The 70,103-nt window shown below is 55.9% G+C and overlaps 2 protein-coding genes across 8 annotated transcripts; both read right to left on the bottom strand.

The window, feature by feature from the left end:
- Positions 1 to 32,858: 32,858 nt before the first annotated feature.
- On the bottom strand, positions 32,859 to 38,629 carry LOC309682295 (uncharacterized protein). 7 transcript variants are annotated; one of them, XR_014270103.1, is made up of 6 exons: positions 38,524 to 38,629; positions 37,015 to 37,107; positions 36,782 to 36,840; positions 35,154 to 35,320; positions 34,602 to 34,774; positions 32,859 to 33,291 (listed from the first exon to the last, which is right to left on the bottom strand). XR_014270103.1 is itself a non-coding variant. In XM_082496363.1 (5 exons), exons 1-4 carry the CDS (start codon positions 37,191 to 37,193, stop codon positions 34,632 to 34,634), a joined length of 435 nt encoding a protein of 144 aa, XP_082352489.1. In that variant the 5' UTR covers positions 37,194 to 38,277; the 3' UTR covers positions 32,859 to 33,291; positions 34,602 to 34,631. The 7 variants fall into 7 exon arrangements, 1 of the variants encoding a protein (XP_082352489.1); XR_014270104.1 differs by lacking the exon at positions 38,524 to 38,629 and having other exon boundaries at positions 35,154 to 36,011; positions 37,015 to 38,277; XR_014270105.1 differs by lacking the exon at positions 38,524 to 38,629 and having other exon boundaries at positions 37,015 to 38,277.
- A 6,487-nt stretch (positions 38,630 to 45,116) lies between these two features.
- On the bottom strand, positions 45,117 to 53,072 carry GLI1 (GLI family zinc finger 1; the record flags this gene model as incomplete). The annotated part of the gene is made up of 11 exons (XM_082496329.1): positions 45,117 to 47,405; positions 47,771 to 48,050; positions 48,225 to 48,473; positions 48,924 to 49,088; positions 49,587 to 49,736; positions 50,361 to 50,501; positions 50,629 to 50,730; positions 50,834 to 50,999; positions 51,242 to 51,437; positions 52,711 to 52,806; positions 52,976 to 53,072. The coding sequence occupies 11 exons, from the start codon at positions 53,070 to 53,072 to the stop codon at positions 45,136 to 45,138; spliced, it is 3,912 nt and encodes a 1,303-aa protein (XP_082352455.1). The 3' UTR covers positions 45,117 to 45,135.
- Between the last annotated feature and the right edge of the window lie 17,031 nt (positions 53,073 to 70,103).

The following is a 70,103-nucleotide window of genomic DNA, read 5'->3' as shown; positions in this document are numbered from 1 at the left end:
GGACCTCTCTGCTTTCCTGTGGACTAGAACCTCAAAACCGCCATTTTTCACTCTCGGCACACTCCGGAGCAAAAAACGCAAACGTCCAGCCGCTGCTCCCACAGCAAAGGAGCCAGGGGGGAAAAGTCATGCTGGTCCTCACTGCCTCCGGGAACCCCTTCAAATGCCCCACACCTTTTGGACCTCTCTGCTTTCCTGTGGACTAGAACCTCAAAACCGCCATTTTTCACTCTCTGCACACTCCGGAGCAAAAAACACAAACGTCCAGCCGCTGCTCCCACAGCAAAGGAGCCAGGGGGGAAAAGTCATGCTGGTCCTCACTGCCTCCGGGAACCCCTTCAAATGCCCCACACCTTTTGGACCTCTCTGCTTTCCTGTGGACTATAACCTCAAAACCGCCATTTTTCACTCTCGGCACACTCCGGAGCAAAAAACGCAAACGTCCAGCCGCTGCTCCCACAGCAAAGGAGCCAGGGGGGAAAAGTCATGCTGGTCCTCACTGCCTCCGGGAACCCCTTCAAATGCCCCACACCTTTTGGACCTCTCTGCTTTCCTGTGGACTAGAACCTCAAAACCGCCATTTTTCACTTTCGTCAGGCTCTGGAGCAAAAAACGCAAACGTCCAGCCGCTGCTCCCACAGCAAAGGAGCCAGGGGGGAAAAGTCATGCTGGTCCTCACTGCCTCCGGGAACCCCTTCAAATGCCCCACACCTTTTGGACCTCTCTGCTTTCCTGTGGACTAGAACCTCAAAACCGCCATTTTTCACTCTCGGCACACTCCGGAGCAAAAAACACAAACGTCCAGCCGCTGCTCCCACAGCAAAGGAGCCAGGGGGGAAAAGTCATGCTGGTCCTCACTGCCTCCGGGAACCCCTTCAAATGCCCCACACCTTTTGGACCTCTCTGCTTTCCTGTGGACTAGAACCTCAAAACCGCCATTTTTCACTCTCGGCACACTCCGGAGCAAAAAACGCAAACGTCCAGCCGCTGCTCCCACAGCAAAGGAGCCAGGGAGGAAAAGTCATGCTGGTCCTCACTGCCTCCGGGAACCCCTTCAAATGCCCCACACCTTTTGGACCTCTCTGCTTTCCTGTGGACTAGAACCTCAAAACCGCCATTTTTCACTTTCGTCAGGCTCTGGAGCAAAAAACGCAAACGTTTAGCCGCTGCTCCCACAGCAAAGGAGCCAGGGGGGAAAAGTCATGCTGGTCCTCACTGCCTCCGGGAACCCCTTCAAATGCCCCACACCTTTTGGACCTCTCTGCTTTCCTGTGGACTATAACCTCAAAACCGCCATTTTTCACTCTCGGCACACTCCGGAGCAAAAAATGCAAACGTCCAGCCGCTGCTCCCACAGCAAAGGAGCCAGGGGGGAAAAGTCATGCTGGTCCTCACTGCCTCCGGGAACCCCTTCAAATGCCCCACACCTTTTGGACCTCTCTGCTTTCCTGTGGACTAGAACCTCAAAACCGCCATTTTTCACTCTCGGCACACTCCGGAGCAAAAAACGCAAACGTCCAGCCGCTGCTCCCACAGCAAAGGAGCCAGGGGGGAAAAGTCATGCTGGTCCTCACTGCCTCCGGGAACCCCTTCAAATGCCCCACACCTTTTGGACCTCTCTGCTTTCCTGTGGACTAGAACCTCAAAACCGCCATTTTTCACTCTCGGCACACTCCGGAGCAAAAAACGCAAACGTCCAGCCGCTGCTCCCACAGCAAAGGAGCCAGGGGGGAAAAGTCATGCTGGTCCTCACTGCCTCCGGGAACCCCTTCAAATGCCCCACACCTTTTGGACCTCTCTGCTTTCCTGTGGACTAGAACCTCAAAACCGTCATTTTTCACTCTCGTCAGCCTCCGGAGCAAAAAACGCAAACGTCCAGCCGCTGCTCCCACAGCAAAGGAGCCAGGGGGGAAAAGTCATGCTGGTCCTCACTGCCTCCGGGAACCCCTTCAAATGCCCCACACCTTTTGGACCTCTCTGCTTTCCTGTGGACTAGAACCTCAAAACCGCCATTTTTCACTCTCGGCACACTCCGGAGCAAAAAAAGCAAACGTCCAGCCACTGCTCCCACAGCAAAGGAGCCAGGGGGGAAAAGTCATGCTGGTTCTCACTGCCTCCGGGAACCCCTTCAAATGCCCCACACCTTTTGGACCTCTCTGCATTCCTGTGGACTATAACCTCAAAACCGTCATTTTTCACTCTCGTCAGCCTCCGGAGCAAAAAACGCAAACATCCAGCCGCTGCTCCCACAGCAAAGGAGCCAGGGGGGAAAAGTCATGCTGGTCCTCACTGCCTCCGGGAACCCCTTCAAATGCCCCACACCTTTTGGACCTCTCTGCTTTCCTGTGGACTAGAACCTCAAAACCGCCATTTTTCACTTTCGTCAGGCTCTGGAGCAAAAAACGCAAACGTCCAGCCGCTGCTCCCACAGCAAAGGAGCCAGGGGGGAAAAGTCATGCTGGTCCTCACTGCCTCTGGGAACCCCTTCAAATGCCCCACACCTTTTGGACCTCTCTGCTTTCCTGTGGACTATAACCTCAAAACCGCCATTTTTCACTCTCGGCACACTCCGGAGCAAAAAATGCAAACGTCCAGCCGCTGCTCCCACAGCAAAGGAGCCAGGGGGGAAAAGTCATGCTGGTCCTCACTGCCTCCGGGAACCCCTTCAAATGCCCCACACCTTTTGGACCTCTCTGCTTTCCTGTGGACTAGAACCTCAAAACCGCCATTTTTCAGTCTCGGCACACTCTGGAGCAAAAAATGCAAACGTCCAGCCGCTGCTCCCACAGCAAAGGAGCCAGGGGGGAAAAGTCATGCTGGTCCTCACTGCCTCCGGGAACCCCTTCAAATGCCCCACACCTTTTGGACCTCTCTGCTTTCCTGTGGACTATAACCTCAAAACCGCCATTTTTCACTCTCGGCACACTCCGGAGCAAAAAACGCAAACGTCCAGCCGCTGCTCCCACAGCAAAGGAGCCAGGGGGGAAAAGTCATGCTGGTCCTCACTGCCTCCGGGAACCCCTTCAAATGCCCCACACCTTTTGGACCTCTCTGCTTTCCTGTGGACTAGAACCTCAAAACCGCCATTTTTCACTCTCGGCACACTCCGGAGCAAAAAACGCAAACGTCCAGCCGCTGCTCCCACAGCAAAGGAGCCAGGGGGGAAAAGTCATGCTGGTCCTCACTGCCTCCGGGAACCCCTTCAAATGCCCCACACCTTTTGGACCTCTCTGCTTTCCTGTGGACTAGAACCTCAAAACCGCCATTTTTCACTCTCTGCACACTCCGGAGCAAAAAACACAAACGTCCAGCCGCTGCTCCCACAGCAAAGGAGCCAGGGAGGAAAAGTCATGCTGGTCCTCACTGCCTCCGGGAACCCCTTCAAATGCCCCACACCTTTTGGATCTCTCTGCTTTCCTGTGGACTAGAACCTCAAAACCGCCATTTTTCACTCTCGGCACACTCCGGAGCAAAAAACGCAAACGTCCAGCCGCTGCTCCCACAGCAAAGGAGCCGGGGGGGAAAAGTCATGCTGGTCCTCACTGCCTCCGGGAACCCCTTCAAATGCCCCACACCTTTTGGACCTCTCTGCTTTCCTGTGGACTAGAACCTCAAAACCGCCATTTTTCACTCTCGGCACACTCCGGAGCAAAAAACGCAAACGTCCAGCCGCTGCTCCCACAGCAAAGGAGCCAGGGGGGAAAAGTCATGCTGGTCCTCACTGCCTCCGGGAACCCCTTCAAATGCCCCACACCTTTTGGACCTCTCTGCTTTCCTGTGGACTAGAACCTCAAAACCGCCATTTTTCACTTTCGTCAGGCTCTGGAGCAAAAAACGCAAACGTCCAGCCGCTGCTCCCACAGCAAAGGAGCCAGGGGGGAAAAGTCATGCTGGTCCTCACTGCCTCCGGGAACCCCTTCAAATGCCCCACACCTTTTGGACCTCTCTGCTTTCCTGTGGACTAGAACCTCAAAACCGCCATTTTTCACTCTCGGCACACTCCGGAGCAAAAAACACAAACGTCCAGCCGCTGCTCCCACAGCAAAGGAGCCAGGGGGGAAAAGTCATGCTGGTCCTCACTGCCTCCGGGAACCCCTTCAAATGCCCCACACCTTTTGGACCTCTCTGCTTTCCTGTGGACTAGAACCTCAAAACCGCCATTTTTCACTTTCGTCAGGCTCTGGAGCAAAAAACGCAAACGTTTAGCCGCTGCTCCCACAGCAAAGGAGCCAGGGGGGAAAAGTCATGCTGGTCCTCACTGCCTCCGGGAACCCCTTCAAATGCCCCACACCTTTTGGACCTCTCTGCTTTCCTGTGGACTATAACCTCAAAACCGCCATTTTTCACTCTCGGCACACTCCGGAGCAAAAAACGCAAACGTCCAGCCGCTGCTCCCACAGCAAAGGAGCCAGGGGGGAAAAGTCATGCTGGTCCTCACTGCCTCCGGGAACCCCTTCAAATGCCCCACACCTTTTGGACCTCTCTGCTTTCCTGTGGACTAGAACCTCAAAACCGCCATTTTTCACTCTCGGCACACTCCGGAGCAAAAAACGCAAACGTCCAGCCGCTGCTCCCACAGCAAAGGAGCCAGGGGGGAAAAGTCATGCTGGTCCTCACTGCCTCCGGGAACCCCTTCAAATGCCCCACAGCCTTTGGACCTCTCTGCTTTCCTGTGGACTAGAACCTCAAAACCGCCATTTTTCACTCTCTGCACACTCCGGAGCAAAAAACACAAACGTCCAGCCGCTGCTCCCACAGCAAAGGAGCCAGGGGGAAAAAGTCATGCTGGTCCTCACTGCCTCCGGGAACCCCTTCAAATGCCCCACACCTTTTGGACCTCTCTGCTTTCCTGTGGACTAGAACCTCAAAACCGCCATTTTTCACTCTCGGCACACTCCGGAGCAAAAAACGCAAACGTCCAGCCACTGCTCCCACAGCAAAGGAGCCAGGGGGGAAAAGTCATGCTGGTTCTCACTGCCTCCGAGAACCCCTTCAAATGCCCCACACCTTTTGGACCTCTCTGCTTTCCTGTGGACTATAACCTCAAAACCGTCATTTTTCACTCTCGTCAGCCTCCGGAGCAAAAAACGCAAACGTCCAGCCGCTGCTCCCACAGCAAAGGAGCCAGGGGGGAAAAGTCATGCTGGTCCTCACTGCCTCTGGGAACCCCTTCAAATGCCCCACACCTTTTGGACCTCTCTGCTTTCCTGTGGACTAGAACCTCAAAACCGCAATTTTTCACTTTCGTCAGGCTCTGGAGCAAAAAACGCAAACGTCCAGCCGCTGCTCCCACAGCAAAGGAGCCAGGGGGGAAAAGTCATGCTGGTCCTCACTGCCTCCGGGAACCCCTTCAAATGCCCCACACCTTTTGGACCTCTCTGCTTTCCTGTGGACTATAACCTCAAAAGAACTATTTTTCACTCTCGGCACACTCCGGAGCAAAAAACGCAAACGTCCAGCCGCTGCTCCCACAGCAAAGGAGCCAGGGGGGAAAAGTCATGCTGGTCCTCACTGCCTCCGGGAACCCCTTCAAATGCCCCACACCTTTTGGACCTCTCTGCTTTCCTGTGGACTATAACCTCAAAACCGCCATTTTTCACTCTCGGCACACTCCGGAGCAAAAAACGCAAACGTCCAGCCGCTGCTCCCACAGCAAAGGAGCCAGGGGGGAAAAGTCATGCTGGTCCTCACTGCCTCCGGGAACCCCTTCAAATGCCCCACACCTTTTGGACCTCTCTGCTTTCCTGTGGACTAGAACCTCAAAACCGCCATTTTTCACTCTCGGCACACTCCGGAGCAAAAAACGCAAACGTCCAGCCGCTGCTCCCACAGCAAAGGAGCCAGGGGGGAAAAGTCATGCTGGTCCTCACTGCCTCCGGGAACCCCTTCAAATGCCCCACACCTTTTGGACCTCTCTGCTTTCCTGTGGACTAGAACCTCAAAACCGCCATTTTTCACTCTCTGCACACTCCGGAGCAAAAAACACAAACGTCCAGCCGCTGCTCCCACAGCAAAGGAGCCAGGGGGGAAAAGTCATGCTGGTCCTCACTGCCTCCGGGAACCCCTTCAAATGCCCCACACCTTTTGGACCTCTCTGCTTTCCTGTGGACTAGAACCTCAAAACCGCCATTTTTCACTCTCGGCACACTCCGGAGCAAAAAACGCAAACGTCCAGCCGCTGCTCCCACAGCAAAGGAGCCAGGGGGGAAAAGTCATGCTGGTCCTCACTGCCTCCGGGAATCCCTTCAAATGCCCCACACCTTTTGGACCTCTCTGCTTTCCTGTGGACTAGAACCTCAAAACCGCCATTTTTCACTCTCGGCACACTCCGGAGCAAAAAACGCAAACGTCCAGCCGCTGCTCCCACAGCAAAGGAGCCAGGGGGGAAAAGTCATGCTGGTCCTCACTGCCTCCGGGAACCCCTTCAAATGCCCCACACCTTTTGGACCTCTCTGCTTTCCTGTGGACTAGAACCTCAAAACCGCCATTTTTCACTTTCGTCAGGCTCTGGAGCAAAAAACGCAAACGTCCAGCCGCTGCTCCCACAGCAAAGGAGCCAGGGGGGAAAAGTCATGCTGGTCCTCACTGCCTCCGGGAACCCCTTCAAATGCCCCACACCTTTTGGACCTCTCTGCTTTCCTGTGGACTAGAACCTCAAAACCGCCATTTTTCACTCTCGGCACACTCCGGAGCAAAAAACACAAACATCCAGCCGCTGCTCCCACAGCAAAGGAGCCAGGGGGGAAAAGTCATGCTGGTCCTCACTGCCTCCGGGAACCCCTTCAAATGCCCCACACCTTTTGGACCTCTCTGCTTTCCTGTGGACTAGAACCTCAAAACCGCCATTTTTCACTCTCGGCACACTCCGGAGCAAAAAACGCAAACGTCCAGCCGCTGCTCCCACAGCAAAGGAGCCAGGGGGGAAAAGTCATGCTGGTCCTCACTGCCTCCGGGAACCCCTTCAAATGCCCCACACCTTTTGGACCTCTCTGCTTTCCTGTGGACTAGAACCTCAAAACCGCCATTTTTCACTTTCGTCAGGCTCTGGAGCAAAAAACGCAAACGTTTAGCCGCTGCTCCCACAGCAAAGGAGCCAGGGGGGAAAAGTCATGCTGGTCCTCACTGCCTCTGGGAACCCCTTCAAATGCCCCACACCTTTTGGACCTCTCTGCTTTCCTGTGGACTAGAACCTCAAAAGAACTATTTTTCACTCTCGGCACACTCCGGAGCAAAAAACGCAAACGTCCAGCCGCTGCTCCCACAGCAAAGGAGCCAGGGGGGAAAAGTCATGCTGGTCCTACCTGCCTCCGGGAACCCCTTCAAATGCCCCACACCCTTTGGACCTCTCTGCTTTCCTGTGGACTAGAACCTCAAAACCGCCATTTTTCACTCTCTGCACACTCTGGAGCAAAAAACACAAACGTCCAGCCGCTGCTCCCACAGCAAAGGAGCCAGGGGGGAAAAGTCATGCTGGTCCTCACTGCCTCTGGGAACCCCTTCAAATGCCCCACACCTTTTGGACCTCTCTGCTTTCCTGTGGACTAGAACCTCAAAACCGTCATTTTTCACTCTCGTCAGCCTCCGGAGCAAAAAACGCAAACGTCCAGCCGCTGCTCCCACAGCAAAGGAGCCAGGGGGGAAAAGTCATGCTGGTCCTCACTGCCTCCGGGAACCCCTTCAAATGCCCCACACCCTTTGGACCTCTCTGCTTTCCTGTGGACTAGAACCTCAAAACCGCCATTTTTCACTCTCGGCACACTCCGGAGCAAAAAACGCAAACGTCCAGCCGCTGCTCCCACAGCAAAGGAGCAAGGGGGAAAAGTCATGCTGGTCCTCACTGCCTCCGGGAACCCCTTCAAATGCCCCACACCTTTTGGACCTCTCTGCTTTCCTGTGGACTAGAACCTCATAAGCACCATTTTTCACTCTCTGCACACTCCGGAGCAAAAAACGCAAACGTCCAGCCGCTGCTCCCACAGCAAAGGAGCCAGGGGGGAAAATTCATGCTGGTCCTCACTGCCTCCGGGAACCCCTTCAAATGCCCCACACCTTTTGGACCTCTCTGCTTTCCTGTGGACTAGAACCTGAAAAGCACCATTTTTCACTCTCGGCACACTCCGGAGCAAAAAACGCAAACGTCCAGCCGCTGCTCCCACAGCAAAGGAGCCAGGGGGGAAAAGTCATGCTGGTCCTCACTGCCTCCGGGAACCCCTTCAAATGCCCCACACCTTTTGGACCTCTCTGCTTTCCTGTGGACTAGAACCTCAAAACCGCCATTTTTCACTCTCGGCACACTCCGGAGCAAAAAACGCAAACGTCCAGCCGCTGCTCCCACAGCAAAGGAGCCAGGGGGGAAAAGTCATGCTGGTCCTCACTGCCTCCGGGAACCCCTTCAAATGCCCCACACCTTTTGGACCTCTCTGCTTTCCTGTGGACTAGAACCTCAAAACCGCCATTTTTCACTCTCGGCACACTCCGGAGCAAAAAACACAAACATCCAGCCGCTGCTCCCACAGCAAAGGAGCCAGGGGGGAAAAGTCATGCTGGTCCTCACTGCCTCCGGGAACCCCTTCAAATGCCCCACACCTTTTGGACCTCTCTGCTTTCCTGTGGACTAGAACCTCAAAACCGCCATTTTTCACTCTCGGCACACTCCGGAGCAAAAAACGCAAACGTCCAGCCGCTGCTCCCACAGCAAAGGAGCCAGGGGGGAAAAGTCATGCTGGTCCTCACTGCCTCCGGGAACCCCTTCAAATGCCCCACACCTTTTGGACCTCTCTGCTTTCCTGTGGACTAGAACCTCAAAACCGCCATTTTTCACTCTCGGCACACTCCGGAGCAAAAAACGCAAACGTCCAGCCGCTGCTCCCACAGCAAAGGAGCCAGGGAGGAAAAGTCATGCTGGTCCTCACTGCCTCCGGGAACCCCTTCAAATGCCCCACACCTTTTGGACCTCTCTGCTTTCCTGTGGACTAGAATTTCAAAAGCACCATTTTTCACTCTCGGCACACTCAAGAGCAAAAATCGCAAACGTCCAGCCGCTGCTCCCACAGCAAAGGAGCCAGGGGGGAAAAGTCATGCTGGTCCTCACTGCCTCTGGGAACCCCTTCAAATGCCCCACACCTTTTGGACCTCTCTGCTTTCCTGTGGACTAGAATTTCAAAAGCACCATTTTTCACTCTCGGCACACTCAAGAGCAAAAATCGCAAACGTCCAGCCGCTGCTCCCACAGCAAAGGAGCCAGGGGGGAAAAGTCATGCTGGTCCTCACTGCCTCCGGGAACCCCTTCAAATGCCCCACACCTTTTGGACCTCTCTGCTTTCCTGTGGACTATAACCTCAAAAGCAATATCTTTCACTCTCTGCACACTCCGGAGCAAAAAACGCAAACGTCCAGCCGCTGCTCCCACAGCAAAGGAGCCAGGGGGGAAAAGTCATGCTGGTCCTCACTGCCTCCGGGAACCCCTTCAAATGCCCCACACCTTTTGGACCTCTCTGCTTTCCTGTGGACTATAACCTCAAAACCGCTATTTTTCACTCTCTACACACCGCGGAGCAAAAAACGCAAACGTCCAGTGGCTGCTCCCACAGCAAAGGAGCCAGGGGGGAAAAGTCATGCTGGTCCTCACTGCCTCCGGGAACCCCTTCAAATGCCCCACACCTTTTGGACCTCTCTGCTTTCCTGTGGACTAGAACCTCAAAACCGCCATTTTTCCCTCTCGTCAGCCTCCGGAGCAAAAAACGCAAACGTCCAACCGCTGCTCCCACAGCAAAGGAGCCAGGGGGGAAAAGTCATGCTGGTCCTCACTGCCTCCGGGAACCCTTTCAAATGCCCCACACCTTTTGGACCTCTCTGCTTTCCTGTGGACTAGAACCTCAAAACCGCCATTTTTCACTCTCTGCACACTCCGGAGCAAAAAACGCAAACGTCCAGCCGCTGCTCCCACAGCAAAGGAGCCAGGGGGGAAAAGTCATGCTGGTCCTCACTGCCTCCGGGAACCCCTTCAAATGCCCCACACCTTTTGGACCTCTCTGCTTTCCTGTGGACTATAACCTCAAAATCGCCATTTTTCACTCTCGGCACACTCCGGAGCAAAAAACGCAAACGTCCAGCCGCTGCTCCCACAGCAAAGGAGCCAGGGGGGAAAAGTCATGCTGGTCCTCACTGCCTCCGGGAACCCCTTCAAATGCCCCACACCTTTTGGACCTCTCTGCTTTCCTGTGGACTAGAACCTCAAAACCGCCATTTTTCACTCTCGTCAGCCTCCCGAGCAAAAAACGCAAACGTCCAGCCGCTGCTCCCACAGCAAAGGAGCCAGGGGGGAAAAGTCATGCTGGTCCTCACTGCCTCCGGGAACCCCTTCAAATGCCCCACACCTTTTGGACCTCTCTGCTTTCCTGTGGACTAGAACCTCAAAACCGCTATTTTTCACTCTCTGCACACTCCGGAGCAAAAAATGCAAACGTCCAGCCGCTGCTCCCACAGCAAAGGAGCCAGGGGGGAAAAGTCATGCTGGTCCTCACTGCCTCCGGGAACCCCTTCAAATGCCCCACACCTTTTGGACCTCTCTGCTTTCCTGTGGACTATAACCTCAAAACCGCTATTTTTCACTCTCGGCACACTCCGGAGCAAAAAACGCAAACGTCCAACCGCTGCTCCCACAGCAAAGGAGCCAGGGGGGAAAAGTCATGCTGGTCCTCACTGCCTCCGGGAACCCCTTCAAATGCCCCACACCTTTTGGACCTCTCTGCTTTCCTGTGGACTATAACCTCAAAACCGCCATTTTTCCCTCTCGTCAGCCGCCGGAGCAAAAAACGCAAACGTCCAGCCGCTGCTCCCACAGCAAAGGAGCCAGGGGGGAAAAGTCATGCTGGTCCTCACTGCCTCCGGGAACCCCTTCAAATGCCCCACACCTTTTGGACCTCTCTGCTTTCCTGTGGACTAGAACCTCAAAACCGCCATTTTTCACTCTCGGCACACTCCGGAGCAAAAAACGCAAACGTCCAGCCGCTGCTCCCACAGCAAAGGAGCCAGGGAGGAAAAGTCATGCTGGTCCTCACTGCCTCCGGGAACCCCTTCAAATGCCCCACACCTTTTGGACCTCTCTGCTTTCCTGTGGACTAGAATTTCAAAAGCACCATTTTTCACTCTCGGCACACTCAAGAGCAAAAATCGCAAACGTCCAGCCGCTGCTCCCACAGCAAAGGAGCCAGGGGGGAAAAGTCATGCTGGTCCTCACTGCCTCTGGGAACCCCTTCAAATGCCCCACACCTTTTGGACCTCTCTGCTTTCCTGTGGACTAGAATTTCAAAAGCACCATTTTTCACTCTCGGCACACTCAAGAGCAAAAATCGCAAACGTCCAGCCGCTGCTCCCACAGCAAAGGAGCCAGGGGGGAAAAGTCATGCTGGTCCTCACTGCCTCCGGGAACCCCTTCAAATGCCCCACACCTTTTGGACCTCTCTGCTTTCCTGTGGACTATAACCTCAAAAGCAATATCTTTCACTCTCTGCACACTCCGGAGCAAAAAACGCAAACGTCCAGCCGCTGCTCCCACAGCAAAGGAGCCAGGGGGGAAAAGTCATGCTGGTCCTCACTGCCTCCGGGAACCCCTTCAAATGCCCCACACCTTTTGGACCTCTCTGCTTTCCTGTGGACTATAACCTCAAAACCGCTATTTTTCACTCTCTACACACCGCGGAGCAAAAAATGCAAACGTCCAGCGGCTGCTCCCACAGCAAAGGAGCCAGGGGGGAAAAGTCATGCTGGTCCTCACTGCCTCCGGGAACCCCTTCAAATGCCCCACACCTTTTGGACCTCTCTGCTTTCCTGTGGACTAGAACCTCAAAACCGCCATTTTTCACTCTCGGCACACTCTGGAGCAAAAAACGCAAAAGTCCAGCCGCTGCTCCCACAGCAAAGGAGCCAGGGGGGAAAAGTCATGCTGGTCCTCACTGCCTCTGGGAACCCCTTCAAATGCCCCACACCTTTTGGACCTCTCTGCTTTCCTGTGGACTATAACCTCAAAACAGCCGTTTTTCACTCTCTGCACACTCCGGAGCAAAAAAAGCAAACGTCCAGCCGCTGCTCACACAGCAAAGGAGCCAGGGGGGAAAAGTCATGCTGGTCCTCACTGCCTCCGGGAACCCCTTCAAATGCCCCACACCTTTTGGACCTCTCTGCTTTCCTGTGGACTATAACCTCAAAACCGCCATTTTTCACTCTCGGCACACTCCGGAGCAAAAAACGCAAACGTCCAGCCGCTGCTCCCACAGCAAAGGAGCCAGGGGGGAAAAGTCATGCTGGTCCTCACTGCCTCCGGGAACCCCTTCAAATGCTCCACACCTTTTGGACCTCTCTGCTTTCCTGTGGACTATAACCTCAAAACCGCCATTTTTCACTCTCGGCACACTCCGGAGCAAAAAACGCAAACGTCCGGCCGCTGCTCCCACAGCAAAGGAGCCAGGGGGGAAAAGTCATGCTGGTCCTCACTGCCTCCGGGAACCCCTTCAAATGCCCCACACCTTTTGGACCTCTCTGCTTTCCTGTGGACTATAACCTCAAAACCGCCATTTTTCACTCTCGGCACACTCCGGAGCAAAAAACGCAAACGTCCAGCCGCTGCTCCCACAGCAAAGGAGCCAGGGGGGAAAAGTCATGCTGGTCCTCACTGCCTCCGGGAACCCCTTCAAATGCCCCACACCTTTTGGACCTCTCTGCTTTCCTGTGGACTAGAACCTCAAAACCGCCATTTTTCACTCTCGGCACACTCCGGAGCAAAAAACGCAAACGTCCAGCCGCTGCTCCCACAGCAAAGGAGCCAGGGGGGAAAAGTCATGCTGGTCCTCACTGCCTCCGGGAACCCCTTCAAATGCCCCACACCTTTTGGACCTCTCTGCTTTCCTGTGGACTAGAACCTCAAAACCGCCATTTTTCACTCTCAGCACACTCCGGAGCAAAAAATGCAAACGTCCAGCCGCTGCTCCCACAGCAAAGGAGCCAGGGGGGAAAAGTCATGCTGGTCCTCACTGCCTCCGGGAACCCTTTCAAATGCCCCACACCTTTTGGACCTCTCTGCTTTCCTGTGGACTAGAACCTCAAAACCGCCATTTTTCACTCTCTGCACACTCCGGAGCAAAAAACGCAAACGTCCAGCCGCTGCTCCCACAGCAAAGGAGCCAGGGGGGAAAAGTCATGCTGGTCCTCACTGCCTCCGGGAACCCCTTCAAATGCCCCACACCTTTTGGACCTCTCTGCTTTCCTGTGGACTATAACCTCAAAATCGCCATTTTTCACTCTCGGCACACTCCGGAGCAAAAAACGCAAACGTCCAGCCGCTGCTCCCACAGCAAAGGAGCCAGGGGGGAAAAGTCATGCTGGTCCTCACTGCCTCCGGGAACCCCTTCAAATGCCCCACACCTTTTGGACCTCTCTGCTTTCCTGTGGACTAGAACCTCAAAAGCACTATCTTTCACTCTCTGCAAACTCCGGAGCAAAAAACGCAAACGTCCAGCCGCTGCTCCCACAGCAAAGGAGCCAGGGGGGAAAAGTCATGCTGGTCCTCACTGCCTCCGGGAACCCCTTCAAATGCCCCACACCTTTTGGACCTCTCTGCTTTCCTGTGGACTAGAACCTCAAAACCGCCATTTTTCACTCTCGTCAGCCTCCCGAGCAAAAAACGCAAACGTCCAGCCGCTGCTCCCACAGCAAAGGAGCCAGGGGGGAAAAGTCATGCTGGTCCTCACTGCCTCCGGGAACCCCTTCAAATGCCCCACACCTTTTGGACCTCTCTGCTTTCCTGTGGACTATAACCTCAAAACCGCTATTTTTCACTCTCTGCACAATCCGGAGCAAAAAATGCAAACGTCCAGCCGCTGCTCCCACAGCAAAGGAGCCAGGGGGGAAAAGTCATGCTGGTCCTCACTGCCTCTGGGAACCCCTTCAAATGCCCCACACCTTTTGGACCTCTCTGCTTTCCTGTGGACTAGAACCTCAAAACCGCCATTTTTCACTCTCGGCACACTCCGGAGCAAAAAACGCAAACGTCCAACCGCTGCTCCCACAGCAAAGGAGCCAGGGGGGAAAAGTCATGCTGGTCCTCACTGCCTCCGGGAACCCCTTCAAATGCCCCACACCTTTTGGACCTCTCTGCTTTCCTGTGGACTATAACCTCAAAACCGCCATTTTTCCCTCTCGTCAGCCTCCGGAGCAAAAAACGCAAACGTCCAGCCGCTGCTCCCACAGCAAAGGAGCCAGGGCGGAAAAGTCATGCTGGTCCTCACTGCCTCCGGGAACCCCTTCAAATGCCCCACACCTTTTGGACCTCTCTGCTTTCCTGTGGACTAGAACCTCAAAACCGCCATTTTTCACTCTCGGCACACTCCGGAGCAAAAAACGCAAACGTCCGGCCGCTGCTCCCACAGCAAAGGAGCCAGGGGGGAAAAGTCATGCTGGTCCTCACTGCCTCCGGGAACCCCTTCAAATGCCCCACACCTTTTGGACCTCTCTGCTTTCCTGTGGACTATAACCTCAAAACCGCCATTTTTCACTCTCGGCACACTCCGGAGCAAAAAACGCAAACGTCCAGCCGCTGCTCCCACAGCAAAGGAGCCAGGGGGGAAAAGTCATGCTGGTCCTCACTGCCTCTGGGAACCCCTTCAAATGCCCCACACCTTTTGGACCTCTCTGCTTTCCTGTGGACTAGAATTTCAAAAGCACCATTTTTCACTCTCGGCACACTCAAGAGCAAAAATCGCAAACGTCCAGCCGCTGCTCCCACAGCAAAGGAGCCAGGGGGGAAAAGTCATGCTGGTCCTCACTGCCTCCGGGAACCCCTTCAAATGCCCCACACCTTTTGGACCTCTCTGCTTTCCTGTGGACTATAACCTCAAAAGCAATATCTTTCACTCTCTGCACACTCCGGAGCAAAAAACGCAAACGTCCAGCCGCTGCTCCCACAGCAAAGGAGCCAGGGGGGAAAAGTCATGCTGGTCCTCACTGCCTCCGGGAACCCCTTCAAATGCCCCACACCTTTTGGACCTCTCTGCTTTCCTGTGGACTAGAACCTCAAAACCGCTATTTTTCACTCTCTACACACCGCGGAGCAAAAAACGCAAACGTCCAGCGGCTGCTCCCACAGCAAAGGAGCCAGGGGGGAAAAGTCATGCTGGTCCTCACTGCCTCCGGGAACCCCTTCAAATGCCCCACACCTTTTGGACCTCTCTGCTTTCCTGTGGACTAGAACCTCAAAACAGCCGTTTTTCACTCTCTGCACACTCCGGAGCAAAAAACGCAAACGTCCAACCGCTGCTCCCACAGCAAAGGAGCCAGGGGGGAAAAGTCATGCTGGTCCTCACTGCCTCCGGGAACCCTTTCAAATGCCCCACACCTTTTGGACCTCTCTGCTTTCCTGTGGACTAGAACCTCAAAACCGCCATTTTTCACTCTCTGCACACTCCGGAGCAAAAAACGCAAACGTCCAGCCGCTGCTCCCACAGCAAAGGAGCCAGGGGGGAAAAGTCATGCTGGTCCTCACTGCCTCCGGGAACCCCTTCAAATGCCCCACACCTTTTGGACCTCTCTGCTTTCCTGTGGACTAGAACCTCAAAAGCACTATCTTTCACTCTCTGCAAACTCCGGAGCAAAAAACGCAAACGTCCAGCCGCTGCTCCCACAGCAAAGGAGCCAGGGGGGAAAAGTCATGCTGGTCCTCACTGCCTCCGGGAACCCCTTCAAATGCCCCACACCTTTTGGACCTCTCTGCTTTCCTGTGGACTAGAACCTCAAAACCGCCATTTTTCACTCTCGTCAGCCTCCCGAGCAAAAAACGCAAACGTCCAGCCGCTGCTCCCACAGCAAAGGAGCCAGGGGGGAAAAGTCATGCTGGTCCTCACTGCCTCCGGGAACCCCTTCAAATGCCCCACACCTTTTGGACCTCTCTGCTTTCCTGTGGACTATAACCTCAAAACCGCTATTTTTCACTCTCTGCACAATCCGGAGCAAAAAATGCAAACGTCCAGCCGCTGCTCCCACAGCAAAGGAGCCAGGGGGGAAAAGTCATGCTGGTCCTCACTGCCTCTGGGAACCCCTTCAAATGCCCCACACCTTTTGGACCTCTCTGCTTTCCTGTGGACTAGAACCTCAAAACCGCCATTTTTCACTCTCGGCACACTCCGGAGCAAAAAACGCAAACGTCCAACCGCTGCTCCCACAGCAAAGGAGCCAGGGGGGAAAAGTCATGCTGGTCCTCACTGCCTCCGGGAACCCCTTCAAATGCCCCACACCTTTTGGACCTCTCTGCTTTCCTGTGGACTATAACCTCAAAACCGCCATTTTTCCCTCTCGTCAGCCTCCGGAGCAAAAAACGCAAACGTCCAGCCGCTGCTCCCACAGCAAAGGAGCCAGGGCGGAAAAGTCATGCTGGTCCTCACTGCCTCCGGGAACCCCTTCAAATGCCCCACACCTTTTGGACCTCTCTGCTTTCCTGTGGACTAGAACCTCAAAACCGCCATTTTTCACTCTCGGCACACTCCGGAGCAAAAAACGCAAACGTCCGGCCGCTGCTCCCACAGCAAAGGAGCCAGGGGGGAAAAGTCATGCTGGTCCTCACTGCCTCCGGGAACCCCTTCAAATGCCCCACACCTTTTGGACCTCTCTGCTTTCCTGTGGACTATAACCTCAAAACCGCCATTTTTCACTCTCGGCACACTCCGGAGCAAAAAACGCAAACGTCCAGCCGCTGCTCCCACAGCAAAGGAGCCAGGGGGGAAAAGTCATGCTGGTCCTCACTGCCTCTGGGAACCCCTTCAAATGCCCCACACCTTTTGGACCTCTCTGCTTTCCTGTGGACTAGAATTTCAAAAGCACCATTTTTCACTCTCGGCACACTCAAGAGCAAAAATCGCAAACGTCCAGCCGCTGCTCCCACAGCAAAGGAGCCAGGGGGGAAAAGTCATGCTGGTCCTCACTGCCTCCGGGAACCCCTTCAAATGCCCCACACCTTTTGGACCTCTCTGCTTTCCTGTGGACTATAACCTCAAAAGCAATATCTTTCACTCTCTGCACACTCCGGAGCAAAAAACGCAAACGTCCAGCCGCTGCTCCCACAGCAAAGGAGCCAGGGGGGAAAAGTCATGCTGGTCCTCACTGCCTCCGGGAACCCCTTCAAATGCCCCACACCTTTTGGACCTCTCTGCTTTCCTGTGGACTAGAACCTCAAAACCGCTATTTTTCACTCTCTACACACCGCGGAGCAAAAAACGCAAACGTCCAGCGGCTGCTCCCACAGCAAAGGAGCCAGGGGGGAAAAGTCATGCTGGTCCTCACTGCCTCCGGGAACCCCTTCAAATGCCCCACACCTTTTGGACCTCTCTGCTTTCCTGTGGACTAGAACCTCAAAACAGCCGTTTTTCACTCTCTGCACACTCCGGAGCAAAAAACGCAAACGTCCAACCGCTGCTCCCACAGCAAAGGAGCCAGGGGGGAAAAGTCATGCTGGTCCTCACTGCCTCCGGGAACCCTTTCAAATGCCCCACACCTTTTGGACCTCTCTGCTTTCCTGTGGACTAGAACCTCAAAACCGCCATTTTTCACTCTCTGCACACTCCGGAGCAAAAAACGCAAACGTCCAGCCGCTGCTCCCACAGCAAAGGAGCCAGGGGGGAAAAGTCATGCTGGTCCTCACTGCCTCCGGGAACCCCTTCAAATGCCCCACACCTTTTGGACCTCTCTGCTTTCCTGTGGACTATAACCTCAAAACCGCCATTTTTCACTCTCGGCACACTCCGGAGCAAAAAACGCAAACGTCCAGCCACTGCTCCCACAGCAAAGGAGCCAGGGGGGAAAAGTCATGCTGGTCCTCACTGCCTCCGGGAACCCCTTCAAATGCCCCACACCTTTTGGACCTCTCTGCTTTCCTGTGGACTAGAATTTCAAAAGCACCATTTTTCACTCTCGGCACACTCAAGAGCAAAAATCGCAAACGTCCAGCCGCTGCTCCCACAGCAAAGGAGCCAGGGGGGAAAAGTCATGCTGGTCCTCACTGCCTCCGGGAACCCCTTCAAATGCCCCACACCTTTTGGACCTCTCTGCTTTCCTGTGGACTAGAACCTCAAAAGCAATATCTTTCACTCTCTGCACACTCCGGAGCAAAAAACGCAAACGTCCAGCCGCTGCTCCCACAGCAAAGGAGCCAGGGGGGAAAAGTCATGCTGGTCCTCACTGCCTGCGGGAACCCCTTCAAATGCCCCACACCTTTTGGACCTCTCTGCTTTCCTGTGGACTATAACCTCAAAACCGCTATTTTTCACTCTCTACACACCGCGGAGCAAAAAACGCAAACGTCCAGCGGCTGCTCCCACAGCAAAGGAGCCAGGGGGGAAAAGTCATGCTGGTCCTCACTGCCTCCGGGAACCCCTTCAAATGCCCCACACCTTTTGGACCTCTCTGCTTTCCTGTGGACTAGAACCTCAAAACCGCCATTTTTCACTCTCGGCACACTCCGGAGCAAAAAACGCAAAAGTCCAGCCGCTGCTCCCACAGCAAAGGAGCCAGGGGGGAAAAGTCATGCTGGTCCTCACTGCCTCTGGGAACCCCTTCAAATGCCCCACACCTTTTGGACCTCTCTGCTTTCCTGTGGACTATAACCTCAAAACAGCCGTTTTTCACTCTCTGCACACTCCGGAGCAAAAAACGCAAACGTCCAGCCGCTGCTCCCACAGCAAAGGAGCCAGGGGGGAAAAGTCATGCTGGTCCTCACTGCCTCCGGGAACCCCTTCAAATGCTCCACACCTTTTGGACCTCTCTGCTTTCCTGTGGACTATAACCTCAAAACCGCCATTTTTCACTCTCGGCACACTCCGGAGCAAAAAACGCAAACGTCCGGCCGCTGCTCCCACAGCAAAGGAGCCAGGGGGGAAAAGTCATGCTGGTCCTCACTGCCTCCGGGAACCCCTTCAAATGCCCCACACCTTTTGGACCTCTCTGCTTTCCTGTGGACTAGAATTTCAAAAGCACCATTTTTCACTCTCGGCACACTCAAGAGCAAAAATCGCAAACGTCCAGCCGCTGCTCCCACAGCAAAGGAGCCAGGGGGGAAAAGTCATGCTGGTCCTCACTGCCTCTGGGAACCCCTTCAAATGCCCCACACCTTTTGGACCTCTCTGCTTTCCTGTGGACTAGAATTTCAAAAGCACCATTTTTCACTCTCGGCACACTCAAGAGCAAAAATCGCAAACGTCCAGCCGCTGCTCCCACAGCAAAGGAGCCAGGGGGGAAAAGTCATGCTGGTCCTCACTGCCTCCGGGAACCCCTTCAAATGCCCCACACCTTTTGGACCTCTCTGCTTTCCTGTGGACTAGAACCTCAAAAGCAATATCTTTCACTCTCTGCACACTCCGGAGCAAAAAACGCAAACGTCCAGCCGCTGCTCCCACAGCAAAGGAGCCAGGGGGGAAAAGTCATGCTGGTCCTCACTGCCTCCGGGAACCCCTTCAAATGCCCCACACCTTTTGGACCTCTCTGCTTTCCTGTGGACTATAACCTCAAAACCGCTATTTTTCACTCTCTACACACCGCGGAGCAAAAAACGCAAACGTCCAGCGGCTGCTCCCACAGCAAAGGAGCCAGGGGGGAAAAGTCATGCTGGTCCTCACTGCCTCCGGGAACCCCTTCAAATGCCCCACACCTTTTGGACCTCTCTGCTTTCCTGTGGACTAGAACCTCAAAACCGCCATTTTTCCCTCTCGTCAGCCTCCGGAGCAAAAAACGCAAACGTCCAACCGCTGCTCCCACAGCAAAGGAGCCAGGGGGGAAAAGTCATGCTGGTCCTCACTGCCTCCGGGAACCCTTTCAAATGCCCCACACCTTTTGGACCTCTCTGCTTTCCTGTGGACTAGAACCTCAAAACCGCCATTTTTCACTCTCTGCACACTCCGGAGCAAAAAACGCAAACGTCCAGCCGCTGCTCCCACAGCAAAGGAGCCAGGGGGGAAAAGTCATGCTGGTCCTCACTGCCTCCGGGAACCCCTTCAAATGCCCCACACCTTTTGGACCTCTCTGCTTTCCTGTGGACTATAACCTCAAAATCGCCATTTTTCACTCTCGGCACACTCCGGAGCAAAAAACGCAAACGTCCAGCCACTGCTCCCACAGCAAAGGAGCCAGGGGGGAAAAGTCATGCTGGTCCTCACTGCCTCCGGGAACCCCTTCAAATGCCCCACACCTTTTGGACCTCTCTGCTTTCCTGTGGACTAGAACCTCAAAACCGCCATTTTTCACTCTCGTCAGCCTCCCGAGCAAAAAACGCAAACGTCCAGCCGCTGCTCCCACAGCAAAGGAGCCAGGGGGGAAAAGTCATGCTGGTCCTCACTGCCTCCGGGAACCCCTTCAAATGCCCCACACCTTTTGGACCTCTCTGCTTTCCTGTGGACTAGAATTTCAAAAGCACCATTTTTCACTCTCGGCACACTCAAGAGCAAAAATCGCAAACGTCCAGCCGCTGCTCCCACAGCAAAGGAGCCAGGGGGGAAAAGTCATGCTGGTCCTCACTGCCTCCGGGAACCCCTTCAAATGCCCCACACCTTTTGGACCTCTCTGCTTTCCTGTGGACTAGAACCTCAAAAGCAATATCTTTCACTCTCTGCACACTCCGGAGCAAAAAACGCAAACGTCCAGCCGCTGCTCCCACAGCAAAGGAGCCAGGGGGGAAAAGTCATGCTGGTCCTCACTGCCTGCGGGAACCCCTTCAAATGCCCCACACCTTTTGGACCTCTCTGCTTTCCTGTGGACTATAACCTCAAAACCGCTATTTTTCACTCTCTACACACCGCGGAGCAAAAAACGCAAACGTCCAGCGGCTGCTCCCACAGCAAAGGAGCCAGGGGGGAAAAGTCATGCTGGTCCTCACTGCCTCCGGGAACCCCTTCAAATGCCCCACACCTTTTGGACCTCTCTGCTTTCCTGTGGACTAGAACCTCAAAACCGCCATTTTTCACTCTCGGCACACTCCGGAGCAAAAACCGCAAAAGTCCAGCCGCTGCTCCCACAGCAAAGGAGCCAGGGGGGAAAAGTCATGCTGGTCCTCACTGCCTCTGGGAACCCCTTCAAATGCCCCACACCTTTTGGACCTCTCTGCTTTCCTGTGGACTATAACCTCAAAACAGCCGTTTTTCACTCTCTGCACACTCCGGAGCAAAAAACGCAAACGTCCAGCCGCTGCTCCCACAGCAAAGGAGCCAGGGGGGAAAAGTCATGCTGGTCCTCACTGCCTCCGGGAACCCCTTCAAATGCTCCACACCTTTTGGACCTCTCTGCTTTCCTGTGGACTATAACCTCAAAACCGCCATTTTTCACTCTCGGCACACTCCGGAGCAAAAAACGCAAACGTCCAGCCGCTGCTCCCACAGCAAAGGAGCCAGGGGGGAAAAGTCATGCTGGTCATCACTGCCTCCGGGAACCCCTTCAAATGCTCCACACCTTTTGGACCTCTCTGCTTTCCTGTGGACTATAACCTCAAAACCGCCATTTTTCACTCTCGGCACACTCCGGAGCAAAAAACGCAAACGTCCGGCCGCTGCTCCCACAGCAAAGGAGCCAGGGGGGAAAAGTCATGCTGGTCCTCACTGCCTCCGGGAACCCCTTCAAATGCCCCACACCTTTTGGACCTCTCTGCTTTCCTGTGGACTAGAATTTCAAAAGCACCATTTTTCACTCTCGGCACACTCAAGAGCAAAAATCGCAAACGTCCAGCCGCTGCTCCCACAGCAAAGGAGCCAGGGGGGAAAAGTCATGCTGGTCCTCACTGCCTCTGGGAACCCCTTCAAATGCCCCACACCTTTTGGACCTCTCTGCTTTCCTGTGGACTAGAATTTCAAAAGCACCATTTTTCACTCTCGGCACACTCAAGAGCAAAAATCGCAAACGTCCAGCCGCTGCTCCCACAGCAAAGGAGCCAGGGGGGAAAAGTCATGCTGGTCCTCACTGCCTCCGGGAACCCCTTCAAATGCCCCACACCTTTTGGACCTCTCTGCTTTCCTGTGGACTATAACCTCAAAAGCAATATCTTTCACTCTCTGCACACTCCGGAGCAAAAAACGCAAACGTCCAGCCGCTGCTCCCACAGCAAAGGAGCCAGGGGGGAAAAGTCATGCTGGTCCTCACTGCCTCCGGGAACCCCTTCAAATGCCCCACACCTTTTGGACCTCTCTGCTTTCCTGTGGACTATAACCTCAAAACCGCTATTTTTCACTCTCTACACACCGCGGAGCAAAAAACGCAAACGTCCAGCGGCTGCTCCCACAGCAAAGGAGCCAGGGGGGAAAAGTCATGCTGGTCCTCACTGCCTCCGGGAACCCCTTCAAATGCCCCACACCTTTTGGACCTCTCTGCTTTCCTGTGGACTAGAACCTCAAAACCGCCATTTTTCCCTCTCGTCAGCCTCCGGAGCAAAAAACGCAAACGTCCAACCGCTGCTCCCACAGCAAAGGAGCCAGGGGGGAAAAGTCATGCTGGTCCTCACTGCCTCCGGGAACCCTTTCAAATGCCCCACACCTTTTGGACCTCTCTGCTTTCCTGTGGACTAGAACCTCAAAACCGCCATTTTTCACTCTCTGCACACTCCGGAGCAAAAAACGCAAACGTCCAGCCGCTGCTCCCACAGCAAAGGAGCCAGGGGGGAAAAGTCATGCTGGTCCTCACTGCCTCCGGGAACCCCTTCAAATGCCCCACACCTTTTGGACCTCTCTGCTTTCCTGTGGACTATAACCTCAAAATCGCCATTTTTCACTCTCGGCACACTCCGGAGCAAAAAACGCAAACGTCCAGCCACTGCTCCCACAGCAAAGGAGCCAGGGGGGAAAAGTCATGCTGGTCCTCACTGCCTCCGGGAACCCCTTCAAATGCCCCACACCTTTTGGACCTCTCTGCTTTCCTGTGGACTAGAACCTCAAAACCGCCATTTTTCACTCTCGTCAGCCTCCCGAGCAAAAAACGCAAACGTCCAGCCGCTGCTCCCACAGCAAAGGAGCCAGGGGGGAAAAGTCATGCTGGTCCTCACTGCCTCCGGGAACCCTTTCAAATGCCCCACACCTTTTGGACCTCTCTGCTTTCCTGTGGACTAGAACCTCAAAACCGCCATTTTTCACTCTCTGCACACTCCGGAGCAAAAAACGCAAACGTCCAGCCGCTGCTCCCACAGCAAAGGAGCCAGGGGGGAAAAGTCATGCTGGTCCTCACTGCCTCCGGGAACCCCTTCAAATGCCCCACACCTTTTGGACCTCTCTGCTTTCCTGTGGACTAGAACCTCAAAACCGCCATTTTTCACTCTCGTCAGCCTCCCGAGCAAAAAACGCAAACGTCCAGCCGCTGCTCCCACAGCAAAGGAGCCAGGGGGGAAAAGTCATGCTGGTCCTCACTGCCTCCGGGAACCCCTTCAAATGCCCCACACCTTTTGGACCTCTCTGCTTTCCTGTGGACTATAACCTCAAAACCGCTATTTTTCACTCTCTGCACAATCCGGAGCAAAAAATGCAAACGTCCAGCCGCTGCTCCCACAGCAAAGGAGCCAGGGGGGAAAAGTCATGCTGGTCCTCACTGCCTCCGGGAACCCCTTCAAATGCCCCACACCTTTTGGACCTCTCTGCTTTCCTGTGGACTATAACCTCAAAACCGCCATTTTTCCCTCTCGTCAGCCTCCGGAGCAAAAAACGCAAACGTCCAGCCGCTGCTCCCACAGCAAAGGAGCCAGGGAGGAAAAGTCATGCTGGTCCTCACTGCCTCCGGGAACCCCTTCAAATGCCCCACACCTTTTGGACCTCTCTGCTTTCCTGTGGACTAGAACCTCAAAACCGCCATTTTTCACTCTCGGCACACTCCGGAGCAAAAAACGCAAACGTCCAGCCGCTGCTCCCACAGCAAAGGAGCCAGGGAGGAAAAGTCATGCTGGTCCTCACTGCCTCCGGGAACCCCTTCAAATGCCCCACACCTTTTGGACCTCTCTGCTTTCCTGTGGACTAGAATTTCAAAAGCACCATTTTTCACTCTCGGCACACTCAAGAGCAAAAATCGCAAACGTCCAGCCGCTGCTCCCACAGCAAAGGAGCCAGGGGGGAAAAGTCATGCTGGTCCTCACTGCCTCTGGGAACCCCTTCAAATGCCCCACACCTTTTGGACCTCTCTGCTTTCCTGTGGACTAGAATTTCAAAAGCACCATTTTTCACTCTCGGCACACTCAAGAGCAAAAATCGCAAACGTCCAGCCGCTGCTCCCACAGCAAAGGAGCCAGGGGGGAAAAGTCATGCTGGTCCTCACTGCCTCCGGGAACCCCTTCAAATGCCCCACACCTTTTGGACCTCTCTGCTTTCCTGTGGACTAGAACCTCAAAAGCAATATCTTTCACTCTCGGCACACTCCGGAGCAAAAAACGCAAACGTCCAGCCGCTGCTCCCACAGCAAAGGAGCCAGGGGGGAAAAGTCATGCTGGTCCTCACTGCCTCCGGGAACCCCTTCAAATGCCCCACACCTTTTGGACCTCTCTGCTTTCCTGTGGACTAGAACCTCAAAACCGCCATTTTTCACTCTCGGCACACTCCGGAGCAAAAAACGCAAAAGTCCAGCCGCTGCTCCCACAGCAAAGGAGCCAGGGGGGAAAAGTCATGCTGGTCCTCACTGCCTCTGGGAACCCCTTCAAATGCCCCACACCTTTTGGACCTCTCTGCTTTCCTGTGGACTATAACCTCAAAACAGCCGTTTTTCACTCTCTGCACACTCCGGAGCAAAAAAAGCAAACGTCCAGCCGCTGCTCACACAGCAAAGGAGCCAGGGGGGAAAAGTCATGCTGGTCCTCACTGCCTCCGGGAACCCCTTCAAATGCCCCACACCTTTTGGACCTCTCTGCTTTCCTGTGGACTAGAACCTCAAAACCGCCATTTTTCACTCTCGGCACACTCCGGAGCAAAAAACGCAAACGTCCAGCCGCTGCTCCCACAGCAAAGGAGCCAGGGGGGAAAAGTCATGCTGGTCCTCACTGCCTCCGGGAACCCCTTCAAATGCCCCACACCTTTTGGACCTCTCTGCTTTCCTGTGGACTATAACCTCAAAACCGCCATTTTTCACTCTCGGCACACTCCGGAGCAAAAAACGCAAACGTCCGGCCGCTGCTCCCACAGCAAAGGAGCCAGGGGGGAAAAGTCATGCTGGTCCTCACTGCCTCCGGGAACCCCTTCAAATGCCCCACACCTTTTGGACCTCTCTGCTTTCCTGTGGACTATAACCTCAAAATCGCCATTTTTCACTCTCGGCACACTCCGGAGCAAAAAACGCAAACGTCCAGCCGCTGCTCCCACAGCAAAGGAGCCAGGGGGGAAAAGTCATGCTGGTCCTCACTGCCTCCGGGAACCCCTTCAAATGCCCCACACCCTTTGGACCTCTCTGCTTTCCTGTGGACTAGAACCTCAAAACCGCCATTTTTCACTCTCGGCACACTCCGGAGCAAAAAACGCAAACGTCCAGCCGCTGCTCCCACAGCAAAGGAGCCAGGGGGGAAAAGTCATGCTGGTCCTCACTGCCTCCGGGAACCCCTTCAAATGCCCCACACCTTTTGGACCTCTCTGCTTTCCTGTGAACTATAACCTCAAAACCGCCATTTTTCACTCTCGGCACACTCCGGAGCAAAAAACGCAAACGTCCAGCCGCTGCTCCCACAGCAAAGGAGCCAGGGGGGAAAAGTCATGCTGGTCCTCACTGCCTCCGGGAACCCCTTCAAATGCCCCACACCTTTTGGACCTCTCTGCTTTCCTGTGGACTAGAACCTCAAAACCGCCATTTTTCACTCTCGGCACACTCCGGAGCAAAAAACGCAAACGTCCAGCCGCTGCTCCCACAGCAAAGGAGCCAGGGGGGAAAAGTCATGCTGGTCCTCACTGCCTCCGGGAACCCCTTCAAATGCCCCACACCTTTTGGACCTCTCTGCTTTCCTGTGGACTAGAACCTCAAAACCGCCATTTTTCACTCTCGGCACACTCCGGAGCAAAAAACGCAAACGTCCAGCCGCTGCTCCCACAGCAAAGGAGCCAGGGGGGAAAAGTCATGCTGGTCCTCACTGCCTCCGGGAACCCCTTCAAATGCCCCACACCTTTTGGACCTCTCTGCTTTCCTGTGGACTAGAACCTCAAAACCGCCATTTTTCACTCTCTGCACACTCCGGAGCAAAAAATGCAAACATCCAGCCGCTGCTCCCACAGCAAAGGAGCCAGGGGGGAAAAGTCATGCTGGTCCTCACTGCCTCCAGGAACCCCTTCAAATGCCCCACACCTTTTGGACCTCTCTGCTTTCCTGTGGACTAGAACCTCAAAACCGCTATTTTTCACTCTCGGCACACTCCGGAGCAAAAAACGCAAACGTCCAGCCGCTGCTCCCACAGCAAAGGAGCCAGGGGGGAAAAGTCATGCTGGTCCTCACTGCCTCCGGGAACCCCTTCAAATGCCCCACACCTTTTGGACCTCTCTGCTTTCCTGTGGACTATAACCTCAAAACCGCCATTTTTCACTCTCTGCACACTCCGGAGCAAAAAATGCAAACGTCCAGCCGCTGCTCCCACAGCAAAGGAGCCAGGGGGGAAAAGTCATGCTGGTCCTCACTGCCTCCGGGAACCCCTTCAAATGCCCCACACCTTTTGGACCACTCTGCTTTCCTGTGGAGTATAACCTCAAAACCGCCATTTTTCACTCTCTGCACACTCCAGAGCAAAAAACACAAACGTCCAGCCGCTGCTCCCACAGCAAAGGAGCCAGGGGGGAAAAGTCATGCTGGTCCTCACTGCCTCCGGGAACCCCTTCAAATGCCCCACACCTTTTGGACCTCTCTGCTTTCCTGTGGACTAGAACCTCAAAACCGCCATTTTTCACTCTCGGCACACTCCGGAGCAAAAAACGCAAACGTCCAACCGCTGCTCCCACAGCAAAGGAGCCAGGGGGGAAAAGTCATGCTGGTCCTCACTGCCTCCGGGAACCCCTTCAAATGCCCCACACCTTTTGGACCTCTCTGCTTTCCTGTGGACTAGAACCTCAAAAGCACTATCTTTCACTCTCTGCAAACTCCGGAGCAAAAAACGCAAACGTCCAGCCGCTGCTCCCACAGCAAAGGAGCCAGGGGGGAAAAGTCATGCTGGTCCTCACTGCCTCCGGGAACCCCTTCAAATGCCCCACACCTTTTGGACCTCTCTGCTTTCCTGTGGACTATAACCTCAAAACCGCCATTTTTCACTCTCTGCACACTCCGGAGCAAAAAACGCAAACGTCCAGCTGCTGCTCCCACAGCAAAGGAGCCAGGGGGGAAAAGTCATGCTGGTCCTCACTGCCTCCGGGAACCCCTTCAAATGCCCCAAACCTTTTGGACCTCTCTGCTTTCCTGTGGACTAGAACCTCAAAATCGCCATTTTTCACTCTCGGCACACTCCAGAGCAAAAAACGCAAACGTCCAGCCGCTGCTCCCACAGCAAAGGAGCCAGGGGGGAAAAGTCATGCTGGTCCTCACTGCCTCTGGGAACCCCTTCAAATGCCCCACACCTTTTGGACCTCTCTGCTTTCCTGTGGACTAGAACCTCAAAAGCACTATCTTTCACTCTCTGCACACTCCGGAGCAAAAAACGCAAACGTCCAGCCGCTGCTCCCACAGCAAAGGAGCCAGGGGGGAAAAGTCATGCTGGTCCTCACTGCCTCCGGGAACCCCTTCAAATGCCCCACACCTTTTGGACCTCTCTGCTTTCCTGTGGACTAGAACCTCAAAACCGCCATTTTTCACTCTCGGCACACTCCGGAGCAAAAAACGCAAACGTCCAGCCGCTGCTCCCACAGCAAAGGAGCCAGGGGGGAAAAGTCATGCTGGTCCTCACTGCCTCCGGGAACCCCTTCAAATGCCCCACACCTTTTTGACCTCTCTGCTTTCCTGTGGACTATAACCTCAAAACCGCCATTTTTCACTCTCGTCAGCCTCCCGAGCAAAAAACGCAAACGTCCAGCCGCTGCTCCCACAGCAAAGGAGCCAGGGGGGAAAAGTCATGCTGGTCCTCACTGCCTCCGGGAACCCCTTCAAATGCCCCACACCTTTTGGACCTCTCTGCTTTCCTGTGGACTATAACCTCAAAACCGCTATTTTTCACTCTCTGCACACTCCGGAGCAAAAAATGCAAACGTCCAGCCGCTGCTCCCACAGCAAAGGAGCCAGGGGGGAAAAGTCATGCTGGTCCTCACTGCCTCCGGGAACCCCTTCAAATGCCCCACACCTTTTGGACCTCTCTGCTTTCCTGTGGACTAGAACCTCAAAACCGCCATTTTTCACTCTCGGCACACTCCGGAGCAAAAAACGCAAACGTCCAACCGCTGCTCCCACAGCAAAGGAGCCAGGGGGGAAAAGTCATGCTGGTCCTCACTGCCTCCGGGAACCCTTTCAAATGCCCCACACCTTTTGGACCTCTCTGCTTTCCTGTGGACTAGAACCTCAAAACCGCCATTTTTCACTCTCGGCACACTCCGGAGCAAAAAACGCAAACGTCCAGCCGCTGCTCCCACAGCAAAGGAGCCAGGGGGGAAAAGTCATGCTGGTCCTCACTGCCTCCGGGAACCCCTTCAAATGCCCCACACCTTTTGGACCTCTCTGCTCTCCTGTGGACTATAACCTCAAAACCGCCATTTTTCACTCTCTGCACACTCCGGAGCAAAAAACGCAAACGTCCAGCTGCTGCTCCCACAGCAAAGTAGCCAGGGGGGAAAAGTCATGCTGGTCCTCACTGCCTCCGGGAACCCCTTCAAATGCCCCACACCTTTTGGACCTCTCTGCTTTCCTGTGAACTTCGGGTTTCTGATAGTGGCCATTGAGGGGCAGAGGCTGCCCACGGTAAAACTGCAATGGGAATCAGATGTACCGGTGTGGGTATCTCAGTGGCCGCTGACTGAAGACAAGTTAGAGCCTCTGCAGCAATTAGTCGAGGAACAGATGCCCTAATTGAAAAAAGAGGGGGAGATGTGGGAGCTAGTCCTTGGAAAATAGACCGTGTGTATAGCAAATTGTGAAGGACGCCTTAACCTTGAGACTAGATAACAGGAAAGTTGGCAGAAAGAGTAAAACAAGAACAGGTGTCAGTAAGAAAAATAACGCTTGAGCAAGATTAAACAATATGCTAATGTTAACCAATCATGGGTGAAATAACCCTGCGTGCTTGCCGCATGCACAAAGCGAGACAGCCAATCAAACAATGCATGATCGCGTGTACAAGATATGAATGACTATATATGTAACCCGAGTGTTAGCAATAAACGGAGCTTAGCGGAGATTAATGCTAACATACATCGTATCGGTGTGCTTGCTCCCCTCTACCTGGCCGCAACAGGAAGCTGAAGCGCTCAAAGAGCGCTGTGGAGTACGAGAAAGGACTCGGAACACGTGGCTATAAAGAGTAGAGGCATTATGAGGGGGCAGGGTAAGAAAAGAAGGCTCAGAGCCACAGCGGGTGCCTCGGAGTTCCGGGAGGGCGTCTGGGCAAATCACAGATGAATGAGCGAGAGAAGCATCTAATGGTGATACCCTCGATAGCAGAGAGAAAAACAAAGGAGCGGTGTGTGGCAAAGAAAAACCAGAGGCTCTGACGAACCAAAAGAAAGGGAGATTAAGTGGTATGAGGTGCTGGGGAGATCAAGGAGGGTCTCGGGAAGCATCTTGACGGTGAGGAGAGGAGTGTCTGTGGGGCTGAGGGACTAAAGAAGGCTTGGGGATGACAAGGAGGAACTCGGGTGATCGTGAGTGGAGTACGGATGGTCTCGGGTCGCAGGGGACTGAACGCGGCAATCCTAGGTAGTGTAGAAGAACAAATGAGTGCTCTATGGCTCAAAGATGGCCCCATCTAAAGAGCTACAAGATGGGTATGGAGCGCAGGGAAAGTCTCGGGAGTCAGAGAGACAGAAAACTGATTGGGAACGCGATGGTTGAATCCCAAGAGAGTAAACGTTTCATTGGAGGGCCGGGGAACTAATAGAGGCTGATCTCGAGGGAAGAGAGGATGGAAGGACTGGGCTGGGTCTTGAAGAACGGACTGGGAACACCTGCCCGCTGGAGTCGCGAGGTTCAGACCGGACCCCCTTCCTTTCTAAACTCCTCAGAAAGGAGTCTAGGTGGAACCGGTCTTAGCCTCTGACCATAAATAAAGAGTGCAGACCCCAGGTTCTGTCACAAAGTTGGTTTAGTAACAGCTCGAGCTGGGTGCCTCCAAAGAGGGACCCCGCGGGTTCTTTTCCTGTGCTTTTTAAAGCCTCACAGTCTATTGCATAAGCTATTCATGCACATGTTCACGTGACGAGCTGGCCCTTGACCAATCAAATTGTTCAATGGTTACGTGTCCTCTTTGATGACTGGAGTTTTAGTGCAGGCGATTTTACCTTCTTACACGGTTTCAGGATCTCTTTGTTTCATCCGTCGATGCATCTCATCCGTCTTCTGCTGATTCTGGGCAGAACGGTCCCTTTCTTCATTTTGAAGAATTATAGTTTCCCCTTGACCATAACAGTCGCTCTGCTTCCTAATGTTAGGTATACAGTCTTCATTATTATTACTTATACAATTTCATTAAGTTAGTTAGGTTACAATGTATCAAAGTCATGCAAAAATACTAGCTGTTCTTGCGCTAAGAAGTTCGGCCAAAGTTTGCTAAGTTGCTAAGTTACATCTTGTGGTCTAAGGCTTTGCCAGTCTAGCTATGTACACTAAGGAAAACTGTGGTTTCCCGCACTGGGTCACAGATATGGACTCGGGAACTCTTCCGAGGGAACGAGAGGGGTGTGAGCTCCGCAATAAAGCTAAAGGTGTGCTGAGGGTGTGATAAAGCTAAAGGTGTGCTAACCTTGAAATCATCCGTAGGCATTGTGACATGGTGAGAGGGATCCTGAATGGGCCAGAGAGACCAAAAAAAGACTCAGGGATGCAAGGAGGGAGTCCAGAGAGGCCGAGGACCAAATGGAAGCGTGCTAGATGGCAGAGTGGACAATACAAGAGCATAAAAGATGTAGAAAGAAAACCTAAAAAATGAGGGCACTAAGGAAAGACAAGAAATAATTAAAAATAAAGTCAGCAAAGGAGATGAATGTTGACAGAAAATCTTCAGAGCATCCGTGATTAAAGAATCAAGGAAAAAATAAGAAAATAGTAACGGCAAACTAAAATGGAGACATAGAAAGAAAATTTAAAAAGCAACAGCACTAAGGAAAGACAGTAATTTTTAAAAGATCGCAAAGAGACTAAAAGTAGGCGCAGCAAGAACATTTTAAAAGTGATAGACAGAGGGGAAGTAAAGACAGAGATTAATAGCAAACTAAAACAGATGTAGAATTTTAAAAGTGACAGCACTAAGACATGACAGCAGTGAGTTGGCTACAAGGCTCAGTGCCCAAATGCAGCAGGACAGAGGGAGGAAAGGCAAGAGAAAAGCAGGAGGAAGGACAGAGAGAAGAGGTGTGGGACAAGGAGCCAGAAAACAGGACATTGCAAACGGGAGTGGGGCTGGCAGCGGGTCAGCCGTGACTGACGGGAGCTTCCGGTATTCTGGAGGACCGTGGAGCCATAGAGTTCAACGTCGGAGGTCTGACAAGAACTTCCGGTGTGCTGGAGGACTGCGGGACCGTAGAGATGACTTCTGGAGGACTGAAGGGCACTTCCGGTAGCTGGAGGACCGTGGGGCCATAGAGAGCAACTTCCGGAGGACTGACGGGCAGTTCCGGAGTGCTGGAGGACCGCGGGATGATAGAGATGGACTTCCGGAGGACTGACGGGCAGTTCCGGAGTGCTGGAGGACCGCGGGACGATAGAGATGGACTTCCGGAGGACTGACGGGCAGTTCCGGAGTGCTGGAGGACCGCGAGACGATAGAGATGGACTTCCGGAGGACTGACGGGCAGTTCCGGAGTGCTGGAGGACCGCGAGACGATAGAGATGGACTTCCGGAGGACTGACGGGCAGTTCCGGAGTACTGGAGGACCGCGGGACAATAGAGATGGACTTCCGGAGGACTCAGGGGCACTTCCGCGCGGCTCCGGAGTGCCGTTAGAGTCCGTACCGGAGCGCTGATGGCCGCTCTCGAGGCCGGGCGGGACAGCCGTCGCTGCGGGCAGGTGGCACGGAGGCTGCTCCAGGCGGCGGGGAGCCCGCGGGAGCCCCGCCGCTGCCGCTTTGCCCTCGGTCGCCGCACTGTCGGTGCCGACCCGGCCTCTGGGAGGACGCGCATGCACCCGAGCTGCACAGCTGACTCTTCGTGGCCGGGCGGCAGCGCCTAGCGCCCCAGTACGCATGCGCTACTCCCAGGCCGGCGGCAGCGCCCCGTTCGTTATCTGGCCCTGATGAACGCTGACCGGTCTCAGCCCGGTTTGTTCCACGCAGACCGAGAATCTGGGGGGGTTGGGGTATTTTTGGGCGGTGGTGGTGGCTCCCACTCTGTGGGCACGGTCTCTTCAAAAGGAATGGAGGGAGGACGAGATTTTAAATCCTTTCTATAAAGAGGCATTCTTTGCATTTTAAAAATGTTATATAGCTTTGACATTTACAATTACGTATCCATTTACACATATACATTTAGGGAATCTATATTATCTGTTTACACTTATACAGAATATCTTCTTAGACATATTTAGGGAATACATATAATCTGTTTACTCTTATATAGAATACCTGTTTAGACATATCTATTCTAAATTATATACTAACACTTCTTACATAGAACATCTAATTAACTACCTGTTTAAGCATATTAGACACTTTAGAATAGAAAAAGATTTTTAAAAGATTTATTTATAAAAAAGATATTAAAATCCTTTATGTAATACAGAATCACAATGGTTTGAGATACAGGTTTTTATTTTGAACTCCTTTTAAATACATAAACATTATTTATCAATATATATAAAAATTAGAGATTTTTCTCTATTTCAATGCCTCCTGCATATAGTTACAGGTTTTCACGTTTTTTAATCCCCAAATGAATTGTCATATGTTTTGGGGCTGTGACCCACCCTCTTTTAGGGTGACACACACCCCCATCCCCCACTGCATCATCGCCCCCCCCCGGTGACCTTGGGCTGCCCCAAATGACATCATCACTCGCACAGACACACACACTCCTTTTTATTCACCCCCCCAAAAAAGGCACAAAGCCACCGGATCCAGGGCTGGCCCCTTCCCCTCAGGGCGCTCAACCGCCGGAAGGTAAACCTGGGCAGGGGGGGGTCCACTGAGTGGCACCAGACACGTACGGCGAGACACCTGAGAAAAAAAAAAGCCCAAATTGTATTTCAGCAGATTAACAAAGAGCACCGAAGAAAGCAGAGGAATTCCCTCACACCGAGGGATGGGGCAGCAGCGGAGCCACAGGAGGGCTCCAGGGAAACAGCTCAGCGCGAAATACAGCACGGTCTTTCAAAGCCAGAGCTACTGGAACTCTTCCAGTCAGTATTACAACTAATCAGTGCCACTCTGAACACATTCCAAGCACGACAGTAAACCCTCTGGCTGGCCCTGGGAAACGCCTCCTCCGTTCCTTATGGCGCTGACGCGAGGACATCACCCTGCCAGGCTGCCGCAACAGGGCTGGGCCGTAACCAGAATCGACGCTATGGACCCCCCCAACAGCTACAGCCCTCGCACTGCCGCTGCTGCACACGTTGCTGGAGCCGGAAGAGAAGGGTAAAACTCTGAAGAGTTCAATGAACAAGAAAGAACAAAGGTCGCTCGTTCACTTTACGCTGAAAAGGTACGTGTATGCTTACAGATAGATAGATCTATCTCCAATAAAAGCGCATAACATTATAAAGTTATTTGACTTGCCTTTGGCACTAATTGAACCTGCCCAGCTGTTAATCGATACCATTAAACTGTCCATCTCCAAAATACACAGCTACAATTTGATCCGGGGGTTTGTGTGTGCTGCACAGTTAGCAGGGACACCTGGCCAGCTGCCCTGCCCAGGGGAGATGGTACTGAACTACCACGGCAAATGCACCGCTGACAGCCAGACAGAAACCCCGCTAACATTTGGTTGCCTATTTTTAAAGGTTTACTTTTTATACATTTTTTAAGACATCCCTGTTTTTAAAGCTTTAGAACAAATACCTAACTGCCTAAGTACACCTAATAAATTGTATGCTACAGCCATTTGGCAATTGCAGTTAGAACAATGGAAATCAGTTTGTAAATTATATGATTTTAACCTTTTTTAAAGTTAAATTTAGGATTAAAAAATCAGCAAGATAAAAAATCCCCCACATGGTTTTACTGGGGAGGGAGGATCAAATCCCCAGTGCTGCAATCCGTAAGGGTACCAAAAACTACTGGCAGATGGGCTGATGCTTTTGGCTGTGCTGAATATGCAGAGGAACATGTTTTTGATATCTCGCCTGTTACAACTGAGAACCCAAAGACCGGCAATGCCATCAGATTTGGAAGACGGGTGGCTCTGCTTGGGCCTTGGGAAGCAAATGGACTTTTTTCCCTTTTTTTTTTTTTTAATAAAAAAAAAAAGAAGAGCACGCAAAATCTTGTTGCCGAACAAGGACGTTACGGAAGAAATAACTCACCAAAAACACATCAGGAATCGCTGTCACCAGTTACAAGGCTGTAATGCTTCTTGGCAAAGCCTGGAAAACACGCAGAAGCCATGCCGATTTGTCCCGCTTTGTCCACGTCTCTTCTCTGACCTCAGCTGCTTTTCATACAGAGGCTAGTATCTCCGTAAGGTTCTCCGGTACTACTAGAAGGTATTTTAAAATAACTTGTTGATTGAAAAAGCATAAAGCTTGTATCACAAAAACAAAGTCTGTTTCTTCGGAACATCTGAACCCTTACAAACAGTTTCTCCCCTCTTTTAGTACAACATTATTTTCACAGTGACAGTTAACAGTAAGCTCACGGAAAGAGAAGATTATGCTTTCAGAAAGAGAAAATAAGCGAAAGGAAGTAAGCTTTGCATGGGCGCAACGTGCTCCAGAACACACCTTATTTTTAATGGTCGTGTTTAAATATTTCATTGAAAAACTACAGGAGGAGAGTCGGCACATCCTTCACATTAACTTCAGAGTCCACACATCAAGGACCTTCGGGAAAAATGCAGATGCACATCGGAGACATACCTCGTACTGGCAGACCACTCTGGATCCTTTCCATCCGTCCTGTACCATCACGGCAGAAGAAAGGATGACCGTAGACAAACAGTGGCAGTTGACAATCTGCCCTTTAGCGTAAAGCTGGGTAGGAATCTCAAGCTGCCTTCTCTCCTGAAGGTTTTTCAAGACAACAGCTGAGCGGAGGAAAAAGTATTTGGCATCACCTTTGGGACGGTGGTTGGTGCAGGCACTAAGAGCTCTGGCACTTTTTAGACAACCCTGCCTTTTGTTGACTCACCAGCAGCTTTAGTTACATTAGAGCCACTTTCTTCGATACATACAGGTGACAGACACAGGCACCTACATACTATTCCTCAAGCCTACATACAGCCAAGGTTTCCTCACCCTAGACGTCACAAGGTGAAGATTTTTTTTAAGGGTACAGCAACTGACACGTCCTTGTAAACTGTCTCCTCACAGAAAAACAATGATTTTTTTCCAGGCACTTTCTCCAAACAGTCAAGAGCTTTTAATACTGCTGTTGTGCCACCAAACCTGCTCAGCATCCCTGCCAGCTTTTGACTGCCCTTGGCCTTGGCACACGCTCTCTGCCATGTCCTAACAGCAGAAGTACGGCACACGCCCAGACCCCAGCACAACCCTGCCGGTGCCCATGCACACCATGCACAAGGAGCCCCTGAGCGTCCCTGCGAGCACAGCCACACGTGCAGGATCAGCTTCACCCACTCCGATTTCAGGGGATGCCGTTTCTGAAGCTTTAAACTGAAAGCCACCTCTTGACACTCAGCCACAGCAGAAGTCATCCATAATGAGAACTCCAAAGAAACGCAAATTGCAAACCCACAGCAGCAGCTTCAGAGATATCTAGACGAGGAACAAGGGAGAAAAATAAAGCAGCTTCATCTCGCACCCAGGAAAGCAGCAGAGAGAGAAAAGGGTCAGCATTCAGAGCCCTTACAGAAAAGGAACAACAGCCCCACTGCCGGTCGTTTATGGAGCAGCACACAGACAGAGGGACAGGTTTTGCTACACACAACCCTGAATTTCCTGAAAATTGATGTTGACCAAGAATACCCATTTGGAACATATTGCCAAACAACAATTTGGCAAAAAAAAATTTCATAGAATCATAGAATTGTCTAGGTTGGAAGGGACCTTTAAGATCATCCAGTCCAACCATCAACCTAACACCACCAAAACCACCACTAAACCATACCCCTAGATGCGTTTGACGCACACAATTTTTTGGTAACTTGCTATTTGCTTCCTTCAAAAATTCTACTTGTAGCCAAGTCTTTCACTACTGATTCAAGCACTTACCTTCCTGGTAGTACCAGCACATTTACACAGGCGAGTAACCTATAGGTCTTCTAAAATTATTCAGATTACAATTACAGCCATGAAAGAGGAGTGAAAGAGCAGAAAAGGAGAGGTCAGGCAGCAAAAGACCTCTGCAGGCTGCCACCAGGCAACATTACACTCTTTTTTTAAAAAAAAAAAAAACCACACTGCAATTTTTCATTGGCTTTTCTGCACTGGCAACAAATTTGCCTTTTCTGTGTGTTTGACACAGAGTATCTGTAGCCTCCCTGAACTCGCAAATGTTTCTCCCCACTCCCCCAGCATGCTATTACCTGAGCAGCCAGCAGAATCAACCGTGCAGGATTTTCTCCATATGATGCAGAAGGTGACACTGGGAAAACAGGAGATGAGAAATGACCCTGTTTGTCACAGCCACCCAACAGGGACAAGCCGCGGGACCCCACACACACCTCTGCCCTCAGGAGTGGGGCCCAGACAGGCCCCTGGTGCGGATTTAACCCCCCAGGCAAGAGGCCGGGCTCCTGCCAGCAGAAGGACCGCTCACCTCCCCGCTGCTCGGAGCTCCTCACTCAGGACAGCCCAGCCTGTGCCCGGCCGCTCTTCAGCCGTGCGGGGAATGGAGTCCAGCCTGCGGGTACTCCAGCCAACAAACGATCCAGCTAATTGCAGCTCCTCCTCATAACTGCTGCCAGTAGTCTCGTCTCTGGCTAATGCACGGTCCATACAGAGGACACCCCATCTCCCTCCAGCCCGTTTGCCACAGCTCTGGCTAATTGAAGCCCCAACTCTGCACTGAAGCTCCAGCTGATTGCAGCTCCTTCTGCTTACCAGTTCCAGCTATTTGCCAGAGTCTGGGCTTCTGACAAGGTCATCAATCAATCACCAGCATAACTCGAGTATTGCGATTAAACACCAGAGATGTACATGGTATAAATATTAATTAGTTTGTATTATTAATTACTTAATAACTGTTCTAAGCAGTGCACAAAGAACAGCTGGACTCAAAGAGGGCGTGCCAGGCCTGAAATGCACCTTTCCCCCCAGAGACCACCTCAGACACTGATTTCAGCCTGCTGCACGCCAGCCTCCCAAATTTTGGGGTCTGATGGAACCAGACCCCCACCTCTGAGGGGGGTCCACATACCTTGCCTACCCCCTGCTTTTCCCCTGCAGCCCCCCCACACACACACACACACCGTCCTACTCCCCTGCAAAAACAGCCAAACTGGAATCTGCTCTTGGACCCCAAAACAACTCACTTACCACCCATTTCTGAGTCCAAAACCCCAGCTGCTGGGCCTGCTCTCAAGCCCCAGAAACGCAGGACTTGAGCCCTGCTCCTCACTCCAAAGCCATACAACTCCATCTGTTTCTCGGCCCCAAAACCAGCCCTGGCAGCCTGCTTCCAGCCCCAGGAAAGCTGGGGCCTTCCTCCTTCTGACCTGCCCTCCATTTCGAGCCCCAAACCGGCTCACCCTCTCTGCTTCCTCACCCCCTCGGCAGTCCCCGCGGGCCACGCTGAGGGCCGGGGGAGGCGCAGCCACTCCACAGCCCGCTATCCCCGGGGCCCACAGGCGCTTTTAGGAAGCGCTGGGCAACTGCGGAGGGCCCGGGCCCACCTCACTGCGGGGCAGCGCCAGCACGGCCCGGGCGCCGCTTCACTATCGCCCTTTCGAGCTTCATTTCTCCGGCACCACCAGCGCCGCACCCCAAACCGCCAAGGCCGAAGGGACGCCGCGGGGAGCCGGGCCCAGCCACCCCCGCTCCGAGCCCAGCGCGGCCCAGTTCCCCCCCTGCTCCCCCAAGAAGCCCCGGCCGTGGCGGCGGCAGCCGGGGCCCTTCCCCGCCCGTGCGGGCACCGGGACCTGCCCGCCGCCGCCCGAGCCGCGCCAAGAGCGGCAGAGGCTGCCCGGGAGCAGCTGAGAGCCGGGCGGGGCCGCCCCTGCTCTGCCCGGGCGGACGCGGGCTCGGCCGCAAGCACCCGCCACCGACCCCGGGGCAGCGCTCGGCCCGGGGCTGCTGCCGTCCCCGGGAGGGTAGAGCCCAGACTCACCTGCCGAGGCCCCGGCCGGGAGATGCCACAACCCGCCCGCCGCCCCTCACCCTCCCCGGTGCGGCTCCCACTGCCCCGCAGCCCAGAACGGAACCGAACGGAACGGAACTCAGCGACCGGACCCGCCGCCGCTCTTCTGGGCACGCGCGGGCGGGGGAGGCGGGGCCGAGGCGGCGATGGCTCTTCGTCCCCGTTCCCGCAGGTCCAAAGTCCCGATTTGGGGGAGTCGGAAAAGGGGGGAAAGTAGAAGGGGGAAGGGGCAGCTTTTGAAAGCGCTTTGATGTCTCCAATAGAGATTAGAGGGCGGGGTCGAGCTTTTAAATGCTTGCTATAAATAGGCTTTCGTTCTGTTTTAAAAACCTCACATAACATAGACATTTAAACTTTTGTATCTCTTTGGGAGCTGGAGTAAGGAGAGGCACTAGTAGCACGTGGCTGGAGCGTAACCTCATACAGACTGCACGCTAATACTGTTGCGCCCTCTCCAACAAGCTCTTTGCTTCATCCCAACTCAGCATTACTCCAGCACAACTCCCGTGCTCCAGCCTCCCGTGTGCACAGCTCTGATCACAGGCACCACCAGTTCACACCTCTGCACAATCACTGTGCTGGCACAGTCGCAGCAACAAGTAGCCCCTGCTTGGGGAAGCACACAACAGCTGTCGACAGACAGGGAGTATATTCTTCACTTTGATAAAACAAGAAAGTAAACTAAAATACTTGCTCAAGTGATTATGATTTATGTTAGAGACAGAAGTTGCTCCTCCCCACAGTACTGCCTCTGATAAACGTACCCCCGTCCCCATCACTTTGCCCTGCTCCTGCCACTCCTCTCCACCTCAGTCATCCAGGGCAGCTGGTTCTCGCCTGCATGGTCCTTCATGTGCTGCCCCTGGTCCCTCCTCTCTGGCCCGCACTGGCAGCCCAGGCACCCTTGCCCAGTGCTTATCTGGGAAGACCCGGTGCCATCTCGGGCAGAATGGAGGGCAAGGAGAAGGGTGTCCCTCCACACCGCGTGCCTGAGCACAGCAGCACCAATGACGCATCCCAGGATCCCTGTGACAGAGACAGCAGAAGGCTCTGAGGCACGATCAGACCTTTGGATGGCTTCTGAAGCAAAGGATGGAGGTAATGGGGGGGGGGCTTGAGGTCTGACAGAGGAGCCCAGAGAGAGAGGACAAAAGGAGCAGTTCAGGACACAAGGAAGACCTCCGGAGGGGATTTGAAGAGACGAGAGAGGCTCAGAGTGCACTACAGAGACAAGAAGGGACCAGACAGACCAAAGGCAGCTCAGGAATCAGGAGGGAATCTGAGCAGAGTACACGTGTCCTCAGGGGGCAGGGACAGAACAGAGGCAACCTTGATGGCTCTTCATGCTCTGCAGCACAAAGGAAGCCTGGGGATGGTCCCAAGGAGACTAAAGGGGTCTAAAGGAGGTGAGAGGGGGCAAAAGAAAGCTCTGGGACACAATGAGAGACAAAGGAGGTCTTGTGATGACACTAGAGGGGTCCTAAAAGGACTACACATGCAGGAAAAGGCTCACAGGGAGCAATGGGGCCTCAGGACAGCCTCTTTGTACAGCACAGAGGGCCTAGAGGGGCTCAAAGACCAAAAGAAGGGTGGTACAAGATGGAGGAGAAGGCCCAGAGTCTTTTAGGTGATTTTGGAGGTCCTTCAGCAGTCACAGTGCTGTCCACATTTTCCCTGAGAACACTCTCGCGTGCCACACCAACAGGACAGTTCTGCGCTGTCCCCTCCTGTTACCACCTGTTAAAGCAGACTCTGAAACATAAGTTTACTTTGAGCTTTTGCTGTTTATCAAGAACATAAAATCAGGAAGAAGCACTGAGGATAAATTCCACCTTATCTTTAAGTTTACATGCTTTTATACATTCAGACAAACCATAAATACTGCAGATAAGGGAAAACTTCTCACTTAGGGATTAGAATCTTGGTTGATCGCTAACTAAGGATACGGTTTAGGGATAGAGGGATAGAAAGAGATGAATGGGGAGCAGGACAGAGGAATACAGAGAGAGAGAGAAAGACAGGGAGCAGAACATACAGAGATAGAGAAAAAGAAGGACAGGGAACAAGCCAGAGGGAAATTAAGAAAGGGGAAAAAAAAAAAAAAGAAAAGGCATGCAGATCAGGACAAAGATAAGGAAAAAAAAAGAGATCAGCAGCGGGATGGAGGTGGAGGAAGAGTAAAAGGTCTAAGGAGCAGGACAGAGGATACAAGAGAGAGCCAGCTGGATGGGGGGATACAGCAAGAAACAATGAGACAGGCAGCAGGACAGAGAGATACAGACAGAAAAGGTGGGGACAAGAAGCAGGACAGAGGGACAGTGAGAGAAAAAAAGAGAGAGGGAGCTGGATAGAGATGGACAAAGAAGCATTAGGGACAGAGGGACTGTTGTAGTTTAACTCCAGAAGGCAGCTCAGCACCACGCAGCCACTTGCTCATTTCCCCCCAGTGGGATGGGGGAGAGAACAGGAAGGGCAAAAGTTAGAAAAATTGTGGGCTGAGATAAAAATAGTTTTAATAGGTAAAGCAGAAGCTGCACGCGCAAGCGAAACAAAATAAGGAATTCATTCACTACTTGCCATTGGCAGGCAGGTGTTTAGCTATTTGCAGGAAAACAGGGCCCCATCGGACATAATGGTGGCTTGTGCAGACAAATGCCATCACGTCAAACATCCCATCCTTCCCCCAGCTTTTACTGCTGAGCATGATGTCACAGGGGTCTGGGAGATCCCTTTGGTCAGTTGGGGTCAACTGTCCTGGCTGTGTCCCCTCCCAGCCTCTTGCCCACCGCCCAGCCTGCTCTCTGGCAGGGCAGGGTGAGAAACAGAGGCAGCCTTGGTGCTGTGAATGCACTGTTATGAATGCTTTTTTCATCACAAATCCAAACCATAGCCCCATGCAAACTACTATGAAGAAATTAACTCCATCCCAGACAAAACCAGTACAGGGACAGATAAAGAGAGTGATAGGATCAGGACACAGAGAAAGAAAAATCAGCAATGAGCAGCAGGACAGAGGGATAGAGAGGGAGAAAGAAGGACAGGAGGACACTCGTAGGGATACAGAAAACTGGTGAGAGACAGGGAGCCAGAAAGTGGGATTCAGAGAACAAAAGAGGGACAGGAAGCAGTACACTGGGACACAGACAGAACAAAAATGACAGGGAGAAAGACGGAGAGATGGAGCAATAAAAGACAGGGACAGAGAGCAGGATGAAGATGGAGCAGTAAGTAATAGAGAGACAAGGATGGGGGGGGGGGATAAGGACAGAAAGAAAAGTAGAGTAAGCAAGACATCAAAAAAGGGGAAGGGAACAGGACAAAGCCACCTCGGGGGGGGGGAAGACCCTGGGAGGTGGAGGCAGCCCTGGACACCTGGGTCCCTTGCCCGCCCCAGGGACACGTGCGTACATGGGCAAGGAGCAGGTAATATTTATGTTAACAGTAAGTTAAAACTACAAGAACCTGCAAATGGGCACGACACAAGGCAAAAAGTGGGATGCAGGGGGGTTGGGTCCCAGGAGTCCTGGAAGGAGAAGAGGGTCCCAAGAATCCCAGGGCTGGGAATGCCAGAGAAGAATTGGAAATAAATAGGAACTGAAACCATTGAAAAGCAAGAAATTATCCCAATGGAGAAGAGATAATAAATAATAATAGCAATAACAACAACAATAATAATAGATAATGATGACAAAAACGATGGGGCTGCTATGGGGAGCTCAGCCTGTTGGGGGAAGGAGCTGAGGGTTTCAGGGCTTTTCTGGCCAGGGCACTAGAACCAGTCAGCAAAAGCACCCACCCCAGCAAGCTGAGGAGGTTGGAGCAAAACTGCCATTTTGGGGTATTTGGAGAAGGGTGGGGGCAGGGGAGAGTGGACAAGACCCTCCTGGTTTGGGGGTGCTGCAAGCTCAGGGGCGGCAGGACCTCCTGGCAGCCTCGACCTGATTGAGGCCACGTTAGTGCCATCGTGTCCCCCCAAACCTGCTGTGACCTGGCTTGGGGATCAGCACCTCTGGCCCTGCCTCCAAACGACTGGGGAGGTACATAGATTCCCACACCCCTCAACTTCCCTCCGCAGGGGTGGTTATGGGGGACTTCAGAGGATTTTTTATTCTTTTTTTCCCTTCCTTCTTCTCTTACAAAAATAGATGGTTTTGTGTCTGTTGCTCTGGGTGAATCACCGTTCACTGCGTTGGCCTCTCTCCTCGCTACCGTTAGTGCTACCATTATTGTTATTATTCACTGTTCGTTCTTTCTCCCCAAAAAGCTCCCCTCACCAACTTTCCCACATGCTTTACCGCCGTCCCCAATAGCGCGCAGCCGAGCCCCAGCGACGCCGGCAGAGCGCTCGGGGAACCGCCCCGCCGGGCAGTCCGAAACGGCGGCGGAGCAGGCGCCTGCCCTTTTCCAACCGGCCGGCGCCCGGGATGCCGGAGAACGGGAACGGGGACCGGGGAAGGCGGCCCCGCAGCGCCAGGGAGCGAGGGCTGTCCCGCGAGCCGCGGCGGGGCGGGCGGCGGAGGGGAGGGACTGCCCCCTTTCCCCGCTTGCGGTCGCGTGCGGCCGCTGCGCGCGCAGCGCCCTCGGCTCGCTCCGGGCTGTGGCTGAGCCGACGCCCTGAAGACGCCGGTTCCCGGTACCGGCCCCGGCCCCGGCCCCGGAAGGGGCGCAGGGACCCTCGTAACCGCCCGGCAAACAGAGCGGCGGGCCACGAAGGAGGCGCCGGAGCGAGCCCCTGCGACCCTGAACGCTCCCCGCGCGTCTGAGGCGCAGCCCTGCGGGGCAGGAGGAGCCTCGGGGCCCTCGGGCAGCACCCGCGGTGGGGAAAGTCCCGCAGCCCTTGGGGCCACCCTGGCCAGAGAGACCCCGCAGCACCGGGAAAGCCCCAGAAACACACACACACACACACACACACCCCCAAGACTCTGGCAGGACACCTTCAGACCCTGAAGGAACCGCAGTTGGACCGAGAACAGGCCCAGGGACCAGGAAGGGTGCTCTTGAGCATGACTTGGAGGTTCTGGAAAAGCCCAGAGAATCTGCAGGAGCCTCGGACTAACTGGGAATGCCCCAGCACACTTGAAGCAGCTCAAGCAGCACAAGGACATCCACTCAGAAACCTGGAGAGCAGCCCCAGCAATATCCCAACAGCCTGGAAAGAGCCTTGGAGCACCCCCACAGACACCATGATGGCCTAAACTACCCAATTTATAGATTTGAAATGGCCTTGAACACACAGAGCGTGCCCTTAGCAGTCTTGACAAGTCCAGCCAGCTTGCAGAAGCAGCAAGGCAGCCCTCAGAAAGAACACTGGAGAACACGTAGCAGCTCAGAGACATCAAAAGGCCACCCACAGACCTCAGAAAAGCCCCAGTGCAGCCCCAAACACACCTAGACAGTCCCGGAAACCCTACAAAGAGTCCCCAGCACTTAAAGCAGACCTACAGGTGCCAAGGTGGCACCCTGATGCCTGAGGAAGAGCTGAGAGTAGCCCACAGAGATGCCAAGATGGTCTGAAAGAAAAGTCTCAGACCCAGGCATAACCCCAGAGGCACCGAGCCATACCTTGAGGCTATGTCTTCAAGTGTATATGGGTCTTGCTGTGCTTCTGCCAGTGCTTTTGTTCCATGCTGCCAGGTCTGCAACATGGGGGCAACACTGCCCTTTCTGCCCCCCACCCCTGCATCTGGAATCAGTGTGTGGTTGGCCCATGCAGCACATGCTGTGGCTGGATCCCCAGCCCAAAGAGAGGAGTGCTTCCCCAGGACTCGGCACAAGTGGGTCTTGGTCCCAGAAGAGGGAAAGAGGTAGCATAGGGTGCGTACACCACACAGGGGTCCAGTTTGGAGCTCATCTGTAGTGATAAAAAAGCACACAGCTCAGACTCCCCTGAGAACAGGTTTAATGGGGAGGGGAGGCACTGCTGTTTCTTTCAAATAAAAGAAAGACTGGGATAACACCCACAGGAGAGACATACACATATGCACACTATGTACAGAGCGACACAGGCAGTGCCAAGCACCCCAAGCCCCCCGCCACCATCCTTGTGGTGAATGGCCTCCCCTTTCTCCCTCCTTAAGGGCGGGGGGGGGGGCTTGCCAAGCAAGGACTAATTGCAGTCATGACAAAGAGTGGGATTTAAGGCGGGGGCGATGACGATGATGACACGATGACAGTGGGAGCATAGGGATGGGGCCTGCCCAAAGGGTTGGGGAGGGCGGAACTCTTTGGTTTTGACATTAAGACTGCACAAGGCCACCGTGTCCAGTGGGCCAGGGGAGGCAGGGAAAGGTTCCAGGCACTGGAATGAAAGGGCTCTGTAAAACCAGTTCCCCCCACAAAAGGTGACCTGAAGTGCCTGATCAGGGTTGCGGCTGTGTCTGGGACCCAGCAACATTCCTCCCCTGAAAGAACCTGACGCTCACAGACCGGAGAAGGGGAGATGCCAGGCATGTTTCTCCCTGTTCCCCCCACCCCCAGGCATAAATCTGCATGTGAGAAGGTATTTCATACCTCTGCCCAAAGGTGGTCTGCCCCCCACCCCCAGCTGCAGACATGCCCACCTGGATGGCTGGTACCTCCTAGTTAGCACAGGGAGTTGAGGAAATGGCTCTCCCCTGCCAGAGTGCTCAACACGGAGCTCATGTCACCCACAGCCATGTTGGCACCGCCAGAGGCAGGAAACAGGAGGCCACCAGCAGGGCTCGGGGACCCAGGCAGCACTGCAGGTGTCTCCGGGTCTTCTACGATCGCAGCAAAGTCAAGGTGCGTGTTCTCCAGGTCCAGGGAGTCCAGGCTGTTGGCCACCTGCTCTCCCGAATCCGGGTAGTAGTATGAGCTGCCTTTGAGTCCTTCCAAACTCCCACCATAATGCCCGGGACCCCCACAGCTTGCTGCCGTTTGGCCCAGCAGCTTGTGCCCACCTTTGCCCACCTGCAGATGTGTGCCCTGGCCCGGGTAATATAGCAGGGCTTTACCAGGCCCCTCAGGTGTGGGTCGGGCAGGGGGTAAGCGAAGTACACGCCGGGAGCTGGCTTCCACTCCCTCATAGGGATGACTGAGCTGAGGCAGGTTGCCTGCATAGCTCAGACTGTTTTGGTGGCTGGGCGGTTTAGAGCCACCAGGCGGGTGTGGCAGCATCTCTGGGTTGAAGCATGGGGAATTTAGGTGTGTGGTCTCTGTCAGACCCTGCAGGTGGTCTGGTTTGGCTTGGTAACCAGAGTACTTGGGGCTGAGGTATGGTGGCACTTGCATGGCTTGGCACTGCCCAGGTTCACTGCCCAGCCCCATATCAGCCTCCCCTCCTTTGGAGGCTAGTTGGTCTCCCCACATCAGAGCCTGCTGGGCCTGCACATAGCTACGGACCATCACTTCTTTGGTCTGCATGGTGGGTGTCTGGGCTCTTCTACCACCCGGGCTCAACATGCCCATATAACTGGCAGGTGCCTGTTCCTCAGACTGGTAACCACCAGGCCCTACATTCATGGCTTGGCCAAACGATGCAGGAGCCTGCATGGGCCCTGCAAGCTTGGTGTTCTGGCAGGGAGCAAGTGCTGGGGCAGGTGCTGGGTAACGCTGCTCAGATTTGATCTGCAGTCGGTCAAGCCGGTGCCCCCCAGAAAATCCACTGTCCTGCCACGAGCTCACGAGTTTGAGTTGCTGCCCACAAGACCTGGGTAGTGGGTACTCAGTACTTTGATGGTGACGGTGTGGCCCAGACATGGTGGCAGCAGAGGCACTGACACTCAGCTGACCGGAACTCATCTCCAGATTGCCTTGGGGGGGTTCATCCCAAGTAGCTGGCATGGTCCTGTTGCCAGCATGCATACTCGTGAAGTGCTGGTTCATCTGGCACTGAGGGAGGGAGAATTCAGACTGAAGGAACCCCTCCTCCATGTCCCCTTGCCCTCCTGGGTTCAGCTGCATACCCCTCGTGGTCCGGTGAGCGCCACCATAGAGGCCTTCACAGGGGAGCTCCACACCTGTCCCCTGGCATGGGAAGCTTTCCTCGGGGTAGTTCAAGTACTGTTCCATCTCTAGCAAGCCAGATTCCGGGCCCGGGCCAGGGCCCTCTATGCTCACACTCTCCAGGAATACATTTTCACTGATGCTGGGTGGGCGTGGGGAGAAGACATGGCGCTGAAGGTTGGCATCAGAACCACCCAAGGGCTGCAAAGCAGTTCTGTCCACTCCTGGCACGTTCACATTACCCATGCTCTTAAAACGATGCACCTTGGGCACAGCATGAGGGTTGGCCGCAGTCCGGGCAGGATCGCTGGCCCGCCGCACGCCATTCCGAGGCACCAGGTGAGGGGGAACATTACCTGCATAGCCAGGGTAGTCATTGGAACTGTGCCTTCGCAGCAAACCATTTGCAAGGCAGCAGGGCTCGGCTGGCCCAAGGTATTCCCCAGGTAAGCTGCTGTGGCCACCCATGCCCACCCGCTCCATGCTGGGCAGCGGGGTTGGAGGTGGGCCACCTGTGGCTGCAGCATATTTGGCCTTGAGACGGTAGTGCTGGGCCGGGGTAAGGCTGCCCACACCTGGCAGCCCTCCACAGTGGCTGGCACCACTGGAGCGTCGCGATGCATCCGGAGAGATGGGGTCATAGCCGTCTGCTAGGCCTGCCCCGCCAGGCATTGCCCCGGCCTCGCCACCCAGACATCGCCCAGTCAGGTACGGGGACACCAGGGACGAACGCCGGCTCACTGTGTAGGCTGAGCTTACAGTACTGGTGGCACTGCTCCGGCGCTCGTTCAGTGGCATCCCCATCTCTGCTGCCGACAGCTCCGCAATGCGCCGGTGCGAGGCAGCTGGTGGCGGCACGGAGACCCCAGGCACCTCCCCAGGCAGGCCTGAGGAAAGAAAAGGAGGAATTACACCAGGGCACTCAGGACACAACAGCATGGCACCAGCGGTCAAAGGAGGAACAAGGCAGCCACCAGGATGTGGCCTCTTCCGTGGTTAGTGCCTGGTAGGACAGGAATCAGATTCAACTGGTTGCAACAAAGAGGGGGGCAGAAGATAATTCAGAATCATTTAGGTTGGAAAAGACCTTTAGGATCATTGAGTCCAAAGATGGAGCACAGCCCAGATATAGGGGTCCGCCACTAGTGAAAGGAAGGTGTGGAAACCTCTCTGGCTGCAAACCAGACCTCTCTTGACACAGTGCCCATGGGACTGGCCCTGCATTCAGGTGGGAGGGAAACCACAGTCTCACCGGCTCCGGGGATGGCAGGCAAATTCAGGCCCTTGGTAGCTGATGGCTTCCTCATCTGCTTCAGTTTGTCAATGCGAAGATTTTCTAGCTTGTGGAGGGCCATGAGCCCCGAGGTGCCCATGGGCTCACTGGGCAGCACATCCTCCAGCGTGGACAGATCCTCGTAGCTCCCACCTGCGTTGCCTGCCATCTCCACCCCACTGTCATTGTTGGTGGTGCTGCCGAGTGGGGAGTGGTCACTGCTGCACGATGACATCCCACTGGGGCTGGGCTGCGGCTTCTAGGTGGTACCCAAAACATTAACCAAGAAAAAGGGGGTCAGATATCCACGACGCACTTAATGCAACCTGTGCTTGCACCCTGCCAGACATGGAGATGATTCCTCTACTATGCAAACTGACTCCTCTGACAGGCCCGGCCCTGCCTCCCCGTCATCACACCCCCAACTCCTTACCAAGGCCAAGTCAGGCACCAAGAGTTTGCTGTCATCCTTACGGGCCTCACTGGGGCCATTTATGTCTTTCTCCTGCTTCATGTCTGGGGGGCCACCAGGGGTGGGCAGTGCACGGCCTGACACAACATCCCCTCGGTGCTTCTTGGTGACGTGGGCGTCAGGGCCGTGCACTGTCTTCACATGTTTGCGCAGGGAACTGGGGTCTGTGTAGCGCTTGGTGCAGCCTGGAATCTTGCACACGTAGGGCTTCTGTCAGGAAAAAACGGTAGGCACGGTGGAGGGAGGGTATTAGCTCCGACTAGAGACCCCTCCCAACAAAGTACCAGCTGGGCATGAAATAAATCTTCTTCCCTTCCCTCTTGAGTCGGCCTGGGAACAGAGGGTGGGAAGGGATAAAAGAGGCTGAGTCCCCTTGGCGTTAGGTGCTACAGCAGGACCCTGGAGGAGGTCCTAGGGAGCCAGAGGAAGAATGCAAGGACAGCACTCCACAGGAGGAGGGCAGGGGGTAAAGGGACCCCGGTGGGGATGCAGGTGACCCAGGGAGCAGGGGGCTGTACTTTATTAGAGCAGGCAAGGAGGGAGTTAGGGCACACAGGAAAAGAAAAAAACAGGGATCCAGGGAGTTTACAGAGTACAGGACTAACCAGGAGGCATTTGGGGAGCCCAAAGGGGTGCAAAGAGCCCCAGATGGATCTGTACCTCATTGGAGTGAGTGCGGTTTTGATGCTTGGCTCGGTCCGAAGCATTGGAGAAGGCCTTGTTGCAACCCTCGTGTTCACACACGTAGGGTTTTTCACCCGTGTGTGAGCGTAGATGCGTCTTGAGGTTCTCCAGGCGTGAGTAGGCTTTGTTACAGCCCTCAAACTGCGCAGGCAAGCAGGGTGAAACATGCCACACACCTTCAACAGACCCTGAACCACATCACCCCCAAACTACACACCCACAGCACGTCTGCCATGGACATGTATCACACCTGCCAGCCAATGCACAACACACTTGCCCTCCTTCAGGTACACGCCCTCACACTGCACAGCCCTTTATCCTTCCGGCCTATGTCATGCCACCTCACTAGGCACTGGCCACACGGCCATGCGGTACCCAGCCTGCTACATATGTCTTTACCTCATGTGCATCTCTGCCATGCCATTGATCACACGGGCTCTGGCCTGACACACATGAACCCCGCTCTCCCATGCACTACCATGCTCCTGATCACCCTGTCTGTCCCACCTCATTTTCCCCACCACATGTTCCCCTCAATGCCATATATCAGACAAGCCAGCTCGCCCCCTGCCCTGAGCTCTGCCTGGTGCAAGGCACCACAGCTTAGCTGAGGTCTTGCAAAGGCTCCTGTCAGCTCACCGTGCATTTGTGAGGTTTCTCGCCTGTGTGACGTCGCATGTGCACCACCAACATGTACTGAGCTTTGAAGGGCCTCTGCTCCCGGGAACATGCTGCCCAGTGGCACACGAACTCCTTCTTCTCCCCATGGATGTGCTCATTGTTGATGTGCTGAGGAGAGAGGGGCACCACTGATGGCATCGAGAAGGGCAACAAGGGACAGGGAGATACAGGTGTCTTAAGAGAATATCATGGGAGAAATGGACACAGAGGAACCGGAATGGTGGGTGGGGACACCAGAGGTTAGGGAAAAACAGTGGTGAGATAGTGTCTGGAGGAGGCAGGGGATACAGGAGATGGCTGGGGGCTATTTTGGGAGGATCAAGAGAAGACATAGGGGTCAAGGTGGTCTGGGGGGTGGTCAAGGGGATATAGGAGAGTTGGAGCGTCTGGAGGGAGACAAAGAGCAAAGGAGGAAGTCTGGATGCACCAGTCCTTCAGGAGAGCTGCCCCAGGGGTGAGGAAGGCCAGACTGGATGTTCCCCCTAGGAGTATGGTATGGAACGGTCACGAAGAACTTGTCTACAAGAAGTGGAGGATGCACATCCCTCCCTTCCTAGGGGCAACTTCCAACATCCTGCACCTGTGTGGTGAGTTCTCAGCAGGGGGGAGCGGGGAGCGGCCCAGTATAGGACAGTCTTAGAGTAGGAGTCGTGGGTTGACACAGGGGGATGCCAGCCAGCAGCCTGAGAGCAGGTTCTGGGACTGGGTGTACCCAGGCGGGACATAACTCACGTGCACCAGCTGCTCCTGCGTATCGAACTCCTTGGCACAGCCATCCCAGTAGCAATTGGTTTCATACACAGTCTCAGACTCAGGTTTCCCATCTTCCTTCTCCAGATCTTCCCGAACATCAAGCATCCCCAGCAAGGGGTCCTGGGGGAGCACAGGCAGATGAGCACTCCCAGGTACGACCCTTCGTGCTCCCCATTACTGGGAGTGGTGCCAGGGAGGAGCATATAGCCCTGGGGAAGTGGAGGGCATCTCAAGGCCTGGAGAGTACCTGGGTGCCTGTGGAAGCTGGACTGGAGATGTCACCCTCAGATCTCTCCTCGGGGTATTTTACAGTCAGGGGGCTGCTCAGGCTCCACTCCAACTTTAGCTGCTACCAGCGCAGGGTGAAAGTGGAAATCAGTCAGCACTGAGATGCCCACTGGCCCACTGCTTATATGGGATGCACCACTTATATGGATGCAAGGCCCCCTTACCTGGCAGTGTTTGAGGGTCCCACGAGCTGGGGCATGGTGCAGGAGCCCTGGGAGGGTGGACACGTGTTCATGGGAGCTACGTGGTGGTGGTGGTGGCGGTGTGTGGCTGTACAGGTGGCCTTGGCCCTTCTGCTGACCCGGTGGACTCTGGTACCCCAGTGACGGACTGCAAAGAGCAGAAGGGATGAGTAGATGACACCATTCATCAGAGGACAGAAATTTAGGTCTTCTGAGCCAGGGATTCCAGGTGTCTGAACTCCCGGCTGCTCCTTCCCTAACCCACAGTCCCACTCTGCTCCCGCCTTCCCTAGCCCTCAGCCCAGGCACTCCCCAAATTGGGAATTGGCATTCAGGCTCCCATACTGACAGGCTGCATGCATGCCAGCAGGGCTGAAGTCTGGTGCCCACCTGATGGTGCTGATGGAGAGGTGGCCATAGGAGCCACTGGCAGAGGCGCAGCGGGAGTTGATGAACGCAACGAGGGAGTTGGGTGAGGTGCGGATTACCGTCTGCAGGTCAATGCTAGAGTCTGACAGGGGTGAGATGGACAGTGCCCGCTTCTTGCCCAGTTTGCCTGCACCACGGGGCGTTGAGAACCGTGAGCCTGGGATAGCAGCAGAGAGTGGGGGGCACTCCTCTCAGCATGGGTCCTAGGAGGCTGAAGAAACCCCCAAGGACACAAGCCTGGTGCTTTGGAGCCTGGAGGAGTACCCTGCATGTGCCAGCTAGCTTCTGATATAGAATAGAATAGAATAGAATAGAATAGAATAGAATAGAATAGAATAGAATAGAATAGAATAGAATATTTCAGTTGGAAGTGACCTACAATGATCATCTAGTCCAACTGCCTGACCAATTTGGGCTGACAAAAAGTTAAAGCATGGTATTAAGGGCATTGTCTAAATGCCTCTTAAACACTGACAGGCTTGGGGCATCGACCGCCTCTCTAGAAAGCCTCTTCCAGTGTTTGAACACCCTCTTGGTAAAGAAATGCTTCCTAATGTCCAGCCTAAACCTGTCCTGGCGCAGCTTTGAACCATTCCCATGTGTCCTATCATTGCATACCAGGAGAAGAGCTCAACACCACCCTCTCCATGTCCCCTCCTCAGGAAGCTGTAGGGAGCAATGAGGTTGCCCCTTAGCCTCCTTTTCTCTGAACTAGACTTGTCCAATGTTCTTAGCCACTCCTCACAGGACATGCCTTCCAGCCCTGTCACCAGCTTTGTTGCCCTCCTCTGGATGTACTCAAGGACATTCACATCCTTCTTAAACAGTGGGGCCCAGAACTGCACACAGCACTCAACGTGAGGCCGCACCAATGCAAAATACAGCAGGATAATCCCCTCTTTTGACCAGCTGTTTGTGCTGTGTTTGATGCACCCCAGGATGCAGTTTGCCCTCTTGGCTACCAGGGCACACTGCTGGCTCCTATCGTGCCTGCTGCTGACCAGTGCCCCCAGGTCCCTTTCTGCAGGGCTGCTCTCCAGCTACTCCTCTCCCAATGTACACTTGTTGCTGGCTTTGGACTGTGGCAAAGCTCAAAAGTGTCCTCCCCTGCCTACCACAGCCATCAATGTCCCTGGGGGGTATCTGAGGCCTTTATCACAGGCGTACTCCCTGCAGTAGCTGATATCATCCCAAGAAAAGTGCCCAATCCCCTTGGCCACAGCCAACACAAATCCTCCTGTTCACACAGGCACTGCTGTTCCAGGAAAGACACCTGAAGCCCCAGCAGTCTCCTCCATCATCACAGGCGTTCCTGTCCCCAGCACTGCCTGAACACCCTCGGCACACACACCTGTGCTGCTGACACAAAGCAAACCCAGGAGATGCCTAAACCCCTACCTACTCCCTATCCCCCAAGACTGGAGACTTACCATCACCACTGCCTGGGTGCTCGGTTCCTGGCACCAACCCATAACCACGGTGACTGTTCATGAGGTTTGTCTGATGGCATAAGGGGAAATCAAGTCCTGGTAGAGGGGAGGAGAAAGACGCGAAGACATATTAGGGTGGGTGGCACAAGGGGGAGAGGAAATCCCCAGAGCACCCCTGAACCAAGGACTGAGTCTGATGTCGGGTGCCCCTCGCAGGCACTGTTGGGGCCCAGGCACTGGTCAGGACGAGGGGGCTACGACCGACCTTGTGGCCCTGGGGCACCGGGGGCTGGTCCGTGCGGTGGGCGCAGGCAGCAGTGCTCAGCGTAGCCAGCGGCCGGAGTGCTGCCAGGGTTGAACATGTCGCGGCGGGGCCTGGCCGGGCTCAGGAGCACATCTGGTCCTCGCCGAGGGGCTGGAGCCGGTCGGGGCCTGAGGAGGACAGGGGTGGGCTGCCGGCCCCGCCCGCTCCTCCCGCGCAGCCCCGTGCCCGCCAGGGGGCGCCGCAGCACAGAGCAGCAGCGGGAGCTCCCGCGCCATCCCCGGAGCGCCCCCCCTCCCGTCACGGAGGTGCTCCCGAGGCCCCGCACCCCCTCACCGCGGCCCTCCACCCACCCACACCTGCCCAGGGCGCACAACCCCTCTGCACTGCCGCTGCACGCCAGACCCCACCGCGGCAAAGCCCACGGCAAAGCCAAGTCCCGGGGGCACTGCCAAGGGGAGGGCAGGTGACAAAGGGGAAACCCTGCCCGCCCCCATTTTGGGGCGCAGATGTGAACGACGAGGGTCCTAGGCGGAGGAACCGGGCTAGAGGGTATCTGACTCAGCAGCAACCACCAATCAACATCTCCACATACCCAAAAACTTTGGTGGCCCTTGGCATTTTCCCTTGCCCCCTCCCACATGTACACATCCTGGCGCTCCCCTTCTATCACAGCACTCCCCCCCGCCCTGAAGGCTCCCACTTTTTCCCTGGAGCTGGGGGCCGTTCCCCACCTGGGGCACAGGCCCTTGTGCACCTGGAAGAGAGATGAGCTGGTACAAGAGGAGATGTCTGTGGGGCCAAGGCGCAGCCCCCCACATCCCTCTCCTCCCTTGCTGACACTGCAGAGACATAAGCCATGCGGAAAACTGCATGCCTCTGGCAGGCTGGGTGAGGGCAGGAGGTACAAGCCATAGCAGCTCTGTGTCACCGGAGCCACCTGGTCAAACATGGATGCCATCCGCAACCCCCTCCAAAGCATGGCTGTCCCCATGCCCCCAGTGCCTGGCAGGCCCCCAGACTCCTTGTGGCACCACCACGGGGGAGTTAACACATCCTAAGCACAAGGACCGCAGTACAGATCATACGATTGCCTAGTTCAAGGCCACCTCTGATAACTCAGCACAAGCAGTGACACTGCTGCAGGGCACGCTGGGGTCACCCATCACAAGCATCCCTGGACACTGACTTAACACGGTGCTCTCATGCTTGGCGCTGTAGTAGGACGGTCCTGTCCCAGCAAGAATCCCAAGCCCACTGAAGCATCTGTTGTACAGGGAACGAAATACGCATGTGTGCACCCAGTCACCTACACAAACATCCACACTCAAGCACACTCATGGATGTAAAAATTGTGAACCCTAACTGCCAAAAGGGGAAACCAAGGCACAGACGGTTAGCACCATTCTTGGTTAAAGCTGGCACCCTGCTCTGCCCTCCTCATGGGTCCTTGCAGCATCTGCAGGTCCCACCCAGCCCTGTCTTGCCAATAGGTCCCGCACCCTGCCTGCAGGTCAAAACCCTGCCCGGTCCCACCCATACATCCCACCCCTGCCCACAGGGCTCAGCCCAGCCCACTATCGCATCCCTGCCTGCAGGTTCCTGCCCTGTTCCCGGGTCTCATTTCCACCTGCTGCTCTGCCCGGCCCTGCCCGTGGTCAGATCTCCAACTGCAGCTGCGCCTTTGGCCTCTGCACCCAGGTCCTGGCCCACAGCTCCCTCCCCAACCACGGTCACTGTCCTGCCCCAAGACCCCCGAGGGCTTACATGGAGGCTCTGGAAGGAGAATAAATGAAGGAGGCACATGTGGGTGGTGCTGGGAACAAGGCCTCCTGCCCCCTCAGCCTCCCCCTTTGAGAGACCAAGGGAATCGCCCCAAACAAGGGGTCTGGGGGAGTGAGAGCCCCTCACCCTGCTGGGAAAGGGCTGGGTTGTGTTCGGAGCACGGGGGACCGAGGGGGGCAGCAATTCTTCCGCATGAGTTGCCCCTTTGAAAGCTTGTCTCGGGGCTTTGTGAGAGTGTCAGCCAGGAAGAACGGGGCGGGGGGGGGGGCGGGGGGGGCAGCAGGCAAAGGGGGAGGGAGGTACCCGGGAAGGTGGTGGCGCTGGGGGCAGGCAAGGGAAAGAAAGATGAGAAGGAAGTGAGGGGGAGGAGTGGTCCGCTGGACCTGGACCTCGCAGCAAAGACTGAGGAATTAGCTCCAGGGGAAGCCGCCCATCTGCGCCGTACCCCAGCCAGGACATCTGACCAAGAGAGGGTTTGCAAGTCCCTCACAAAAGTTTGCCTAGTTGTGGAGTCAACCACAGCACCCTCCTTTTGTGCACACAGCTATTCACACTTGTGCAGACACACACACGGATGCATGAACACACATTTGCACATATCTGGAGAGGCACCTGCAGCTGGGAGGTGATGCGGGGTGTTGGGAGTCCAGGAAAGCCAAAGCCTCCTGTCTCCCCCTCCCGAGAACTGTCACCTGAGCTCCCCCCAGCCGCCCCTGACCCACATGCTGAGCCCACCAGCTCCATACTCTATGAGAGCAGGCAGATTGCCACCACACAGTACAGTAGCCATATGCGGCCACCCCGGCCTAAAGCAGTGCGGGGCTGTGCCGGTCCTGCCAAGTGCACCCACCTGCTGCAGCAGCAATGGGACAATGGACTCTGCTGACTCCCAGCTGCCCACAGCCCCCCACCCTGGCCTGGACTGGGGACTTGCTGCCCTGCATTCCAAGCAGATGGGGCATCTGTGGGGCATCTACTGCTTCCAGGAAAAGGGTTAATTCATCTATAGCCTTTGTTATGTCCCCTCTACCTCTCTGACTGTTAGACCTGTTCACCTTGCTACGCACAGCTGTGCCAGCCCCTGCCGTGCCCTCCACCTGTGATACCCCTGCACACGCACACACGCATTCACAGAGCACATGTACACACACCACACAAACTCCATGTGCATGCACACAGCAACTGTGTAACATGCAGCGCGTGCACACACACTCAGGCACACTGGAGAACATGTATGTCCAATGGAATACATGCAAAGTTGCATGTGCATGCATACAGCATGCATGCATACAGCACACATGCACACAACGCACATGCACAGGCTTACATAAACATGCATGGAGCACACGTGGGCACACAGCGCACACACGCTTGCACAGCATACCACCACGCATGGGGAGCACACCGGCAGCAGCACCACTGCCTCACGACTCCCCAGCCTTGTGCACCACCTCCCTGCACGGGGTAGTCTCCCCTCTGCACCCCCTCAAGCACCCATCATGCAGGACTGGGAGCAGCTCTGGTCCCCTCCAGTCTCCCCATCCTTGGCCACCTAGGTATGGCAAGAGGGTCCGGGTCCCTCTGTGCCAAGACAGCCTCTCCTTCCTGGGTGCAGGCAGAGGGGAGGATTTTGGCGAGCAGACCCAGCCTGACAAGGGCTGGGTCCCCCCACAGGGGCAGCCTGGGGGCTAGGCGGGTGCCAGGTGGGCACGACAGCAGCAACACGGCTCTCGCCCATCCTGCACATTCCCGCTGCTGAGCACCAGTATTGGGGGGGGGGGGGGGGGGGGGATGGCTAGGCAAGGCAGAAAGCTTCCCCGGCCCACAGGTCCCAGCTGCAGGAGGCTCCCCCCAGCCCCTGGGGTCTGCAGGGGCTCCCTGGACCCTGGTGGCCCCCCGAGCAGGGGAAGCTGGAGGGGGCCAGGGGACACAGGGAGCCAATGGGAACGGGCCTGCGGCCTCCCCACCGCCGCGCTCGCCTCCCCCGCCTGCCGCACACCGCTGCGGCCCACCCAAGTCGCAGCCTATGGGCATAAATTTGAGAGCCAGGCGCAGCCGGGATTGAGGCGAATCTTCCCTCGGTCTCCTCCTGCCAAGAAACTCAAACTGAAACACATTCCTCCTCCTCTCTGCCAAGAAAACAAGAAGCGCGGCCAGCGGCAGGAGCAGTTGAAGCAGGGCTGGCTCCAGACTCCGAAACACCGCACAGGAGGGGGTCAGGACTGGCCGTCGTCGTGTCCCCCCCCTCCTCCCCCCTCCCAACTCCTTGCCTTTTATTTCCTGCAAACACATCTAAAATCTGTCATCTGGCTCCAGTTTCCTGAGGACACCGGGGAATGGAGGAGGTGGGAGGGGGGGGGAGACAGAGGAGAAGGCGCAAAAGGCAGAGAGGGAAAGGAGATGCCATGAGCTTGTACCACAGGACAGCAGTCGGTCAGGATGCCGCCACCAACGGGTGCCAAAGTGGCAGGAAGGAGGGAGACACGGCTGCAGGGACTGACAGGGGAATCACATGCCCTTAGGAGACCTGGCTGCACCCCACGGCACCACGTGACAGGACAGCCCCCACCCCAGCTCCCCCCTTGCCCCAGGAACACTCCCCGCTCCCAATCAGCTCCGACAGCCCTGGGGCCACAGCAGTGGGTGCAGCGTGCTGCAGCAGGGCGGCTGCCATCCAGCCCAGCACACGAGGGCGGTGGGGGTCCCCGTCTGTGCCTCGGCATTGTCCCCATCATCTCCCGCCCCAGGCCCAGCCCCGGCAGGGTTAACCACCCCAGAGTCCCACTGTGGAAGAATGTGATGTCAGGGCTGGATTAGCCTGTGCGGCCGAGATCCCAGCCGATAGACCAGCAGTGCTGAGCTGTGTGTGGCACAATCCATCAACCCGCCCAGCACAGCCCCCAGCGTGGGGGGCCTGGGGGAGGGCTCTGTGTGTGCATGCATGGGGGCATCTGTGCTTCTGTAAGCGTGCATGTGAGAATGCACAACTTTGGCCATACGTGTTTGCATGTGTGGAAAAGGGTTTGTCTTTATGTGCAAATGTTTTTTGGGGGGGGTGTGCTCGTGTGTACGTACTCACAGATATATGTTTGCATGCATGCTTGCACGTGTGCTTGTGCATGTTTGCATATATGTGGAATGTGCATATGTGCATGTCTACACGTACATGTTGGGAGCCACAACAGAAGCTAAGGGAGAGCCACTATATGTTTGTCGGCCCAGTCACCCCAAAGCCATACCATGAGGGAGCAAGGGAGGGTCAAAGCAGGGCGAAGAGGCGGAGAGAGAGCAGGGTCCGGTGGTGTGGCAGGGGCTGGGGTGGGGAGATGCCCCAGAAGGCCACCACTGCATGTCCTTTCTTCCCCCTCAGGAGAGGTGGGCTCCAGCCCTGGGGTAGGCAAACCCCTCAGCCTGCCATACCCTACAGCCCTTCTCTTGACCCGAGGTCAGCCACATGCCCCATCAGTTTAACCCTACAGGGCCTTAGGAAAAACATTGGTCTGGCTCAAGATCTGCCTTCCCGTGCTGGGGCAGCAGTTCTGAAAGAGCCGCAGTTGCTGTGGGGGTGGGGGGCAGTTCTGCAGACAGGGACCAGGAACATGGCAGAGGCTGCGCTGTGGCATGTAGGTGCACGTAGGGAGGCCGGAGGAGAGCTGCTGGGGAGTCAACGCTGCCTCATGCCAGCGACAGTCCAGGATCAAGGGGACACATTCCCTTGTCTGGCAGTGCCAATGCAGTCTGGCAGTGCCAACGCAGTCCTCCCCAGCTATGAAGTCTCCTGCATGCTGTACAGCGCTGGCACTCCTTGGGGGTGGGGAAAGGCCACTGACGGTGGGGCAAAGAGGGTGAAACTCCCCCCTGGAAGAAGCCTCTTTCCCTGCTCTGGGACCAAGTTGGGGCCAGTCTGGTCTGCGCTGGGGAGATGCACTCCCCCGAGCCTGCACGCTCTTTCTTCTCTGCCTCCAGCAGCAGTGATGTGCAGACCTCCCGCCCTGCTGCCTTGCTATGCCTCTGACCCCACTGTCAGGCCAGGCCTTTAGGGTGAGCCCGAGCTCCTCTGCATAGGGCAGCTAATCTGCCCAGGACTGCGGCTGCCACAAAGCACATTGCTTCAGGTTCAGGGGGTCTGAAAGGGGACAATTCAGGGTCGTGATCCCATGCTGGTGTGGGCTGCCAAGCTCTTTCCAAGGTGGTCCCTTGCCTGGAAAAGATGAGGCAGAGAAGAACCAGCTCCAGGGGAAGTTTACACATGTGGGGAGGGAAAGGGGAAGAGACATCCATCCCAGGACAGATTCAGGACATCCTCCACTCAGTTCTCCTTCCCTCCCTTTTCCAGCCCCAGCTGCCCATTCAGAAAATGTAACACATCCTCATTCCCCACCCATGCCAAAATTCTCTGCCCTTCACACTACTTCCAGTAAGGACCAGAGGTCCCTCCCCAGCCCACCCATCCCTCCAGCAGCACAGCCTTATGCAAGCCACAGTACACCACCACCCCTACGCTGCATCTCAGCGGGGCGCAAAACAATCCAGCCCCTCGCTCCCACATGCATCCACACCCACTCATGACCATGCACTGACATGCCTCTAGACATGTTAACACACGCTACCACACGTGTGCTTTGGGAAGAGGGAAAGGCAGGCCAGCCTGGGGTGCAGCCCTAGCTGCCCAGTCTCCAGTGTATGCCAAGGCACAGACAACCCACGGCAGAGGGCTGCAGGGTGGGAGCTCGCAGCTCCACGCTCCCTCTGCCTGTTCCCCCTGTAAAGCAGGGACTGCGAGCCCTCGACCACAAGCTGAGCCTCTCAGGAAGCCATGGCAAGCTGGACAGGAGTGGTGGTGCTTGATAGGTGGTCCCAGGGCAGGCAGGCAATTGTCGTGGTCTTGCATGTTGTTTGCTTTGGCCCCCAGCACACACTATCCCTGCAAATTGCTCATATAAAGCCACTTCCCTGGCCCCTACCTTCATTGGGCTAGAGTCTGGGTGGGGACAAGGTTTTGGGGTGAGGGTAAGGGGAGGTATGCACATGGCAGCAGCTGCTCTAAGGAATTTTTATGCTTCCCCCTTCCTTCCCAGTGCTGGAGGGAAACAGCAAAATTGAACATGTGGGACCCATAAAAGACCAGCTCTGAGTCATGGCTGTAGGAGCCCCTGCCAGGCACAGATCCTTCCCATGGCAGCAAGGCATCACCCCCAACCCAGCACGCTCATGTGTTACATGGAGGGACACCTCCAGAGCAGGGGCTACAGCACAGGAAATCCTGCCATGCTGAGGGACAGAAGGTAGGACGTGGCAGGCAGTGGGTTGCAATGTCATCTGTCCTCCCACTGCAGTCAGTGTAGTTTAAACGGAGCCAGTTCCCACCCCAACAGCTCCATCTCGCAGGATTCCTCAGAGGACGGGAGCAGGAAGATGTGCAGGACCTGGCAGGGACTTCAGCAGTCATTAAAGGATTAGATATCCAATAGCAATCCCTTTTAATCTGTGGAACTGCCTGTCTCTTGACATGCTGAGCGTGGAGCAAGGTAAGCACAGCACCTGGGGATTTAGAAAGCATAAGTTGCTCCTCCTTTGAGGCAGGAGACCCCCTCTGTCTGCTGAGAGGTGGAGATGGTGCCCTCAGGCTGTTCCCAAAAGTCCCCAGCGATCCCTTGCCTTCTCGGATACATTTGTCTTTCCTGAAGTACCTGCCACTGGTGGAGGTGGGTGGCACAGATGCCTGCCTTCCTGCTCTGTCCCTGCACACAGCAACCCCATCACTTAGAGCTGTGTCCTCTGCCACAGGAAAGCCAGGGCTTTGCTCCCACTAGATCAGGGACAGGAGTCTGACAGTGGGGTTGCACCACATCTGGAAACATTCCCCCCACCCCACTCCAGCCTCAGACCCGGATGCTGCAGAGCTGAAACCCGACTCTGTGGTTTTGCTGCTTATTCCCACTCTGAAGCAGCTATTTTATCAGCTGTTCACCTTGTTATTCCGCAGCTTCTGAAGGGTTTTGATGTGCCATAAGGATTGGGGTGGGTACACTTGCTGTGTTCTTTTGAAGATTTCTGTAGAAGAATCCCCTCAGTCTCACCACGGACCCACCCAATGGACTTTTTTTATTTATCACATCGCTGGGATTGCTAAACACCAGGGGAAGATACCAAGAGAAACTGAGGCACACAGACAGAGAGACTCCAGTACTGCAGATGCAAGACACCACCCAGGCAGATAATTGTGCACACATGCATACAGGTATGTACATATACATGCAAACAGGCCCCTCTGTATACATGTCCATAGGTGCGCATGCACATACGTGCTCCTGGGGGTCGCTCTGGACAATTGCTCTCCCTTCTGACCAACTAACAGACACTCAAGGTTTCCCTCTTCTATTATGTCAATACAGATGGACAAGAAGAGGCCCAGTGGCCCGTAGAAGGAAGTAGTATCCTTTTGGGAAAGCCACATCACACCTGGGTATGTACATGTGTAGGTGTGCATATGTCTGTGCGCATGTGAATATGTGTACATGAAGATGCATGGATGTGCAAGGGTGTTCAGACTTGTACAGCATGTTGGAGTGGTGGGGAGAACAGTACTCCCCAGGGACCATGGGCTGGCCAGCCTCTCCAGCACTGCAGCCAGAGTCCTGAGCCTCAGTATGTCACTAACAGCATACCTAGTTGAACTGCAGGAGAGGCCTTCATGTCTTCCAGCCTGTCCGCCTACCCACCCATTGCACGTTCTGGACAGCGAGCTGCAAATCCCCCTCCAAGTGCGAGCTCAACACCCGCCTCTCCTTGGGCTGCCCTGACATGACAGCACGCGTCACAAGGTGTCTGCGCTGAAAACTTCCCTGCTCCAGGGAGACTCTCACAGCTCAGCCAGCTCCAGCACCATGAGGGGAATGCAGTGCTGAGGCTGTTTCACCACCTCCCACTAGACCTCCCAACCTGCTCCTGATTTTGTGCTTGTCTTTGTGACAGAAAAGACCCTCAAACATGAGGGGGATGAGGACCCTCCCACAAGCAACCAGTGACTTGGCTACGAGCAGATGCCCAGAGGGCCCCACAAGTCCACTCACAAGCATTACTGGGAGCTCGTGCATGCACACAGCAGCAGCTAGGCTAGCAGACGCATGAGGGTATGCACTGGTGGGCTCAGGTCAGTAGGTGCCAGTCTCCTCAGAGATGCTGGGATCCTTGGTAGCTGGGGAATTTGGGGGTCCTACCAGGCACAGGGAGCTTTGGTGTGGATTTTCTCCAAGGTCTCAATTTCCAGCAGAACCCCTTGCCCTAGAAGACCCTTGCTGAATAACAATAACCTTTGCTGTGCTGCGCAAAGAGTCAAGGGAGGGCATGGACCAATCCAGCTCACGCTGTGCAGAGATACGTGCATCAGTAAACCACCTTCAAACAGCCACAACAGCACGGAGGGGACAGTAGGTGCCTTTGCCATCCCCTGTCTCCCACAGTGGCAGCTTCTGCCTCAGCTGGACACAGCAGACCTAGCCACACTGGGAAATTTTCCCAGGTCTGAATTTCTGAAGGAGAAACTTCATCCAGCTGCTTCCTCTTCCCTTCCCCGCAACCCACCCCTGCTCCAAAACCCAATGCCCACCCTCAGGATGCTGCATCCATCAGCTCAGGTTTGCCACACATAGCCTACAGGGCAGAGTGGGGAAAAACTCCGGTATCTCTGTATCCAGCAGCATCTGCTAGGCTCCCACAACCCTTCCAGGACTGGGCACAGGACCCTCGCTGTGGTTGGAGTGAGTATCTACCAGTTTCCCAGACCCCAAGCACAGCGTTGCAAATGCCACAGCCATGCAGCCCCACTCAGACCCAGCCTCCCACTCCATCCTCGTTAGGAGAGGTGCAGCTCTCAGGCTGTCACTGCAACGCTGAGTACCCCCCATTCTGATTAGGGACCATGTGGACTTCACATGTGTGCACAGGGCCTGGCCCAGGGCACCATGACACAGAGAGGATAACTCTCTATAGAGACGCTTCCTCTGCCATTAGCCTTCCTGCGCTCCTGGCTCACCGATGGCTTGCTGCAGTTTGGGGTTGCCTTGTAGGCGGTTCTGGGCAGACCCCAAAAAGGGCGGCCTGTGCCCACACAGGCTTGGTTAGCTCATGCTCAGCTGCAAGCTGAGCCGCCCACGTCTCACAATGCCCTGCTCAGGGGCTTCTCACGCTGGCAGTGCCAGTTCCTTCCTGCTCCTCTGTGCCATGCCTGACCTTGGCCAGTCTGCTCTGCCAGCCCCAGACTCTTCATGCCAGCCAGGGAGTGACGCAGAGACAACACCTGAACCCAGTAGTCCTGGAGGCTTTAGGCCAAAGGGTCAGCATCCAGTGGGGCACAGGAGGCACTTGGAGCCACCTGCCAGAGAGGTCAAGCCTGGTTTCAGCTGTAGGGAGACTCAAGGCTGAGCTCCCTCACTCAACCCACCTGCCCCCAGCCCCAGGTCTCCAAGTACTAAAGCCAGCAGCAGTCCTTGTGCGAGCATGTAGGACAACTGACGGACACTCAGAACCGGCCCAGGCAAGGACTCAAGGTACTCTACAAGTGATATGAAAAAACAGCTCTGCCCTCCACCCCAAACCACAGAGGTTTGATAAACTCATCCAGGCTCCCTTTCCCACAAATGGTTGGACCAGATGACTGAGGTCCCATCCAACCCAGGCTGCTCTATGATTCTATGCTTCCCAGGCATGAGGCACTTCTGTGGCAGCCTCCGCTACAGCCCACATGGGGATGGAAGAAGCGCAGCCCCAGGGCCCACGGGATGAGCCGAGGTGTGCTGGGACCTGGGCATTTCACTGTGGTTTCTGGAAGGCTCCTTGGGGTTGTGCAGAATCTCCCCACGCCTCGCTCCTGCCAGATGCTTTGCCCACATGGCCTGGCGGGATGTCAGGGGAGCTGGGGGAACCACTGTCCCACCGCCAAACCCTCCTCCCCTCGGAGCCTTGTCCAGGACCCTGGGAACGGCGTGTACGGTCGGTGGGGATACAGCCCTCTGCTCAGGCTGCGGGGCATGCACTGGGCCAGCCAGCTCCCTGCCCTGCCAAAGCAGCTGGGTGTGGAGGCCCACGAGGCGGCTGGCAGAGCCCCACGCACACCCCGACTGGCCCGGGGTAAGAGGGCTCAAGACGGCCAGGAGCTTGCACCAGCAGCGCGGGTGGTGGGGACAGTCCTGCAGCTGCTGTGTCACTCGGGCCGGGGCAGTAACTCCCACCCAGTCGCTGCTCCCGGCCCAGCGCCCCCCACCCGGGCAGCAGCGGAGCTGGTGGAGCCGGGGCTGCCTGCCCGGCAGCACGGAGCACCCTACCCCAGCCCAGCCCAGCCCTCCCCTTCGCGGGCGGCGAGGGGCTTCGCCGGGCGGGCACAGCGGCGGCGCGGCCGGAGCAGCCCACCCACGGGGCGCACGGAGCGCGGCGGGAGCGCGAGGGCGTGGGAGTGGGTGTGAGCGCCAGTGTACGTGACGGGGAGCGCGGCGAGGTCGGGGCGCTCTGCCCCCCCCCCCCGAGCGCGCTCGCCCCATCCCACCCCGGACGGCCCCGACCGCCCCGCGCGGTCCGACCCCGCCACCGCTCCGCGCCCCGCCGGGCCCCGCGTCGCGGTCCCCCCCCACCCTGGCGCGCACGGGACGCGGGCGCGGGGCGGCCCCAGCGCGGCCCGGCGGAGGGTCCGGCACCATCCCGGCTCCTCCGGGGAGCGGGGGCCCGCGGGCGTCCCCAGCCCCTGCCCGCGGCCCCGACTCGACCGACGGGTCCTACCTCCGAGCGGCTCCGAGCGGCCCCGGGCGGGGCGGGGGGTCCCGCGGCTCTGCGGCCCCCCTTCCCCCGGCTGCAGCTGCGGCTCGGTCCGGGCGAGAAGCGGCACATCCAGGGGGACCCGGGCGGTCGGGGCGGGACGGGACGGCGCGGCGCCCCCCGCACTTCCCCGGCCCGCCCCGGGCGCCCAGAGAAAGTTGCCGGAGCCCCGCGGGGGCGGCGCGTCCCGGCAAAAGTGGCGGGGCGGCGGGTCCCGCTCCGCCGACTTGGGCGGCGGCGGCGGCGCCGAGCGCTCTCGGGACGGAGACCCCGACCGGGAGCGCTGCCGGCTCCGGGTACTCCGAAAACCCGGGCTGGATCCTGCACACGCGCGCACGCGGGACACGCGCGCCCGCCACGGCCCTGCACACGCGCGGGGCCCGGGCGTACCCCACACGCGCGGTCCGTGTGCACGTATAGGTCCCGCACGTGGCTCGTTCTGCATGCTTACGGCTGCACACGTGCCCACCCGTGTCCGTGCACGGATGGGTGGCGTGCATGCAGAGGTCCCGCACACAGGTGGAGGTATCCACACGCCTTCGTGTGCACACGTGCAACATTTGCACCCACGGGCACATGCACAGAGGTGGGCACACACGTGTGCACGAGTACACAGGGTGCAGACAGCAGGCATGTGCACAGACACACCTGCACACACACATCTGTGTACGCTCAGGCACAGAAGCACGCACACATGCATTTGGGTAAACAAACACACACGCACACACACTGCATGCACAGTGCACACCTGTATGCAGAGCATGAGCGCAGCATGTGCACACATGGGACGTTCAACCACCAGCCAACACTCCCAATGGCCAGTCTGGGGACCAAGGTCCCAGCATCCCCTCCGCCGCAGCGGGGAGAGGCCAAAGCCCCAGTGCGGGTGCCCTGGGGGGGGCAAGGGGAGGGAGCAGGCAGACCTGGGGTGTCTCAGGCCGACACCTCCCAGCAGGGCAGCATGGGCTCAGCATCTCCTGTAGCCCACACACCACTGGGGGTCCAGACAGGGCCTACGCCTGTGCCCCCAGGCGTCGCTGAGCAGCACCCATCCTCCCCAGTGCTGGGACTACCACCCAGCAGGACTGAATCCATTTCCCTCCAGAGCCCCCTGGCAGGGATGGAGGGACCTGGTGGCTTCAGCCAGCCTTTCCTCCCAGGGTGCTGCCAAGGGACCCCTGAGCTGGCTACTGGTTTGGGAGGGGAACTGCCAGGAAGGGGGATTGTGATTGGTGGGAAACACTGCACGTTTTCCGTGGCCTGGAGGGGCCACCGTGGGTTTGGCAGAAGCTCGTGGCCGTGACACCGCAGGGCAGGACTCTGCCTACGAAAGTGCCCACCTCCCCGCGGGGCGTGGCTGAGACACGGGTGGCATGTGCCGGGCAGAGGAGCATTGACGCCAGCAGCAGCCTCGGCCGTGGGGACTGAGTATCACCCTGACCACCCCCCCGAGCATCCTGAGTCCCTCCTTGCGCCAGCACCCCGTGAGATCCCCGAGTGGGCCGCCGGGCACCCAGGCTGTGCTGCCCCTGTGCCGGGGCGGGGGACGGTGCGGGGTCGAACGCCCGGGGCCCCGGGTGGGCACGGGGGACCGCGGGACAGCGGCCCCTGGTGGCGACGGGCGGAGCCGCCTGCTCGCCCGACAGGGCGCGGGCCCGGCCCCGGGGTCCGGTGGGGTCGTTCCCCACCGCCGCGGGGACACCTCTCTCTTCACATCACCCCGCCTTGAAATGATGGGGATAGCGCAGGATTTCGGATGCCACCTCCGAGAGAGAGAGAGCGGGAGCAGTGGGGGTCCTTTGGCCCCCAGTTCGGCCCAGCAAGGGGACTGGGGAGGGTGCGGGGCAGGGCTGCTGTGGCCCCTGTCGGGGTGCACAGGGTTCAGGAGGTGGAGCAGCTGGGTCTTCCTCCAGGTGGGGTACACATCCATCTTCACCCACTTTGTGGGGCCAGAGCTTGGGCGCTCCTGGAGCCTGCAGTGCCCCTGCATGCTCTTGCCCACTGGGGTCCCACTGCCACGGGGCTGCTGGATGGAGGTTAGGACCAGACATTTCTCCCCGGGTCACCTGAGGGCAGCGGCTCCCCAGGTGATCTTGCCCCCAGTGGGCATGCTCTACAACCTCTTCCTTCCTCTCAAACTACCCCTCCCATCCTTGCAAGTCATCCCATTCAGCTGCTTAAGGAGATGAGACCCCCCATTTCCACCTGCAAATCCTCCTGCCTCCCCTTCCTGTGAGCTGCTGAGGTGTCCAGCGATCCTTTCAGAGCTGCCCTGATCGGTCCCCCAGGTGCCTCCTTGTTCAGCCACAATGTCTGTGGCTCAAATAGCTTTCTCCCACTCCAAAAGCTCCCCCAGCTGCTTTCCTCATGGCCTGTAGCTGTCTTGGCAGTTCTCCCAGCCGTGTCCCAGTGTGGCACCAGTGCCTGCAGTTCAGCCCCTTACTCACCGCCCAGATCTTTGCTGCATCAGCTGTTCCAGGGCTACAGGTGGTGGAGGAGGGTGTGAGGATAACACTCACTGCAGGGCCTGAGACGATCTCGAGGACCTGAGAGTGACTGTCATTTGCACACAGCCTGGTGCCCCTCTGCTGCCACCACAGCTGTACATCCCTGTGGGGGCAAACCCAAGTTCCAGGTAGGGTTTGTGTCAATGCACAGAAGGCAAGCAGAGAGCTGGGGCTGCGGCAGCTCAGGAAGCAAATTGCAGAGTGTTCTGATGCCTTCCCCAAAAGGGTCCTCTGCCCTAACCAGCCTGCACAGCTAAGCCCCCTTTCCCTGAAACAGCCCAGCCTTGTCCAGCTCACGGGGTCTGCAGGTAGCCAGGTCCTGTCCCCTTGAAGGGAAAGCAGGGCAATGGTGGTACCCGCACCGAGGGAGGCAGGAGGGAACATGGGTGTCTGAGGGAGAGCAGGACATGAAGCCTGGGAGCTCCAGGGACTGGGGAGGAGAGGCAAGGGGTAGAAGGAAATTTAATTTCTCACTCAGCAGCGCTGTGTTTTCTTGTTTGTTTTTACAATGAAGGTCAGTTCCCCCCATGCCACACTGACTAAATGTAGGGGAAGAGCCAGGCTGGCCCTGGGTGCAAGCAGCTATTTCAGGGAAAGTGGCCTTTGCCCACCTGTCCCTAGCCAGAACGTGACAGCATGTGTCCATGCCAGCAGGGCACAATGGGGAGGCAGGATCACCTCCCCAAGACCTGCTCAGGCCTGGGGACCCTGCTCCTGCCTGCAGCTCTGCCCCTGCTCCATTCTCCCTAGTCCTCACTCCCTGACTGTTGGGACACTGACTCCGAAGTTACAACCCCCCTGCCTGGACAGCCCACGTGGGAGCTCTGGGCCTGCGCCGGTGGCCTCGTAGAGCTTTGCAGCCCAGAGCAGACAGGGCAGCAGGACCACTGGGGCTGGAGCAGGGATGGACCAGGAGCAGGGCTTGCCAAAGGGTTGGAGGTATGCACATTCTCACCCTGCCCCAGCGCTCGGCTCCTCCCAGCTCCATCCTGCTCTCTGGGACGATGCTGCCCAGTGTGAGCCTCAAAGGTGATGGGAGCTGTGCCACACACCCAGCCCGACCTCAGAGCCTCTTAGCAGGATTACCCCTGCTGTGGGCACTCTGACTTCCTTGGCATTAGCCTGTCCTCCCAGTGCCCCTGTGTATCATCACGCACAGCAGGTGTCCAGTGCACCACAGCAGCAGCTTTACAGCACGACCCATGCCACAGTTCTGGGAAACGCCCTCCTCACTGACTGCGTGGGACCCTCAGAGCAGAGGGACAACATAGACTGACAGAGATTTCGGGAGACACCTCAGCTCCCAGCCATGGCCTGCAAAAGAATGCTTGCTGCCTCAGTTTCCCTCACCACTGTCCTAGCCTGGGATCAGTTCCTTTCCCTGCCAGCCACCCCCAACACAGCAGGGGGTGAGGAGGGGTGTCTCTGCTCCCTGGGGAGGCCCCGGCACACAGGGGAGGTGGCAATGCCTGCACAGTTCCCCCCTTCCCCTGGCACGAGGGTAGAACAGCTAGCTGTGTCCTGGGGTACCCCCGGACTGCTGTAGTGGATCCGGTCCCACAGCATCAGCGTGGCGGCAGGGCCAAGGTGGCGGGTGCAGGTGAGAGGGGTTGCCTGCATGCCCGTTTTGTAATAGGCATAAGCAGCTCAGCAGATTTTCTCCTGAGCCGAGTGTGACCCTGGATAAGCTGTTGGGAAAGGCCCGCCCAGGCACTGGGCACCGTGCAGGGCCAGCCCCACCACCCCCACCGCCCCAGCACCGCCAGGACCTGCCCCAAGACCACTCACCTTTTCCCAAGGGGCCACTGCATGGCCAGACAGGCCCAGGTCCCTTTGGCCACCAGCTTTGAGCCACCCAGGTGGAAAAAAACGCTTGGGCAGCTCCCCCCTCCAGCGGCTCTCAACCACCAGACCCCCAACCCTGCCGCGTCCCCCACCGCATGGTTAATCTTGGCCTCCTGTTTAGGAAAGTTAAAGCGGCTCAGAACAGGGCCAGATGATCACCCAGATTAAAGACTTAATGGTACCACCACAGCCAGCTCAGCATCTCGCCTCTGGGCTGGTGGGTCAGCGTGTCAGTGTGCCAGTGAGTCAGCACATCACACACACGCATGTGGACAACCCCCCACCCACATGGAAACACGCATTCGCTGCAACAGGGAAGACACTGTGTTGCTGGCAAAGGAAAACACACTGTCTGGCGTCTTTGTGGATGCCTCCCTGCCCACCCCACCCCCAGTTGCACTGGCTGGAGCAAGAGTGCTGATACAGGGAAGGAGAAGGGAGACTATAAAGACACTGTGCACATCCCCGTGCATTTACCTGAAATCCACGCCTGCAACTCTTGGCACGTGTATGGCAGCACACGCTCCTGGGGGCACGGACACCAGTGCCCTGTTGTGTCAGCAACGCACATGCTGCAGCTGTGGGAGTGCCCGGAAGATTGAGGTATCCCGCAGGTGCAGTTGGCTCTTCCCCACAGGTGGAGATATTTTGGGGGGCATGGGCAATGACCATGCTGCCCCTGCAGCCGGCTGATGAAAGATGCCCTTTGTCCACACACAGGGTGCAGCACAGGGCCAAGCTGGGAAAGCAAGTGGGTTTGTCCCCAGATAAAACAGCCCCAAACTGAGCTTTGAGCAGGTGCTTGTGCAATAAGAACCCAGGCCAGTCATGTGGGATCCCAGAGAGATGAGCAGGTGGCATTGTCTCCCCCTCCAAAAGCATCCCACACCAAAGTACACAGGAGACTCCCCATCATCCACCAGCTTGGGCGTTGCCAGACTCCATGACTGGCCGCTATGGGGTTGATACTGAGGTCATTGGGTGGTGTTTAGGAGAGCATATGAGAGGAGATCGGGGAGGTCAGTGATATGTGATTAGGGTACAATCTCTGGTGTTTGCAGTGTGGGCACAGGATTTGGGGGCGAGCGGTGGCTTGTTGTTTAAGGTCACCCCCCTGGGGCCAAAGTCTCCAGAGCTGTGGTATTTTGAGCTCCATTGAGGACTGATCCAGGTGAACAGCATCTTCA

The sequence above is a fragment of the Vanellus vanellus genome (assembly GCF_965231255.1).
Source record: "Vanellus vanellus genome assembly, chromosome: 28".
NCBI classification, from domain to species: Eukaryota; Metazoa; Chordata; class Aves; order Charadriiformes; family Charadriidae; genus Vanellus; species Vanellus vanellus.
The sequence above is the reverse complement of the archived record's forward strand: the minus strand, read 5'-3'. Positions and strand labels throughout refer to the sequence as shown.

What these genes read in the sequence shown, in the direction of transcription:
- LOC309682295 (XM_082496363.1), bottom strand. Translation starts at nt 37,193, where the DNA reads ATGGACCGTGCATTAGCCAGAGACGAGACTACTGGCAGCAGTTATGAG. An exon ending in TGATTCTGCTGGCTGCTCAG is followed by an intron (nt 35,321 to 36,781) that starts GTAATAGCATGC and finishes TCCTCCGCTCAG; the next exon opens with CTGTTGTCTTGAAAAACCTT. An exon ending in GAGTGGTCTGCCAGTACGAG is followed by an intron (nt 34,662 to 35,153) that starts GTATGTCTCCGA and finishes CGTGTTTTCCAG; the next exon opens with GCTTTGCCAAGAAGCATTAC.